This window comes from Rhinatrema bivittatum, chromosome 7, assembly GCF_901001135.1.
Source record: "Rhinatrema bivittatum chromosome 7, aRhiBiv1.1, whole genome shotgun sequence".
Lineage (NCBI taxonomy): Eukaryota > Metazoa > Chordata > Amphibia > Gymnophiona > Rhinatrematidae > Rhinatrema > Rhinatrema bivittatum.
In genome coordinates, this window is record NC_042621.1 from 216,517,909 (window position 1) to 216,577,956 (window position 60,048).

At 43.5% G+C, this 60,048-nt stretch overlaps 1 protein-coding gene across 2 annotated transcripts; it reads right to left on the reverse strand.

Annotated features, from left to right (window-relative positions):
* Positions 1–4,059: 4,059 nt before the first annotated feature.
* Positions 4,060–55,365, reverse strand: ANKRD22 (ankyrin repeat domain 22). Of its 2 annotated transcripts, none has more exons than XM_029609828.1 (6): positions 55,175–55,365; positions 32,402–32,593; positions 27,318–27,425; positions 25,961–26,038; positions 16,218–16,316; positions 4,060–4,825 (listed from the first exon to the last, which is right to left on the reverse strand). In XM_029609828.1, the coding sequence occupies exons 1-6, from the start codon at positions 55,193–55,195 to the stop codon at positions 4,748–4,750; spliced, it is 576 nt and encodes a 191-aa protein (XP_029465688.1). In that variant the 5' UTR covers positions 55,196–55,365; the 3' UTR covers positions 4,060–4,747. The 2 variants fall into 2 exon arrangements, with proteins under 2 accessions (XP_029465688.1, XP_029465687.1); XM_029609827.1 differs by lacking the exon at positions 4,060–4,825 and adding an exon at positions 11,267–11,552.
* Between the last annotated feature and the right edge of the window lie 4,683 nt (positions 55,366–60,048).

The following is a 60,048-nucleotide window of genomic DNA, read 5'->3' on the forward strand; positions in this document are numbered from 1 at the left end:
TGCAGACATAAGCTGTTGATCTTCTCAAAAGACACCCTTCTTCAAAACCAACTGTCACGGGTCCATGTTTCGAACCAGGGTTCTTCTTCAGGGTACATTTATATCAATACTTTTTATACAAATTACCTGTTACCAGAAAATTAAAAAATCACACATTTATCGTCGCTATACCGTTAGTGTACATCCTGGCATCAAAACCGGAAATCTGGTTAAACATGGTCCCAACGAGCTGCCAATGAAATTAAAGAGTCCAAAATGTCAATCATCTGTTACTTTTGGGCTTTGAATGAATGAATGAATGAATGATTTATAATAATGAACACCAATTAATTTCTTCATTAAGTCCATTAGGATGTAGGGACTGAAAATGAAATATCCAAAATTATTCCCCATAGTTAAGATGGAAAGCAGAATCTCTGCCGTGCATTTTGGTAATCACCCGTTCAATTACGTGCCATTTTAAATCTTGAAACCGATGGCGGGCTTCAACGCAATGTTGCACCATTGGTGCTTATAGGTTTTGGGTCGAAATAGAACTTTGATGTTCAATTAAGCATTTACAGACTGGACGTGATGTCCTACCAACATACTTCTTGTCACAAGGGCAAATAATTAAATAAATCGCATTAGATGACAAACAATCAGAATAATGTCACACTTCATATAAAGTGTCCGTAGGAATGTCAAGCCAAGTTGAACCAATGATGGATTGCCCAGAAATAGAGCAATTGTTAGTGCATGGCCAATGGCCTTTGGGATTTGAATCTTCTTCCTCACATGTTGTATCAGAATCCATAAACCAAGAGTGTACCACATGATCATGGATGTTTTTGCCATGTTTATAGGCTATCAAAGGTTTATTAGAAAAATTGGAATGTAGTTGTAACACAGGCCAATATTTATAAATAAGAGAGGCTACCACGGGTGCCACAGATGTAAATTTTAGTACGTGGCAAAAACATCCATGATCATGCATAGGAAAACAATATTACTGCCCACTGCTGAAAAATTTCTGTCTATCAATAAAACGATGTTCAACATCTGTTTATGATATAATACCACAAAGAAATACACATGTATAGGAGTAGCAAATCATCTGGACCAGATGATATACATCCCAGAATACTAAATGAGTGAAAAATGAAATTGCAGACCTACTATTAGTGTTATATTCTGATATGGTTGTGAACCCTGGATCATAGTGAGAGCTGACTCCACTCACAGGGAGGAGTCCTGTGTGTACTCACCACAATAGGTATGACCTCAGCTGAGACGGATAGTAACTAGACTTTATTAGACTGGAACGAGGTGAAGTATCCAGCGAGTGGGAAAGAAGATACAGTCCAGAGTAATAAGGTTACTCAGTGATGATATCCTTGGTAGTGGCCCGCGGAGCGGGGTACGCCAGGGAACTCCTCCTCCAGATGACACACTTCTCAGGGTAGATCTGGTAGTGGCCCGCAGCACAGGGTACACCGAGAATCGGAACTGTTGTTGGTAAGAGAGGTGCAGGAGGTCAGCAGAGCTGGGTAGATGAGGACACTCACTCCAAAGTGTAGAAGATGGTTTGTTGAGATGAGTACGGTAGTGGCCCGAGGCACAGGGCACAGGGTACACTCCGTCAGCAAGATGGTAGTAAACAAGATGCGTACTCACAAGGCTGAACAAGGCTGGGTCCCAATCATGAGTAGATGGATTCTCCAGGCAGGAAGGCCCTCCGAGGAGCGGATAGCCAGAACGCGACAAGGCCCCAAGGAGCGGGTACCTATAGCGTCCAAGTCCCGGAGTTCAGGAACCAGTTCAGAGTAGCGAATAGCGAAACGGCTCCAAGTGGAGTGGAATTCAGCAGGAAGGAAGTCATTGCTAACTCGTAGGAAGCATAGGCCGGATAGCTTAAATACACTGGCGGGTGACATCATGCGGAGGGGATGCCCCTGAGGTTCCCGCCATGACATGTATGAGAGGGCCTGGCGCATGTGCCCTAGGTAATCCCCAATTCAAGATGGCAGACAGAATCACCCATGCCGTCCTGGGGGCACCGGGGAAGGCGGCGTTTGCAGGCAGAGGCTGCCATTCTTCCGAGAATCGCTGGTGCAGGGAAAAAAAGAGGTGAGCATCAGAGGGTCGCAGCCATCTGCGACCGACGGGCGCAACAATTAGTAATTTGTAAACTACTTTTAGAATCATCTCAGTTCATGAAGACTGGATGATTGCTAAAGTAATGTCAATTTTTAAAAAGGGTTCCAGGGATGATCAAGGAAACTACAGACCAGTGAGCATTAGTACTAGGCAAAATTATAGAAACTCATAAAGGACAAAATTACCGAACATATAGATCATCATTGTTTAATGGGACAAAGCCAACATGGATTTAGCCATAGGAAGTCTACTACATTTTTTTGAAGGTATAAACAAACATGTGGATAAAGGTGAGCTAGTTGATACAGTTCCCAAACCAGAATAGCACAGTGCCTCCTATCCCATGACTTTTACTTTTCCTCAGAAGTCTCTCATGAGGTAGTTTGTCAAAGACTTTCTGAAAATCAAGATGCTGCTGCCAGTGGGTGGCTATCGCAGCGCTGAAGAATCCCAGTACACCACATGGCATGTGCTGGGTTTGGCTGAACCTTTTGTGGGCAACCTTACTTCACAGCATGGAGCCCTGATAATGGCAGAGGTGGCAGTACACTTACTGTCCCACAGCAGGTCACATTGGTGCTGATTCTAGACAGCTTTGCTGGTCCCAGGTCAGATGGATGATCCAGAAATGATCACATGATTTAGCAAGAGATTGCTGACCCAGGTACTGTTGTTTTGAATACTGCTTTGTTAATAAAAGCTGTGGCCTGTTTTTATTCCACTTATTGCTTATGGGCTCCCAGATCTGGAGAGGTTGCTAACTACTAACATTGTTTGCCTGGTTGAAGACCGCTGTACCTTTAGCTGGCAACTTTTCTACTTCCTTATAATGACCCTTCCATTCAGTGCATTTCTACTGTGAAAGGAGCTTGTTTTATATTTTAACATGCGCCATATTTGTATTACTGCTTACCACTACTACTACTTAACATTTCTATAGCACTACATGACATAGGCAGCACTGTACAAATATACAAAAAGACAGTCCTTGCTCAATAGAGTTTACAATCTAATAAGACAACTTTATAGAACAATAGACTTGGTTAATAGAAAATAAAGTTAGTCAAGAGTAGAAGCACACAATCAAGCATAAGATTTAAAAGTGGTTTCAAAAAGGTAGGTCTTTGGATGGGATTTAAACACAGCAAGAGAGGGAGCATGACGCACCAGTTCAGGAAGAGTACTCAAAGCACACAGCACAGCCAGGTGGAAAGCACGGAGTCTGGAATTTGCAGTAGTGGAAAAAGGCACAGATAGGCATGACTTATCCGACGAGCAGAGTCCACGAGGAGGGGTGTAGAGAGAAGAGAGGAGAGGGCATCAGGTGCTTGCGAGTGAAGGCATTTGTAGGTGAAAAAGAGGAGGTGTATGCAGGAGCGGATAGGGAGCCAATGCAGTGACTTCAGAAGAAGGGGGATATGTGAGCGTAGCGACCTTGGCGAATGGTAAGTCGTGCAGCTGAATTTAGAACAGATAGCAGTGGAGCGAGATGGCTTGCCAGGAGACCTGTGAGAGGCAAGTTCAATAGTCTATGCGGGAGGAGATGAGAGAGTGGATAAGGGCTCTGTAGTGTGTTGAGAAAGGAAAGGACAGATTTTGGCAATGTTATAAAGAAAGAAATGACATGTTTTAGCAGTGTTTTGGATATGCGTAGAGAAGGAGAGAGAGGAGTCGAAGAAGACTCCAAGGTTACAAGCTGCTAGGACGGGGCAACCATGTTATCCACAGAAACAGAGAAAGGAGGAAGAGGGAAGGTGGGCTTGGGGGTGGAGATAAGGAGCTAGGTCTTGGCTATGTTGAGTTCAAGGTGGCGGCAGGACATCCAGGCAGCAATGTCAGACAGGCAGGATGAGATCCAGGATTGGATTTCTGGTATTCTGTAACAGCATGAGCGGCCTTAGGCTTGCTGGAGGACACAGTAGACTGGACTCCGGCTGTTCTTCTACAGACTTTTATTATTTACAAGCAAATTAAACAATCAAGAGCCTGCTTACTTCAGCAGTACTGGCAACAAAAAATGCAGTAGTCTTCAAACAAGAAGCTTTAGGAAATGCCCTGCTTTCTTCTCCTCACATTTGGGGCCCCCTGTTCCCTCTGGACCCTGGCATCGTATCCCTTTCCCCAGGGGAACGCTCTGAAACTAGGATTCCCTTATGGCTGTCTTTAAGGTGGACATCAGTAATCGTTTCTCTGTATCACCACTCACTCAAAGCTAATTTTTATTTTTATATAATTTTAATTAGATATATTTTATTTGCTTATGAAGCCGCATCAGCAAGCCTGACGAAGTACCCCGTCCACCGACAAGGTCTTCCGGACTACTCAATCATTTGCGGTTTCACTTAAAGATGTTAGCTTATATTTCTTGCAGCACAACTCTGTTTCACTTAAAGATGGTATGAAATGATATCCAATGTTTCAATTTTGACACCAACGTCTAACAGCATCTAACTTTTTCATCATAAGTCTGAGCATTTAAGGAGGGTCTGACATACACTCCTTTACAAGGTCCCATTCAATAGCATTTCTAGGCCTGTTTAATAATTTAAAAAATACAGCTGAGACAAAATAGAAAAAAAAAAAAAAAAGAGTCCTTAAAAGTTAAGGCTCAAGATGTCTTCTTTAGCAATTGTAGAATCTTGGTGAATTTGAGCCGCTTTGCTATATCTATTGCAGTCTCCCCATCCTGTAAGAGAGAAAAGAGATAAACTATTCAGTTCTCATATTGAATAATGAGCATGTTATGTTCCTGGGTGGAGAATGAAGGGGAATGGTAATGGCCCGGTGAGTAACTAGAGCATTGTGCAGCATAGAAATAGTGGGGAAAAGACTGAGGGAACAGCCATTGAATAACTGGTGTTAAGTGAAGTAAACAGAATTTTTTTTTTATATTCCACTTTTTGGCACCTCAAAGCGGATTACATTCAGGTACTGTAGTGAAGAAGGATGGTAGGTATGCCAAGAGCAAACCTGAATATCTTTTCCGCAGAGGTGAAAAAAAATGCCACAAGTGAACATATTGGAGACAATTTTCTATTTATGTAGCTGAGAAATATTTTGAATTGAGGTTTATACATTCAGAAAGTAGGGCCTGGCATGGAGTTTCTCCATTGTATGTGCTCAGGTAAAGTCCTTACTGAGTAGGAAACCTGGAGACAAAGGTCTGCCTGTCACTGTGTGAATTTAAAGACATTATTTATTCTCTGTGTACCAGTTTTGAGCAGAAAATCTTTGAGGAAAGGACCTTGAACGAGCCTTATCTTATAAATTAAAATAAGGCAGTCAAATACTAAGGCACAAAGCTTGGAACTTGTCAAGAACATCAACAAATGGCTGACCGTGCTCTGTTCTCAGTATCCCAAACATTGGTAAGCAGTATGCACTTTATTCAGTCTAGAAGAGTAAACAAAACAAATACCAACACCAGTTTTCTGACCTGCTTTTACTTCATCAGGAGGCTTTCCTGAAGACTCGGGTGAGTGCATCCCACCTTTTCACCTTATCTTGTACATGTAGAGAGTGCATATAGGGGAGCTCAAACTGGTTCTTAGGGTGCCCTTAGCCAGTCGGGTTTTCAGGACATCGTTAATGAATATGCATGAGATTTATTTGCATGCAGTACTTTGTGTATGCAAATATTTCTCATGCATATCCATTAGGGATATCCTGAAAACCCGACTGACTCGGGTGGGGGTGAGGTCCCTCCACAAGCATTGGCTTGGACTAAAAAGGATTGTTCTGTTTGTCACAGGGGACCAGAAGTGGTACTATTGTGGGTTTTCGCTCCCCCCATATGGGTGCCTGACAGTGTTGCCACCTTCGCTTATTTCTCGCGAGTTTGAGCTTTTTTTTCTTTATAGCGATTTACTTTTTTTTCCCCCAAATTGCGCTTTCTTGGACTTGGTGGGCGGGGCATGTGCCCTGCTGTTCTTGTGATTGGCTGTTGCTGCCAATGAGGCCTGTCTATAGCAGTGGCGTAGCAATGGGTGCACCTGGGTGGGCCATGGCCCACCCACTTTTCATGTAGGCCCAACCAAAATGTTTTGCGGGAAAGCGTGCGCAGCCTATAACAAACAGGAAGCCTCAGTGCAGTGCAGCCCCAGCAAAGGAAAAGATCAATAAGTGCAGGAAAGAAGGAACTCCTAACAGTTACCTTACTCACTCTGACTGGCACTACACAAAACAAGAAAGCCATCCCAGAGCACTGGGGCAGGCAATCAGCAGTCCAGGCACTGAGGCAGGATTCCCAGCAACAGAGGACTGTGCTGAATGAAGACGGAAAAAGCTGCCTTGAGGCCAGGCCACGCCACCCAAGAGGATTCTGCATGGAGGAGGCATGTTTTCCGACAGTATAGGACAGCTGCAGAGGTCACCGTCAGAGGAGCACGTGGGCAGAACCTGGCCTTGCAGGAGCAAGCAACAGCCTCGGGTGACCAAGTCAGGCACAGCGCGGCATGATACTCTGGCTGCCTTGCACCACAATTTTCTGAACCTTGAGAGTTTAGGAAACTCTTATGCAGCACAGCAGGGCTGAGCATTGAAGGGAGTGAAGCACTTAGCTGATAACTGTCAAAGAGAAGAGCTACCTGGACTGGGGCCAGAGATATACTTGGAGGGGGAGAAATTAGTGTAAGGGGGCTGGAGATGTGCTGGGAGCGGGGAATAAGTGAGAGAGGCCAGAGACTTGCTTAGAAGGGGGTGGCGAGGGGGGAATAAGTGAGAGAGGCCAGAGACTTGCTTAGAAGGGGATGGCGAGGGGGGAATAAGTGTGAGAGGCCAGAGACTTGCTTAGAAGGGGGTGGCGAGGGGGGAATAAGTGAGAGAGGCCAGAGACTTGCTTAGAAGGGGATGGCGAGGGGGGAATAAGTGAGAGAGGCCAGAGACTTGCTTAGAAGGGGGTGGCGAGGGGGGAATAAGTGAGAGAGGCCAGAGACTTGCTTAGAAGGGGGTGGCGAGGGGGGAATAAGTGTGAGAGGACCAGAGTCTTGCTTAGAAGGGGGGTGGCGAGAGGGGAATAAGTGAGAGAGGACCAGAGACTTGCTTAGAAGGGGGTGGCGAGGGGGGAATAAGTGTGAGAGGACCAGAGTCTTGCTTAGAAGGAGGTGGCGAGAGGGGAATAAGTGAGAGAGGACCAGAGACTTGCTTAGAAGGGGGTGGCGAGGGGGGAATAAGTGTGAGAGGACCAGAGTCTTGCTTAGAAGGAGGTGGCGAGAGGGGAATAAGTGAGAGAGGACCAGAGACTTGCTTAGAAGGGAGTGGCGAGGGGGGAATAAGTGAGAGAGGTCAGAGACTTGCTTAGAAGGGGGTGGTGAGGGGGGAATAAGTGAGAGAGGCCAGAGACTTGCTTAGAAGGGGGTGGCGAGGGGGGAATAAGTGAGAGAGGCCAGAGACTTGCTTAGAAGGGGATGGCGAGGGGGGAATGAGTGAGAGAGTCCAGAGACTTGTTTAGAAGGGGGTGGCGAGGAGGGAATGAGTGAGAGAGGCCAGAGACTTGCTTAGAAGGGGGTGGCGAGGGGGGAATAAGTGTGAGAGGCCAGAGACTTGCTTAGAAGGGGGTGGCGAGGGGGGAATAAGTGAGAAAGGACCAGAGACTTGCTTAGAAGGGGTGGCGAGGGGGGAATGAATGAGAGAGGCCAGAGACTTGCTTAGAAAGGGGTGGCGAGGGGGGAATAAGTGAGAGATGCCAGAGACTTGCTTAGAAGGGGGTGGCGAGGGGGGAATGAGTGAGAGAGGCCAGAGACTTGCTTAGAAGGGGGTGGCGAGGGGGGAATAAGTGAGAGAGGCCAGAGACTTGCTTAGAAGGGGGTGGCGAGGGGGGAATGAGTGAGAGAGGCCAGAGACTTGCTTAGAAGGGGGTGGCGAGGGGGGAATAAGTGAGAGAGGCCAGAGACTTGCTTAGAAGGGGGTGGCGAGGGGGGAATGAGTGAGAGAGGCCAGAGACTTGCTTAGAAGGGGTGGCGAGGGGGGAATAAGTGAGAGAAGCCAGAGACTTGCTTAGAAGGGGGTGGCGTGGGGGGAATGAGTGAGAGAGGCCAGAGACTTGCTTAGAAGGGGGTGGCGAAGGGGGAATAAGTGAGAGAGGTCAGAGACTTGCTTAGAAGGGGGTGGCGAGGGGGGAATAAGTGTGAGAGGGCCAGAGACTTGCTTAGAAGGGGGTGGCAAGGGGGGAATAAGTGAGAGAAGCCAGAGACTTGCTTAGAAGGGGGTGGCGAGGGGGGAATGAGTGAGAGAGGCCAGAGACTTGCTTGGAGGGAGTGTGGAGGGGGAATGAGTGTGATGGGGCAGAGCCAGGCCACTTGTCCATAGACTCCATACCTGCTCATTTGTAATCCACATAAATCTGCTGACATTTTAGGGGGTCAAATACTTTTGCAAACCATTTTATTTCCTCCATTACACTCACAAAAATATTTTTTAAAGTGTTTTCTGGGTATAAATATATTCTAATAAAAGTAGTTTTACTCTCACTTGTTATGGGCTTGTTTTTTCAGCAAATAGCGTTTGTTCTTTCATGACTATCTGGCAACCCTGGCGCCTGACATGCTCTTAAGAGTATATAAACCTTTGCCACTACCTTAGGGTGTGGATTTTTTAGTTATCCCTTGTATGGGCAGAATGTCACTATGCTGTCTCCTGTTTTATTCATTTGTTAGGTAAAGATCTTTGGGCCTCAAAGGTTGAGGGTTGTGGAAAGGGTGCCTTTCTCAACCCTGAAATGTCCTTTTGGAAACATTTTGCTTTTGGAGGAGGAAGTTGTTCCACCCTTCCTGTCTCTGTTTTTTATTTCCCTTTAAGGCTTTTTTTCGCTGCATTGCCTGAGTACCCTAGGAGCCAGGAACTCAGCATATGCCATCTAGAGAAGTGGTGTCTCTCAGCTAGAGAGCACAGATGGATTATTGGCAGTCCTGGTGGAGGAATTAATCTGGGTTCATTCCTGGGGAGAGAGGAGACTGTAACGATCTGTGGGCCCCATCCGATATTAACCCTATCTACATTACCAAGATGTGGAAGTGAGGAGCATGGAGATACCATCCAGGTATGAACAGGGAAGTAAGCAGAATGATTGCACCACTGGACTAAGACATGAGAACTAGGACTTTACTTAAGTAAACTTACTTTGGGAAAAGATTATCCTTTCCACCCAACTCTGGGAGAAAGCTTCAAAACTGCTCCATTAATTGGAATGGATAAGGAATAAGACATATCAATTGGCATCAGTAACAAAATATACTAACTGGAAGCTGAAAATCACGTTTATTAGACAATCTGAAACTGTAAAATGGATTGTAGATATCAATAACATGGAATTAAATATTTTTCATCAAATTTCCATCTTTAATGAGTAAAAGTTATGTTGGAAACCAAAGCAGCTTTCAGCGTGATCACTGCTGTTTACAACAATCAGGCCGATTCAGGTAGGCGCTAATTTCTCCGGGCACCAGGAAAGTGCACGGAAAAGCAGTAAAAACTGCTTTTCTGTACATCCTCCAACTTAATATCATGGCGATATTAAGTCGGAGGTCGTGAAAGTTTAAAAAAGTTAAAAAAAAAAAAAATTTTTTTGAAATAGGCCTGCGGCTCACGGGTTGAAAACTGGACGCTCAATTTTGCCGGCATCCAGTTTCTGAACCCGTGGCTGTCAGCGGGCTCGAGAACCGACGCAGTAAAATTGAGCGTCAGCTGTCAAACCCGCTGACAGCCGCCGCTCCTGTCCGAAAAGAGGCACTAGGGATGCGCTAGTGTCCCTAGCGCCTCTTTATACCACCGGGCCTAATTTAAATAAATTTATTTACTGTATCGCGTGCACAGGAGAGTGTCCTGTGCGCGTGCTGGGAGAGCGGGCGCTTGCCCGCTCTCCCGCGTTTTTTACTGTATCGGCCCGAATGTGATTATTAGCAATGTATACAAGATACTTTAATACTGGATTTGACAAACAATGCTCTGGAGTGAGGAAAGTATTCTTTCCTCCCCTACTTCCAACAGGGAATCTAAGACATCAGATTGTAACATCAGTAGAGGATTTTACCAGCTTAACTTTTGTTTACGGTGTGGTCTTTGGTATCCTAAGAAGGGACACTAGCCCAAGGGTTACATACAGAATGGTCTAAATAATTCAAAACATAAATAGTGTCTCGAGGTGCAGTTATGCATGTTCTAAAGCTTTACAGATAAAAAGATCTGGGGCTGGATTTAAGATTGACACTATAGCAATTCATAGAAGTCACGAGTAGTCGGGGGTACATCTTGGCTCACTGGCTGTGTGGTTGTGCCGTCTATATATTGGGTGTAGGCTACCCTGTGTCAGTATAAATACAAGATCAGGACCCTCACAAAGTAGTCTGAATGTGCCATGTCTTACCTCTGCCTAGGTCTCTGGCTTGAGAGCCCCATTTGCTCCTCCAGGAGGGCGTAGGCTACCTGCCCAAATATGTCCAGTCCTGTGGCTGTAGCACCTCCTTCTGGATTGGAGGAGTACACTCAAAAGGGACTTTTCCAGGTTAAACCCCCAGATTAGCGCACCCAGCCCTTTTTCAGATGAGTTTTGGCTGCTCCTATACTGCTTTGCTTTATCTGTACATGTCTTGCAGGGTCTTTAGACTGGGTGTTCTCTGTGGTTATCCCAAAGTCTCTGACAAACTGCACCTGGGCTTTTTATTAGGGTTTTTACATGAGTTTCACATCAGAAGAACTCTGGGAGTGTTCACTCCTTTTCATAACCTGCTCTTCTCCAGCTCATCTACATTAGAGTCTCTTCTTTCTGTGCTGTTTTGCTGCAGCCACCAAGCCACCTTCACAATGTGCCATTTTGCGCAGTACTGGTCTTGCTGAGGATATGGGGGCAGGTTCAACTGGTATAAACTCCATAAGCAAATGATGTGTTAGAGCCTGCTGCTTTTAATGCAGCTCTCCCTTCCAACACAGAAGAAGCTTTAGTTTGGGGGAATTTTACCCTTTCAGTTGCCATCCAACTTATTAGCTGCTCTTGCACTCAGGCACCAAAAAGGTTGCCAGCCTCTCTCCATTCTCACCCTCTAATAAGCTTAAACAGAAGAGGGATTCCAATAATGAGTTTTTATTCTTAAACCTCAAACATAATTTTCTAGTCCAAAAAAAAAATCAGTCTCATTCTTCGGGGAGCAATCCATTTTTAAATCTAATCACAGTTCACATGCTTAGGTTCATCTGAAACTACTGAACGTTAGATAATTCAATTTAACAAAATAGCAAATCCACTTGCCTAGCCTTTCCTCCTAGGTAATTCCCCTTAATCCAGACATAAACAACTTGGGGTTTCCTTTAGCTAGGAAGTCTGTTTTCTTCATACAGCTATCCCGAAACAGGTTCACATCCACAGCTTTCCTTCCCTTGCAGAAATTCTTCCTGTGCATCCTGATTACTTGCCGTGTTAACAGCTGAAACATGACACATCTGTGACTTAAATACTAGGCACAGTTTAATTCTTGCATACTTGAAAGTTCCTACTGTCTAAACAAGCAAAGTTTTACGCTTGTAAGATTTCCAAGCTCTGCTCCCCTTCAACGCTGGTCACCGCTGGGGCTTAGCTTACCTCCTGCTTCCCTCTTCCTTTCTTCTGCCAAAAAATCTCTGATAGCCAATCTATGTGGTAATGCTGCCTCCACTCAATGCTAGCTCTTCCCTGCTGAGACTCTCCCAAGTGCAGCTGGGAAAAGTTCCCTAATGCAGCGATCTTGTGTTTTGTTTTGTTTTTTCTAGTCTATTCAGATCTTAACCAGATTTTGCCTTCTAATTCTGAGGTACCAGTTTTCTGTGCAGGGCCTAGGACAACTACTAGTGAATTATTAAAGAACCATAGGCAGGACTGGAGAGCAGAGAGCGAGATGCCGATTAGAATGCCATGACAGCGTCTCTTTGAAGTGGTGCTGGCACACAGACTTTAAACAAGTAGGAGCAGGCTCCTGTTTAGCCTGACTATTTGGTGCCTTCAAAATTTGGCAACCTAGGCGGTTGCCTGTATCACCTATGCCTAAATTCTGGCCTGAAAAGGTCTGAAAGTAATTTTGAATGATAAAATAAAGCACAAAGACTATAATTTGCTTAAAAAAATAAGTTTGCATTATTATAGCAATTATATTTACAAAAATGTGTGAAAATATAGACACTTTTTATCGTCAAATTTTGCTTGGCACAAATGATTTCTTTCAGATCTCACTCGTATAAAAAGGAGTTGCACAATACTCAAATAAATATTCAATATGTATTACAAAGTGCTAGTGTATTTAAAATCAGTTTCTACCGTATCACTTGCTTTTCAATCACATAAAAAATTACTATTACAGAGTTTTGTGGGGTTTTTATTTTTAGCCTTTTCAAATGATGCTCAAGGTGGCTTAAAACATTACTTGAATTCCTGTACAAGTTCTTTCCCCAAAGTAAGTACCCGAGACAATAAGAGAGAAAATGAATTTCCCACTGTCACAAGAACTGTCAAGGGGTGAATGGGGTTTGAACGCTGGTTCTCAGCCCATTCTCTAGCCACTAGATCACTCAAATTTAAAAATTGTACTACTGTGTAGAATTCAGTTAACACAAGATGGATAGTTTGTGAACAGGTAGTTCTTAAGTTCCCATTTCTGATTTAAAAAAATACAATTTTTTCCCAAGTAATTGTAGAGCTCTACTGGGTCTCTCTACTAACAGGGAATACACCATGGGGAAGATTTTATAAAACTACGCGTGTGCGTACTTTTGTTCGCGCACCAGGCACAAACAATGGTACGCTGGATTTCAATAGATTTACGCGTAGCCGCACGTATCTGTTAAAATCTGGGGTCGGCGCACACAACGCTGCCCAAAATCGGCAGCCTGCGCACGCAGAGCCACAGCCTCGGAGGGAACTTTCCTTCTACCCCACCCCACCCCCCCCCCGCAACTTCCCCTCCCTAACCCACCCCCCAGCCCTATCTAAACCCCCCTACCTTTGTCCGAAAAGTTACGCCTGCCCGAGGCAGGCGTAACTTAAGCGCGCCGGGCCAGCTGCCAGCGCGCCATGTTCCGGTCTGGGGGCTGGTCCGGAGGCCGCGGCCACGGCCACGCCCTGGAATGCCCACGATGATGCGCCGGCTGCGACATGCCCACTGACACGCACCCGACACCCCCCCACCAGGAAAGCCCCAGGACTTACGCGCGTCCCGGGGCTTGCGCACATCGCCGAGCCTATGCAAGATAGGCTCGGCGATGTGCGCAGGGGGGCTTTGGGGGGTTACGCGCGTAACCCTTTGAAAATCTACCTCCATATGTGTAGATATAGCTCAGGTATGTCTTTTGTTTTATAGCTCCATCTTGTGGGTTGTTGTAATGGTAATGTCCTGTCTTTTTTTAAAAAACAGAGATACCATTTTAGAGTGTGGATTTTTAGTTAAGCATTCAGGAGACAGAATGGATTTGCTTCTGCGCCTGTGTTCCTTTTCCTTTTATTTTGGGAAAGAAGAACCCTTAGACCTTATGTCTAAAAGTGTGGATTCAGAGCAAGATGAAAAAATATGTTATTCTTCCCACTTGTTTTCTAAATTTCTTTTGAAGGAAGCTTCTGTCCACTCCTTCCTTCTTTCATGGAATTTTCTGAGCTCTCACCCAAGAGTCAGTGTTCTCAATCAGGGTTTTAGAGGAGAATGGGACAACCAATCAGTTGTCCTGGGAGAGAGAGAGAAGACTTGAGGAGTAAAGGAGAAGAGTGACACCTCACTGGTGTATATCCACTACAGATATCTTCTAGATATCCAGGAGAAGGCGTTGGATAAGTACCCCACTAAGAAATAGGGCTTTCTCCAGAGCAAGTCCTTCACTTTGGAATTCACTACCACCAGAACTCAGACAAGACACTTGCCACCAGTCATTCAAGAAAAAACTGAAAACCTGGCTATTCAGCCAAGCATTTCCATGATTTCTAAAAAGCTGCTTCAACAAACTCTTTTTACATCCTCTCCGCTCTAATTATATAACCCCTCCATCCCCCCTCCCTTTATTCTTCTCTCCCCCCTTTGGATTCTGAGTTTCGCCCACCCATCCCGACCCCCTCACCCCTACTCTACCCATTCCCATTCCTCCCTAATCGCTTCGAATTACCAATGCGGAAGTAAATGATCTTAGACTACTGTTAACAAATTCCTGTATGACATCTGTACAATTAGGAACTAGGAATTCCATAATACCATATTTTAGACATTGTCTTTTTTGGCTATTTATTTCTTCTTTAAATGCTATTTAGAAAAGCTCAATCTAAAACATTAAGATTTAGACATATAAGACTTTGTTGTGCCATGTATATTTTGCTCTTATGTTTATGCTTTAGCCATGTATATTTTGCTCTTATGTTTAAATGTTATTCAAAAAAGTTATACAATATGTTACTCAAAAAAGTTCTTTGTTATATGTAATTGCCCACAAGCAAGCTTATTCAACTGTTCTCTGTAAACCGATTTGATTTACATATTATGTAAGAAGATCGGTATATAAAAACCATAAATAAATAAATAAATAAATAAATAAATAAATACAACCAGAACTGAGGGAGAAACTAGAGCATGATACATGAATACCAAGACATCTGATCCAGAGGTATTGTAAATGTCGAAATGCACTTGATCCATCAACCTACCATAGTAGCCATCCCAAGGAGGAAACTTCAAAACTGACCCTAAACTGGTAGGGAATCTGGCGGAAATTATACATTGAGTAAGAGACTGCAGAGTCACAGTTTTACCCTCAGTAACGTTTGTGTTATGGACTGGGTGAAGATTGAACTTGTAAACTTGCGTTTGTTTTTGCGTTACAATGTGAACCGATATGATATCCTGGATGAATGTCGGTATATAAAAATTTTAAATAAATAAATAAATAAATAAACAGAACTACATCCAACCTTAAAACCACCTAGCAGTTAAGTTATGCTGGAACCATATCATCAGTGTCCAGCATGATTATTGCTGTAGACTACAGACTGTGAAAAGACAATGCCCAGGGTCTAGGAGCGTGTTCTTCCCCCTATAAGGAATCCTGGAGACTCTGGGTCTGATGCATTGTATGGGAAATGAAAATAGATAAAGCCCCAATATTATTTGTGTGCCCTTGGACTCCTTATGAGACCCTTGGGCCAGGTGTTACACAGTGGAAGGACAGTACAATATTTTGTACAGTATTGCTAATGAGGAATGAAATTTAAGGTCAACATTGTCATATTTCTGAACTAGTCAGATAAATCTGAAAAGTTGTACAAAAAAGAACAAATCAACATTTTTCATATATTGCAGCTTAAAAACTACTGAACTGATTTTTGTCTGAAATTTGACAGATGAACTGGGATTGGGACTCTGATCTTGACTTCCATTATTTTGGACAAATTATCTCTTGAGTGAAATTATGAGCAAGTGAAAACTGTCATTAACACACAGATGTTATCTTGCCACTATAATAAAGTCCTTAAAGTAGCACAAGCAGTGTAGCGTCTGATATTTGTGTCCTGTGTTGTCCCCTTCAATGTTCTAAGTAAGCAATAGAATACAAAAGCGTGCAAATCTGTTCCAGGGTGAGCTGGAAAACCAACCCGGAAGTGCCAATTCTGTATTCCAATATGCGAGAACATTCAAAATGTGTATGATTGTGCTTTTTAAAATGACTTTTTCTGCTTTCTCTCACCCCTTTAAAGCACAGCATGCCTGAAGAAAGGACCTAAGTGGTCTCAAAAGCTCTCGTAATAGCATTGTTTTTAGAAAATTCTAAAATCCGATCAAAAACAGGAAGCACATTCTATAAAGAATCAAGCTTTGTCCTGGACCAATATGGGTACCAGAAATCTCTGCTGCAGAAAGCTAATAAAGACCATTTAAGACTAAAGCTGTTTTCTCAACAAGCCTCTTTTCCCCCATCTTCCGTCACTGCCCACCTCAGATAGTCTAACGTTATTGCTGATCTTAAATTTCAGATAATGTTTACGGTCTCCTGTTCCCCTTTTCTAGGTTCTCTGCTTGCTTGAACCCCTTCCTTGTTAGCACACACTTTAGACACCCTGTGTTAGTCAGATGATTGTACAATAGGCTTACCTGATTTTTTATTGAGATGTTGGCATGAGCTCCAAGAAGAGCAGAAATGATTTCCTGGTTCTTCATTTTACAGGCATAATGAAGGGCAGTGTTACCTTGCTATAATGAAAAAGAGAAAACAAATACATGCACATTTATCATCTGCGTTTGGTAAATATTTTAAATGCTTAGCAGGTGTCACTTTTAGTATCCCTGTTGGCAAACAGATAAGTTGTACAAAGTTGTTTCATTAATTCCTCATTTGAAAAGCAGAGGTTCAGGCATTTCAATGCGAGTTTTGTGTTGATAGATGATAGTACAGATTTTTTTTAAATCAGGGACCCAATGTAATAAGGTGCTTGCTTACAGTATTCTGTTTTTGTTCATAGTTCTGTGCTAATGCTGGGATCCAGTACTGCTGTTCTTTTCAGCAGTAATACAATATCACAGCTATGAATAGTCCACCAACTCTGCTACCAGCAAGACACATCTGATATTTCTCTGCAAGCTGAGAGTTTAGCTTTCTAAATCAATATGCCGACATTCGGGATGTGTATCATGTAGCCAGTTCTGATCATGCATCACTAGAAGAATGGGGTGTTTGAAGGATGTTAAACATAGAGACATAGAAAGTGATGGCAGAAAAGGACCCTACGGCCCATCCAGTCTGCACAGCAAGCTCCCATAGTTATTAGTTTTCCCATACTTATCAGTTACTCAGACAACCAACGGCAGGGCTCTTCTTGGTTACCGTTTGAGTCCAATTTCTCTCTCCCCCACCCCCCTGCCGTTGAATCAGAGAGCAATGTGCAATGTTGGAGTTGCATCAGAAGTGTAGTATCAGGCTTTTGGTTAAGGGTAGTAACCGCTGCATCAAGCAAGTTACCCCCATGCTTTTGTTGGTTACTGTTTGGGTTCAATTTCCTTAACCCCCTGCAGTTGAAGCAGAGAGCAATATTGGAGTTGCATCAGAATTGTAGTATCAGGCTTTTTGGTTAAGGGTAGTAACCATTAAAATAATGGAACAGAGAGAAACCCAAATATACCGACATATACAGCCACTGAAATCTTTGTAACTGGATCCTTTTTAGGTATTCTTTTGAAAAAAGAAAGAAAGAGAAGGTAGTGTCCTTCTATCTGTTTGTGACCCTTTCTGCAATGCTGTAGATTCTGACACTATGCTAGGATAGTTGACACACAGCAATGGTGGGAGGTGACAGAGAGTTGGCTAGATGTGGCCACCTGACCTGGGATAGTGGCCTTATGAGGGCAATCTGCTGGGGGATGGGACAGTGAGCAGTTAGGGAGATGAAACTTCTGGCCAGCTAGATACAACTTACTCACCTCAACGAACTTTAAGATCCCAAAATAAAGGCCTGCTAACTATTCCAACAATAAGGAGCACACACCTAACACAAATAAGAGATCGGAATTCTCTGCCCGAGACGCTATGTAGTTTATCTGATAGAAAGAGATTCAAATGTGAACTAAAAACATGGCTATTCAAAAATGCACATAATCTAACTTAAAACACCAGAAAATAGAGTGCCACAAAGACAAGAATGACTAAAATAATAATCTAAACTCGAAAATGAACCCATTGAGAGAATAAACGAGATGGAAAATTATGTTATCATTCGAAATCCCAGTACTACTTACCTTAACACTAGACCAGTTATTGATATGTAATAGAAAACTCTCTAGACAGATTTTAATGCCTGTACAATAATACTACATCTGTAACAATCATTGTTTGTCTGTTAAGTTATAACTATGAATGTCTCTTTGTAAACCGTTGTGATCTATAATGGAACGACGGTATAAAAAATGTCTAAATAAATAAAATACATAAACTGCAGCATTCATGAGAGCATGCCACCGCTAACAGGCCAGGGGAGAAGGCAGTGAGGCCTGGAGTAAGTACTGTAAATGTGAATGAAGCTACCGGGTTGCCGGGGTGAGTTCTCTGACATAGGTGAGCTAGGATGACACCAAGCTCAGAAAGAACATCAGAGTCTACTACTGCAGTCCTTCTGGGGCTCGGCCCACTTCCAATTGTTCTTTTTGTGCTCACTAAGTTTTACAAGAAGCCTAAAGGCTCATATTGGTGAAATAAATCCTAACTTGCACCAGTATCTTTAAAGGAATAAACTTCAGGCCCCAATGAGAAATGATTGACCTTGAGGGTAGTGGGGTTAAATGTAAAAATATGCCTGTAGACAAGCTTCTTTCAGCCATAAAACCAGCTACAGAAAAGACAAGGAGAAATTTCTCCTTCCAAAAACATGATTAATAGAGTGTATCTTGGTTTCCAGAAAACATTTGACAAAGTCTTTCATGAGCAACTTCTTAAGAAATAAAAAATTCATGGGATGGGGGAGTGGTCTATGGTGGATTGGAAGCCTGTTAAAAGATAGAAAACACGGAGTAGGGCTAAATAATATATTTTCCCAATGGAGTGCCCCAGGGATCTGTTCTGGGATCACTGCTTTTTAATACATTTATAAACAATCTGGAAATGGGTGTGATGATCAAATGCGTCAATGACACAAAATTATTCAAAGCTGTTAAATCACAAGAGGAATGTGAGAAATTGCAAGACTACCTTGCAAAACTGGGAGACTAATGGCAGTAAATGGCAAACGAAAGTAAATGGCAAACAAAATTTAATATAGACAAATGCAAAGTGATGCACGGGAAGGTAAAATTTTAAAAGGGACATACAAGTTTAGAGCATGCACGTGTTGCTGCGTGCGTGTAATGAAATCAACTACCCATGCGCACAAGGGGGGGTATTTTGTAAAAAGCACACAGCGACGCAACTAGGCCTTTGCTCAGATCCCTATCCCCGTAACTAACCTTCCTCCATTTTTCCCTCTCCACCATGAACTCTAAACCCACCCTAACTATCCTATTTTGTTTTTGTTTTAGAACTTACCTGCTCCTCCAAGCCAGGAGTAAGTTCCACGCACCAGCTGGCTTCTGGCATGTGCTTCACCGGGCTAGCATAAAATGGCGCTGTCCCAACTGTCCCCTGCCCAGACCCCTCCCCCAGCACACCCTTTTTTAAATGCCCAGCACTTTCATGCATACTGGGAGATACACGCGTGGCCGGACTGTTTTTAAAATGCACTCGGTGCGCATGCGGCCCAGCCACACACATATCTCCCAGGATTTCTGCACGCCATAGATTTAAAATCTGCCCCTTAGGGAAGAGTAACCCAACTCATAACTATCCAATCCAAGGTTCTACATTAGCAGGCTGATGCAATACTGTGCGCTGGCCACGGCGCATGGCTCAACACACATGCACGTCCATAACCCCCGATGGAAAATGAGGGTTAGCGCATCCAAACCGTGTGTCCAATTAAGCACAGAAGTAATAGCGCTCATCACAAGTAAATTCATGTTGATGAGGCTATTACCTATTTTCTCCTGAAGCAAAAAAAAATGTTTGCCCAACATGCACATTTTAACCCACAAAAATTAACACCTGTCCAGAGCAGGCATTAATTCTTGAGGAGCCCCGAAAAGTTACAAAAAAGTAGAAAATACTGCTTTTCTGTTCCTTATTTTCAGTTCCTTTGATTTAATATCATTGCTCGGAGGGGAAGGTAAGTTCTAAAACAAAAAAAAATACAATAGGGTGGAGAGGGGAAAAGGGAGGAATGTTAGTTAGAGGGATAGGGAATTTCCCTCCCAGTCTGCTCCTTTATCATTGCAATACTAAGGAGAATAAAACAGAATATCATAATGCTTCTGTTACGAGCGCGGAGGCACGGTCGTTTCTAGAACAGGTGTTGTGAGCCCTTGGGCCACGGCACGACTCAGGGAGGAGCCCCAAGACACACCACGGGAGGTGAGCTGGTGCGAGCACGAGTAACAAGGACAAGGCTGGAACAAGACAAGGAGATGGAAGGTCTGACCCTCTACCGGACCTGCACGCCCCGGGATGACCAACAACGCAGTGTTGATCAATGAACAGTCCTCCAATCATTCCAGGTCCTTTTGGACCTGCTGCTGGGTAATGGCAATAGGCGGCAGGTTGGACAGATGACGAGGGCAGACGGAGTCCTTGGAACATGGAAGACTTAGGATGAAGACTCAGGCGAGGACACCGTAGACGAAGACTCAGGCGAGGAGGTAGATACGAAGGCAAGGATCAAGACACTGTAGACGTAGGCTCAAGGCATAGGATCAAAGCACTGTAGATGAAGAATCAAGGCATAGGATCAAAGTGCTGGGTCGAGACTGCGACAGCATGCTCTACACAGTCCACACACGGGACTGGTCGCAGACCACACTGGGCTTGAAGCAGACTCTAGGAGAGATAATAGAAGCTGATACTGGAACATGGCAAAGGTACTGAAGAGGCCTGCACCGGAGCGCACCCTACACAGTCCACCCACGGGACTGGTTGCAGACCACGCCGATGCGGAGCAGGTTCAAACAGAGTGTTTGGCATGGACGGATGCAAATGCAAGGAGCTCCGAAGACCGGGACAAGATTCAAGCACAGGATTCAAAATACACAATTCTTCAGACAACTCGGGATTCAAAACTTCAGGAAACAAACAGAAATCTTCCGGAGGCTTGCACTGTGGAGGAGACGATGGCCTTGTACCGTGAGGTGCCCTACACAGTCCGCCCATGGGCTGGTCGCGGACCATGACAACGGCACGCCGGGAAAGTGGACATCATGGAACCAAGGCAAGGAAGCAGAGGCGAAAGGCAAAAGGCGTCAGGAAGGACATCGAACTTCAGGAGGTACAAACGAAGGATATCCGGAACACAAAGACATCTGGAAGCACGGACGAAGGACATCAGGAACCTGAAGACAACTGGAGGCATGGACGAAGGACATCAGGAGCATGAAGATGAAGCTGTCAAAGCAGGAGAAGACCACAGAGGACCTTGACCGGAGAAGACACAGACGACTGTGGAACCCGATCCGAAGGCCAGGAGTGACTGAAGAGAGGCCCTTATATAGGGCTGAACCAGGAAATGAAGACCAGCTGGATTCCGGTGGGGCCAGAAGCACTTCCTGCTACTGGCCCTGTCGCTAAGTAAAAGGAGGGCCCTGGAGGAAGCCAGACCATGGACAGCAGCGTCTTCCTGTATGCAGACGCGAAGGAGCAGGCAAGCTTCGGGACGGCCTCCAGGCCGCAAGCTGACGTTGGGACGGCAGCAGCCTCCCCTGCCGTTCGAAGAAGACCTCGGCGGCGGCTCCAGGCCACAAGGCAGGTCGGCGGCAGCTCCAGCCTTGAAGATGGAGTCGGCAGCAGAGGCTCAGTGGCAGAAGAGGGTTCCCGGCGGGATCGGCCCTGCCGAGTAGGGCAGGAACTGCTGCGGCCTCCGGGCCGCAGGGGACACGGCAGCAGCGGACTGCAGCAAAACTGAAGCAGGTGGGTGGAGGGACTACCCGTGGCTCACTGCAGGTAGAACCATAACAGCTTCGATATCGCTCCATGGTATGACCTCATCTTGAATATTGTGCGCAGTTCTGCTCATATTTCAAAAAAGATATAGTAGAATTAGAAAAGATATAGAGAAGGGCAGCCAAAATGATAAAGGGGATGGAATGATTCCCCTATGAGGAAAGGCCAAAGAGGTTAGGGCTCTTTAGCCTGGAGAAGAGACGGCTGAGGGGAGGTATGATAGAGGTCTATAAAATAAAGTGTGGAGTGGAACGAGTAAATGGTAGTCAGTTGTTTAGTCTTTCAAAGAGTACAAAAACTAGGGGACACACAATTAAGTTACTAGGTGATACATGTAAAACTATTAAGAGAAAATATGTTTTTACTCAACACATAATTAAGATCTGGAATTCATTGCCAGATGATGTGGTGAAAGATATTAGTGTAGCTAGTTAAAAATGTTTTGGACAACTTTCTGAAGAAAAAGTTCATAAACCACTTTTAAGGTGAAATTGCAGAAATCTACTTCTTATCCCTAGGATAACGAGCATGGAATCTATCTACCCCTTGGGATCCTGCTAGATACTCGTGACCCGAACTGGCCACTTTGGAAACAGGATACTGTGCTTGATGGACCTTTGATCTGATCCAGTATGGCAAAACTTATGTACTAAGGGAGAGGCAGGGTCCTGTCAGGACTTCATCAAAATCCTATTGGACAGATCAGCATATAGCAGAAAGGGTGCATTGTAGGAATTGTTTTTGAATAGATTTAAAAGAGAACAATCAGAGTGATGGCATTTTTTAAAGATATCAGATTATTCAATAAAGATTTTTCCATAGGCACAGAACGGGGAAATGTCCTTTTTTGAGGTTTTTAGTTTTGTATGTTTTTATATGTTATTGCACTTTTCCCTTACTAACAGGTGTTGCGATCCCCCCTGCTGCTGCGCTGCAGGAGGTCTCTTACCTTCCTCCAGAGGCCGCTCTGAAGCCAGGGCCTCGCCTGCGCATCATCCAGGACTTGCTCCAGGGCCTGAGAGGCCTAGCTGTGCCGGTGGCTTGCAGCCTCAGTGTTTGGACTTCCTGTTGGGGGACGCCCTTCCCTAGGGGCTGGCCCGCAGCTCTCTACCCTAGTTATAGGACCAGCGGTGGGCGGTCCTGGCAAGCTCCTCCCAGGGAGTTGCCCTCTACCTCCAGTATTTAAGGACTTTCTGTTCACTGTGTCTTTGCCTTCGGATTGGGTTACACAGTTGCCTGTGGCCTCTCCTGATCCAGGTCCTCCGTGACTATGACTCCTGCTTGTCGTCAGCCTGCCTTGACTCCGGTCCGTGACTCCGACTCCTGCTTGTCTTCAGCCTGCCTTGACTCTGGTCCGTGACTCCGACTCCTGCTTGTCTTCAGCCTGCCTTGACTCCGGTCCGTGACTCTGACTCCTGCTTGTCTTCAGCCTGCCTTGACTCTGGTCCGTGACTCCGACTCCTGCTTGTCTTCGGCCTGCAGATTGTGCATTACAGTTGTCTGTAACCTTGCCAGTCCAGGTCCTCCATGTTTCCTGCTGCTTGCTGTTCCTGATATCCAGTGTCTCTGCCTTGATGTCGGTCTCTGACCCTGCCTAGATGTTTGTTCCTGTGCCTGCCAGCCGTAAGGACTTCGGATGTGAGTATCCCAGCATCGGAGTTCCTGTGCGCCTGGGTCTTCCCCGCGCCCTCCTTCTCAGCGTGGTCCGCGACCAGCCTTCCTAGGCTGTGTAGGGCGCGTCTGGGACAGGGTGGTCCGCGACTCAGTCCCACGGGTGGGCTGAGTAGGGCGCCCTGATGGACAGTGCAATGTTCCCGTCCAGCCTTGTCTTCAGTGTCTGCTTCAGCCCTTGTCCGGATGTCTACCTGTCTCTGCCTTGACCTGGTTCCTGAGTCTTCTGTCCTGTTGGGCCCTGGAGTGGCCAACAGGAGGGATTCGTCCCACGGGCTCTTGAGCTTCTGCCAGCCGAGGGGGCTTCGGATGTGAGTATCCCAGCATCGGAGTTCCTGCTCGCCTGGGCCTTTCCTGTGTCTCGCTTCAGCCCTTGACCTGATGTCTCCGTCTTGCTTCTGCCCCGTCTGATGTCTTCTGCTAAGGACTCTGTCTGCCCTCGCCTCTGTCCGGCCTGCTGCCCATTGCCGTTCCCTGCGGCAGGTCCGAAAGGGCCGGGAACAGTCGGAGGACCGTTCACTAGTCAACTTCCCCGTGTTGGCTACCATGGGCATGCAGGTCCGGCTGAGGGCCGGACTCCCTGTTTCTGTTCCTGCCTGCCTGGCTCACCATGCCTGCTCAGCTCACCTCCCACGGTGTGGCCTTGGGCTCCTCCTGGGGTCCTGCCGTGGCCCAAGGGCTCACCACCCGCCCGAGACGACCGCGCCCGCGCGTGCTCGTAACAAACAGGTACATGAATTTGGACGGCAAAGACCAAATGGTCCATCCATTGTGCCCAGCAAGTTTCTTATGGTAGTAACTGTCGCTCCGTGCAGGTTACCCCCATCCCACTAATCCAAGACAATGTCAGGGTGATTGGAAATCAAAAGTTCCCAGTATTATTATTTATTATTATTTATCTGATGTATATTCCCTTTCAGGCATTTCAAAGCGGATTATGTTCAGCATGTCTGAGGGTTTAGATGTTGTCATGCATGCTTTTGACTGAACTCAACTAAGCCCTTGATCTACTCAGCTCAGGACCTGCAAGTAAACTTCATGTGAGAAAGTAAACCCCTGGGAACTCAGTAGTCATACTGGAAGGGAGCACAGATCCAGAAAGATTCCAGTGGTAAATGGAGGACTATACCTTACTGGGAGTAACAGACTGGGGAGTTTGCCAGTGCAGATTATGTTGGAGAAAAGCAGTAATATCTTCACTGAAAATACCTACCCCCCTCTAATAAGAGGAACTGTACACTCTCTTGTAAATACTTGTCTTTCTGTCGCTAAGTAAAAGGAGAAATCTTAAGGAACACAAATCCAGAATACCGTATATTATTTTTTATATCAATGGGAGTTAACAGTAAAAGACCCTGAAAATTATTCTTCCCACAACAAATGACAACCTCTATGCCCATCTCCAGTAAAAGAGTGATCCAGAGCTACATACGTAAGTAAGATTTTGTACAATTGGCCAAATACAGTGCTTTTCAACTCTAGCATAAATGATGGAGTACAAAGTGTATCCATGCAATTAAAGCTGGAGGGGGAAGAGGACTTTTGCTGAGCTCCAAAATAGAAGTGATTATGAGAAACTTCTGAACTTTGGCAATACTGCAAATAGATAAACTTCATGGGTCCATAGGAAACTGTTTACAGACATGTTATTGCTTGTCTATCAAGAAGATGTGGCTTCAGCAGTCCTGTAATACAACCAAGTCAAAGAGTAGTTACAGATGATGTAATAAAAAAAAATCTGTATTAAATAAAAGAAATGATGGCCATGAAGAATTTAGAAGTTTGTCAACTTTCCTTTCATAAGTTATACACAGCCTTTATGAGACCATAAGAAATGGAATATAATAATGTGGCTGTCACACTAAACAATGAGGGATTTTACTAAATGTTTTCTTCCATTTTTGTGTCTATAGAAAAAATGCTTAGTAAATAGGGCCCAATGCGATATCTAGGAAATGGGTTTATTTGACAGATTATATTTGTAGGTGTGCTTTTATTTAATGGGTTAGTATAACTACTGCTAATGAGTGGGGAAATGAAAAAGAACCAAAATGATGTATTCCTTACTATAATAAAAGAAATAGAAACATGTACTACACTGGGATGCTTTTCACATTTTTATGCTGGTTGAAAGATAAAGAGGATCTGATTAGACAGGATAGAATAGATATAAAGAGGCCAATATTTAGCAATATTTAGTTGGATAAGCAGGGAATTATCCAGATAAGTGGCAGCTGCTATATTCTTAAGACTTAACTGGCTATATTCTTTTGAATATAGCCAGTTAAGTCTAAAGTTATCTGGCTACCTTTAGCAGAATAACTTTAAACCTAACCAGAGTTATTTAAAAGATGACCAATTAGGTTTAAACTTATGTGGCTCAAGATATCTGAATAACTTTATTCAGGGATATTCAGCAGCACATTTATCCCGCTGAATATCCAGGATAACTTATTCAGCTAACTGTGAAGGGCTTGATTCACTAAGGCTTTTCTCCCAGTCTGTGTCTATGGGAAAAGACCTTGATGAATCAGGTCCTAATTTAGCCATTTTGGATTATTGGCCTGATTATAAGTAGAAATTGCAAACTCATAGAGTCAAATATCAGATAATTCCTCTGGGTAACTTTAAAGAACAGTATTCCTAAAACACTTACATAATCTGTAGCATTGACATCGACACCAGCTTGAAGTAACATCCCAATTATTTTTTCATTTTGTTTACTCTTTGATAGCTGTGGAAAAGCACAAGGTGAAACACAAGTGGTCTCTAGAAGATGTGAAATAGGTGATTTCAAAGTTTTTAAATCAATTCCAGCCTATATTAAGCACAGAGTATCACTAGATGCAGGGTGGATAATTTTATTACAACCCACGTAACTTAAGTGTTGCCATAGCCCATAAGTTATGCCAATGTTCAAAGCAAACTTATGTGTATATATTCATTTTGAATATTATCCCCAACAATGTGCACAAATTCAGCTGCACAAAAATTATACCTCTCTCTGCAGGGCATAACTTATATGGGTTAATTTACATATGTAGTTTTAAAAATCAAAAGTATACACATAAATCCCAAATTTGCCTCCCAAAAAACACCAATTATTTCTGGGCATAAATGCATGCATAAAGTCAAGTTACACACATTTTTATAAGCTCAATGAATAAATTTGATAAGAAGCCATTTACCTGCATCGGCTTGTGTTTTAAGCATCCAAATGGCTTTGTAATTTCCCACCATTGAGCCTATATTGAAAAGTAAGCCTTCAAGAGATATATTACCCAGGCTGTAGGTGGCCCGTAATCAATATTTGTGCAGCTTACATACTGACATCTCTAATACTGGGAGAAAGAATGATTCAATGGACATAAGTGTAAGACTTCCCTTTACCAAGAGAGAGATGAAAGCCTATAATCTGGAATGGGATGCCATCATCGCACAGGCCACAGATCGGCATTGGAGGCATTCTCTCATGGAAGTCTTGTGCCACTTGAGACACAGAGAGGACTGAATGAATGAATGAGGGAATTCATTGCCAACTGGTTCTCCAGTCACTCTATCTCCTTGTGTGTCTCTGTGATCCAGATAAAAACAAGGTGTCTGACTTACTCTAGGTCTCTCGTTCAAAAATCCCTCTCTCCCATGTCTCTGTCACTACATGTTACAAGTATAAAATCTATCAGGATTGTAACGCCATACAGCCCACTGGGCATAACAGCTTCCATGAAAGTGCAAAAAAAAAAAAAAAAAAGCGGAAAATCCAGTCCAAATAATATTCTGGAGAAAAAAAAAGAATCTTTTTGGTTCATTCTGATTTTCATGGATTATAGTATTTTTATTACCGGTAGTTTTTTTTTAAGTCTCTTTCAGCTTGCATGCTACACACAGTTTTATAGCATAACGATGTTTGTATGTCCAAAGGAACAGGTGATTAGTGATCTGATAAAACACATGCTAATAAGAAAGCTTGTGCCAGGTACTTGTAGGTGCTTTTTAACATATTCTGTGCTTACCATGATAAGGTATCCAATCAGCATGACTGGCATTAAGATGATAATCAACAGGTAGTCAAGAAAAGTAAACCTTCTTCTTACAGCATAGTGCAAACACGTCCTTTCCTTCTGTTATCAGCCAAAAGAAAAAATGCATTAGCCTTTTATTTCCTTTTGAATTCAAATCATACAACTTGACATCAAATCTGTTTTGTATTGTGTTTAAGGGTTATTTTCTTGTCCTTTGTATAAAAAGTTGTATAAGCTTTCTTGTCCACTAGAAAAAAAGCTAATTCTTAGGAAAGTGTCAAGGCTATAGAAGGCATGACAGCACTTCACAAAAGCCTGACTCAAAGAGAGCACTTGTTTGTCATCTACCTAACATTTTTGTCCTTGCTTAAACCCTTGTCCAGTTCCAGAAAACATCATGAGGACGCTGTACGTAATACAATGCTGAGCTATTTCATGGTTTGGTACAGACATTTATAGCACCTGCAGAGATAGAAATGTCATCAATTGGACTTGTATTGCCTTATTCATAAGGGCTTCCTAATATAATCACTGAAAGAAAATAAATATTTTGTACTAAATATTTAAAGCCTTTTGAGACTGCATTCATTTTACTAATCTATCAATCGCTGTATAATGTCCTTATAGTACGCATTCATGCTATCTACTGCTTTCAAGGGGTTTCTAGAGATTTGTAGTGATCATGTTGCATCCATTCACATACAGTGATCATTTGGTTTTAATAATCAAAAAGTGCCTGCACAAGTTGCTAACAAGACTCCCTGACACCTGGTATCTGAGAGTACCTGGCAGGCCTGCACCTGATCTACAATACTGGGAACAACCAAAGTTGGTACTTTCTCTTTCCAATCAAATCTTGCAAAGCAACTGCTATGGTATTTATGGTAATTACAATATTGGTAAATAATTCACCATCAAAAATAAATTAGAGGGGTTACCAGTTAGCCAGTTTTTCAGGGCACGGCCTATTTGTATGGATGTGCCTTAATTTAAAAGCCAATCCCGGATCTGTCTTAATGTTTTCATAAAAGAAGATGCACCAAGAAGGCTATTAGACAGGCTTATTTATGCTCCAAGTACTCAGACAGAGCACAATTACTTGACTACAGATCCAGAGTGGACTCTTCAGATCACCTTATTGGCATGCTTTAAGTTACAAATCATGCACATGAAGTCGCAGATATTATCCGACGTCATTGGGGAGTATTGGCTTCACCCACTCCTTTTCATGAATTGCAGCGCTTCGCATACAGATGTGGCTGTGACCTAATGGACAATGGGGTTAGAGCAGCTGTACCTTCACCCATGCTGATATCAGATTGACAAGGCCATTTTAAAAATGTGAACATTATGATATCTGCAGCTACACTATTACGGGCTGATGTTGGGAACATCCACGTACACAGGTAATGCTTTATCCATAAAACATTCTCAGACTGTGGTATGACTATTATCATCTACGCTATCCCATGTGTCCCAGTCTAAATTGGCCACACTAGCCGCAGCATCTGGGTTTGCCTAAGAGAGTACCGTAACTGCAACAATAATTTGACGGCTAATGCCCCCTTAGTAAACCATTGCAAGAAATACTGGCATTCATTTGCTGATTTGGAGTGGACAGTGCTGCGTGTCATTCATCAGCCCCAAAGGGGCGGGGACATGGCAAGTATTTTGAACAGTGATGAACAGCGTCTCATTTTTTAATTCAACACAATTCTCGAATGGACCTAACGCGGATATAGACTGGTATACACTACCATAAAAATACATGCATTTTCACATTGATTTCTGTTTCTATAATTGGTTAATTGTACTGGCTGTTTTTTTCTCGCCTTTCCGCTCCTTTAAATATGGCGGCGTTATGCTCGCACTAGTCTTAATATACTGAGACTCTGACAAGCACAGTGGATGTTCTCCTCAGTGATGTTTTCATTTATTTGTTTTATTTCCTCTGAAACAAGCTGTTATAGTCATATTCTAACTTAAGATACTGAGCAGACATAGATCCATGATATGTTAACATATTGGAAAGTATATTTTACTGCTGTGTCGCCAGTGTTCTTTAAGCTTCAGTAAGCTAATATTTATCTTCTTTTGCCCCTGATGCAAATGGTGAAACACTGGAGCAGTGTCAGGGGGGCTATCTGCTGAAAAGATAAATACTGATTTATTTAAAAGATAAGTACTTTTACACGCATATCAAAAAAACTGACATAAAAAAGGACTTGTGTTGAAGTATATGACTCATGATTATATTGAGAAATGTGGTTTTCTATAGACCTTTTTATACTCAAGACAAAGAGTGAAGTCAGCATCTCATTAGTCATTACATGAAGGTCATATCACGGCATACACAGCTATATTTAGCTATATCAGGTATTCAACCCTGCGATGTTACTAGAGTGACTTGTTTTTGAAGTCGGAGCTCGACCTTATTTCTGATGGTAAATTATTTATCAGTATTATTTAGTGACTTACTCACCCTTCGGGTTTAATATTCCATGATCTATAATTAGGCACTAGTGTGACTAGGTTTGAAAATCTTTGCTAGAGGCCAGAACGGAACATTTTCCCATCCTGAAGGTGGCTGACAGGATATTTTTTTTTAATTGTTTGCTTTGGAAGGTCAGACATATGCAAACACCTTGTTTTCAGTCCAGGCACAGAGAGACTGTGTGGCCTAAGGTCACCAAGTCAGTGGCAAAAGGCAGTTTTAAACTCATACCCCAAGACTTCTCCTGAGTCATAGTTCAGTGAGGTGGCCACTAAACCACTCCTCCTCCCTTTGTCATTAATACTGTTTTCACCTATCTTTATTAAATAAAAAGTGCTTTGTTCATTTTCCACATTTTGGCAGATGTTTGACGAGAATTGTGTTACTGAAGATTGCAAGCTTCATTGCTCAATTACCGTAGTGCCCCCATGTTGTGCTATTTGGAATTTTCTAGATTTAGCAAATGCACACATCACTTTAATAATTCAGAAATAAAGACACACAGGTCGACATTTCTTGACAGTAAAGCAGTGTTGCCAGTTGGGCGTTTTCCCGCTCAATTGGGTTCGTTTTTTAGATCAGCTGTGGGGAAATTTTTGTCTTTTGTTGGTTGCAGTTTTTTGGACTTCTTTTCTCTGTCACCTGGAACAAAGGCCGGAAGGGGAGTAGAGTGGGCAGGGAATACAACCTTAAAGCCGCAGGCACATGTTCGGTCAAAATACATCTTATTTACTTGTGGTGTTGCCTTATAAAATTGTGGGATAGTCTCTATGGATGATTTATCCAAGCTAGTAAGATAATTTGACTTATCCATTGCCTATGCTGTTTGGTAGTTTTTGTAGCTACGTAGACTGGGGTTGAATCAAGTTATTTACACAGCCATGTATCACCCAGCGAGAAGGTTTGATCCAGATCTTTATATATATATATTTGCATTTTATAGATATTTTGGCAGTGTCTTGTGCATTTTACTGTTCAAAAACTCATCAGTGAGATTTAAAAATTTGTTAGTAGTTTTGTTGGGATTATTAAAAATCTGCATTGATATACAACTTGCACTTCTTTTAGCTATGAAAAGTATTATTATTGTCTTGTAAAATATAATATGGATTGGCATTTTTATGTGATTTCAAATGTGTACCATAAAAATAAATCCTCTCTACTCCTAATTTAATCAGAAGTTATGCAATTGGGGTACTTCTGATTAAATTACAGTTTTAATGGGGTCTGTACAGCAGCTTTATGTAAGGTAGCTGTGTATATGTACAGATGTTATGGCAGCATTGAACATGACAACCAAGATTTCTAGGCTTTTCTAGCCTTGTTTTTAAGCTTTTTAATATCCATAGGGGCAGATCTTCAAACCTGCATGCGGGCGTAGATTTGATCGCTCAACCCGGCGCGATCAAATCTACGCCTGATTTTATAAAATGTGCGCACTGCCGCGTGCATGTTATAAAATCCAGGGTCAGCGTGTGTAAAGGGGTGCACAATTGTGCAACTTGTGTGCGCCGAGCCGCGCAGGCTTCCTCCATTCCCTCCGAGGCCGCTCCGAAATCAGAGCAGCCTTGGAGGGAACTTTCTTTCCTCCCCCCCCCCCCCACCTTCCCCTCCCTTCCCCTATCTAACCTGCCCCCCAGCCCTATCTAAACCCCCCTACCATTATCGTTGAACGTACGCCTGCCTCCGGGCAGGCGTACCTTGCGCGCGCCGGCCAGCTGCCGGCGCACCATTCCCCGGCACAGCAGCTGTTCCGGAGGCCTCGGTCCTGCCCCCAGAACGCCCCCGGGCCTGTGCCCCGCCCATGGCCCTGCCCCCGGAATGCCCCTTTTTCAAAGCCCCGGGACATACGAGCGTCCCGGGGCTTGTGCGCGCCGCCGAGCCTATGCAAAATAGGCTCAGCGCACGCAAGGGCAGATTTTCTTGGGTTACGCGCGCAGCCTTTGAAAATCTGCCCCATAGTTATTTTTGTCAATTTGTCTGCATGCAATGCAGGACTGAGTAAAGAATCTTGCATAAATAATGGGGAGGGGGTTGCATGTTGTTTAGTTTTGGGCTAGATTTTGTGATCGGTTGGGCTATAAAAACGTTTGACATCTGGCAACACTGCGCTCAAGTGCTGAAGTGGGAGAGTCGAGGGCCCAAGGTAAAGCTAAGGCCCTTTTCATTTGCTATGGCTATAAGCTATGCTAGGGCCCTGCCCCTGGACAATTAACATTTTACTCCTGAACTATAGACCTCTAAGTAGAGTTTTCAAATTAAACTTAAAAAAAAAAAATCACTATTATAATTTCAAAGCTTTTTCACAATCTTAACATTTTTGTTTTATGGTAAAAGGTTTTCTCTAGTGAAATAATGAAAGACTAAAGGACAAGAAAGATGCAGGCCATTCAGACCTCCATATTCCCATTGCCAAAATTCTAGGCCTAAGCTGGTGTATGAACATATCTGAAACTCAGATACCAAAAAGCATCCATAATAAACGTTTTGGAACGTACCTGTTTTCACGAACACTTTCAAAGTTAGCCTGTTACTGTGCCAGAGCTCTTTCTATTGGCTGTCATGCTGTGCATGATCTCACCTTGTTTCTGATGTTCACATCTGCTTCCCGGTCCAGAAAGTAAGTGATGATTCTAAGGTGCCCCTTTCTGCAGGCACAGATAAGAGGCGTATCCCCACCAAACCTGTCCTGAATATTCAAATTATTCTTGTCCTGCTCCACCAGCGTCTCGACTTCATTTAAGTTGTTTTGGTAGGCAGCCTGGCATATAGGCTAAATAAAATTTCAAAAAGACAGAAAAATAAAGAAAAATAAATTTGTGTTACTCAGATGGGTACAACGAAAACCAAAAGAAAACCATAATATAGTGAAAATAAATCATCAAATGATTTGCTTCCTGAATCTTAGCTGCAAGAGGCATGTGATGCATATTTCAGCCTGGATTCAGTTCATGTCGCTGATCCGTGGAGCAGAGGCTGACTCGTGTTTATCTGCACAATGCTGGGCACGTATGATAGTGCTATAACTATTATAAGGAGTGGTTGTAATAATTCCACCATACAGTCATGAGTTTGGAGAGTAAAAATTTTAGAAATGAAATGTAAAGCAGAGGGATATGGCAGCTTGTGCACGTCTCAGATTTTCCAATTCATAGGCACACCTGTCTTCCTGGATCTTGGTCAAACCGCAGGGATAAGCTGAGTGGTCTAGGGGTATGGAAGATACACTGGGGAGATACAGAGACAGTTTCAGGCCTTAACTAAACCGACCAGCAAGAGAAAATGGCAAAATTAAAAAGGTACATATCTCCTGGCAGTGTGAATGTAAAATAGCTCTGAGAATTCTGTGTTAATAGCAGAGATAAGCAAACCCATCCACATTGGGGAGAGGGGAGGGCATGGAGGGAGGGAAATAGGGGATGTAGGGTTATTGTCCGGGCAAGCGGGCCTTGTGCGCGCTGGCACACACTAATGTGGCGCCAGGCTCTCTCCCGGCACGTGAGCTGACATCATAAGGAGGTGGGAGGAGGAGGAAAGAGTTGGACCCCTGGGCGGAGCGTTGGTTTGCGCACACGCACTGCCTGGCTCCCTCCGGTAACCGGCCGGAGTTATATTTTGAATTTGGGAGCTTCGTGCTCCTATTGATGGTTAGTTGATGAGGTGGCAGCAAGGGGAGGAGTCAAGGGTCAGTTCTGCCGTGCTCTCCCTTCCCCTTTGCCTCTTTTTTCTGCCGTCTCGACCGGCGTTCCCTCCTGCCTGCCCTAGTTCCTAAACTTGTGTATAATGGGGAAGTTTATGTCGAAGCTGCGGGAGGGGGGGGGGGGGGGGGGGCTGCCTTGTGCTGGTTGACGGCACGGTTTGGCAGGTGCCAAGTGGAAGTCACAAAAGGGCACAGCTGGGTTCAGTTGTCCCTGCATGACTCCTTACTGGAGGGTGGCGGGGGTCGAGGGTTTCGGCCACTTGCTGGCGGCGGCTGGAGTTGTGTGTGTTGACCATTGCTGGAATCACTAGGCTAGTGACCTAGTGGTGATCATCTTGCTGGGAGGCGGCAGATGGTCTCTATGGAGTTCCCAATGTGGGAGGGGGGGGGGGGGGGGTGATACAGTTTGGCTCGGGCACTGCTGGTTTGTAAAAATAAAGCTGCGGCCTTGCTGATTCCAATTTGGTTGTGCTGTATTTATTGTGTGGTTAATTTGTGAAGGGTGAGGGCGGAGGGAAGAGATGGTCCTGGCTGCCCACATTAGGAGTGTGATGGGGCGAGATGGCACAACTGAACCAAGACAGGCTCCAAATCAGACCAAATCATTGGGATACAGTTGTGTGCAAAAGCTTAGGCGCCCCTAGTCAAATTATATCTTTCAGTGAATCTCTAAATGAACAGAAGCTGACACAACCTCTACATGGTACAAAGTTAAACATAATACCAAATGAAGCCCATAGATTCTTATACGGAAGTAAAAAGAGCAGGTTCATACACAGCTGTAGTGATTTTACGCTGTTTCTTAGTCCCTGCGCTTTAAGTAATGAAGCCGAAGCAGTGTAGTTTTTGTTAATAAGACCTCTTTGAGCAGTAAAGATGCTGCCTTGAAGGACTACATCTCTCTCCTAAAAGCCCCTAGCTGTTGGCTCCTAAGACAGAGTGCTGGCAGGCATAGAGGAAGTAAGGTGGAGTCACCCAGGCTTGCAGCAATATGCTAGTAGCTGTACAAATGCAAAGACACTGCTAGAAGCAAGGGAAAGGAGACAGCTGATGCACGGCTTGGAAGCGCTCCAGAATGGAGGAACTTTCAGGAGAGGAAGCGGATTCAGAGCCAGACTTAAGAGGCAGCACAAAGCTAAAAGTGGCTTTTGCTCCAGAAGGAAACTTTTAGACGGCTCAGCTGAATCAATGAAATGGGGAAATGTGGTTTGAGAAGAAATGCCCTGAAGCTGAGGCTCTTATTGTTGTGACACAGAGACAGTGCATATGCGCACATTTGTCAGTCCGTGCCCAGGCACGAGGCTATTTTATAACAGACGTGCGTATATGCACGCATGTTACAAAATTGTCTTGCCAAGGGCACGTGCTGAATTTTAAGGGGGTGCAAGCCTGTATACACAAATTCCGCTTCTACCGCGAAAGTGGGGGGAATTTTTAAGGAATGTGTGCCAACATATTTGCAAATTTTACCAGTTTGTTCCCAGTTTGCCCAGTTAATAGATAGGCCCTCCAACCCCCCCTGGTTTGATAGCCCCCTAGTTACCCCAGACCCTTTAAACCCTTCTGAAATGGCCCGTTATTTATGTTTTACTTACACGACATCCATAGCAGAAGTAAAGTTGCTTACAGGGGACCTCAGCGTGTGCCAGATCGCATAAGTATTTACGTGCAAATTTCTGGTTCAAGTCCCGAAATGCCCATGTACTGTCCATGCCCCGCCCAGATCATGCCCACATCCTGCCCCTTTTTGAGAAGTTCCAATGTGTGCGCGCAGTGGCATCTACGTGTGTAACAGGGCAGCTTTTAAAATCCACTCTGCGCACGCAAGCCCACCATATTCGCGCGTCCACTAATTAATGCGCATGTTGGGCTTTTAAATTTCACCTTTTTTGTTGCAGCTTTAGATGTCTGGAAGCATCTGTATATTAAGTGAATTAAGCAAATTGGACTTTAAAGATGGCAGAGACATCTTCTCTGCCAGTAAGGAATTTGGGGCTGTCTAGAAATAAGCTTGTTGCCTGTTTGGCTGAGTTGACAAGAAATCAACAAGTAAAGCTGCAGTTCATTGGAACGTTTTTTGTTTTGGGGTTTTTTTTTATTTTAAGGGCTTTTTCAAAGAACTCCCTGCTGCTGGGGGGAAAAACCTGATAACTGAGATCCAGGCACTAAGTGGGTGCCTGAAATCCCCCAGCAGGGTCCCACTGTTGAAGGAGGATATGTGCAGAAGCATGCTGTAACTGATTTCTCTGCTGGAGAGATGTTTGCTGTACTGCTGAGGTTGGACATGAGAGGGGGAAAGTGCAGGCAGCCTCACATGTCAACATGGGAGACTTTTTTTATTAGAAATGTTTTCTAATTACTACTGAGACACTTGCAGGTGTGCAAGAAGCAGGGCGCTCTTCTGTGGTTTCGTTTCTTTTTGACTGCCTGAGAGAGACAGCAGTTACCAGAGTTTTTCCTAATTAGTAAACATAAGAACATAAGAAATTGCCATGCTGGGTCAGACCAAGGGTCCATCAAGCCCAGCATCCTGTTTCCAACAGAGGCCAAAACCAGGCCGCAAGAACCTGGCAATTACCCAAACACTAAGAAGAACCCATGCTACTGATGCAATTAATAGCAGTGGCTATTCCCTAAGTATAATTGATTAATAGCCATTAATGGACTTCTCCTCCAAGAACTTATCCAAACCTTTTTTGAACCCAGCTACACTAACTGCACTAACCACATCCTCTGGCAACAAATTCCAGAGCTTTATTGTGCGTTGAGTGAAAAAGAATTTTCTCCGATTAGTCTTAAATGTGCTACTTGCTAACTTCATGGAATGCCCCCTAGTCCTTCTATTATTCGAAAGTGTAAATAACCGAGTCACATCTACTCGTTCAAGACCTCTCATGATCTTAAAGACCTCTATCATATCCCCCCTCAGCCGTCTCTTCTCCAAGCTGAACAGCCCTAACCTCTTCAGCCTTTCCTTATATGGGACAGTGCTATATCAGGGTACAAATTATATCGCAATGATAGGAAGGATCAACTTGGTGGGGGTGTGGCACTTTATGTCCGGGAGGGTATAGAGTCCAACAGGATAAAGATCATACAAGAGAGTAAATGCTCAGTAGAATCTATATGGGTAGAAATCCCATGTATGTTGGGTAAGAGTATAGTGATAGGAGTATACTACCGTCCACCTGGACAAAATGGTCAGACAGATGATGAAATGCTAAGAGAAATCAGGGAAGCAAACCAATTTGGCAGTGCAATAATAATGGGAGATTTCAATTACCCCAATATTGACTGGGTAAATGTAACATCAGGACTTGCTAGAGACATAAAGTTCCTGGATGTAATAAATGATTGCTTCATGGAGCAATTGGTTCAGGTACCAACAAGAAAGGGAGCTATTTTAGATTTAATTTAGTGGAACGCAAGATTTGGTGAGAGAAGTAACGGTGGTGGGGCCACTTGGCAACAGTGATCATAACATGATCAAATTTAAACTAATAACTGGAAGGGGGACAATAAGTAAATCTGCAGCTCTAACACTAAATTTTAAAAAGGGAAACTTTGATAAAATGAGGAAAATAGAAAAAACTGAAAGGTGCAGCTGCAAAGGTTAAAAGTGTTCAACAGGCTTGGACATTGTTTAAAAATACAATCCTAGAGGTGCAGTCCATATGTATTCCGCCCATTAAGAAAGGTGGAAGGAAGGCAAAACGATTACCGTCATGGTTAAAAGGTGAGGTGAAAGAGGCTATTTTAGCCAAAAAAACATCCTTCAAAAATTGGAATAAGGATCCATCTGAAGAAAATAGAATAAAACATAAGCATTGTCAAGGTAAGTGTAAAACAATGATAAGACAGGCGAAGAGAGAATTTGAAATGAAGTTGGCCATAGAGGCAAAAACTCATAATAAAAGCTTTTTTAAATATATCCAAAGCAAGAAAACTGTGAGGGAGTCGGTTGGACCATTAGATGACAGAGGGGTTAAAGGGGCTCTTAGGGAAGATAAGGCCATTGCTGAAAGACTAAATGAATTCTTTGCCTCTGCGTTTACTAATGAGGATGTTGGGGAGATACCAGTTCCAGAGATGGTTTTCAGGGGTGATGAGTCAGACGAACTGAACGAAATCACTGTGAACCTGGAAGATGTAATAGGCCAGATTGACAAAGTAAAGAGTAGCAAATCACCTGGACCAGATGGTATGCAGCCTAGGGTTCTAAGGAACTAAAAAATGAAATTTCTGATCTATTAGTTAAAATTTGTAACCTATCATTAAAATCATCCATTGTACCTGAAGACTGGAGGGTGGCCAATGTAACCCCAATATTTAAAAAAGGCTCCAGGGGCGATCCGGGTAACTATAGACCAGTGAGCCTGACTTCAGTGCCGGGAAAAATAGTGGAAACTATTCTCAAGATCAAAATCGTAGAGCATATAGAAAGATGATTTTAATGGGACACAGTCAACATGGATTTACCCAAGGGAAGTCTTGCCTAACAAATCTGCTTCATTTTTTGAAGGGGTTAATAAACATGTGGATAAAGGTGAACCGGTAGATGTAGTGTATTTGGATTTTCAGAAGGCGTTTGACAAAGTCCCTCATGAGAGGCTTCTACAAAAACTAAAAAGTAATGGGATAGGAGGCGATGTCCTTTCGTGGATTACAAACTGGTTAAAAGACAGGAAACAGAGAGTAGGATTAAATGGTCAATTTTCTCAGTGGAAAAGGGTAAACAGTGGAGTGCCTCAAGGATCTGTACTTGGACCGGTGCTTTTCAATATATATATAAATGATCTGGAAAGGAATATGATGAGTGAGGTTATCAAATTTGCGGATGATACAAAATTATTCAGAGTAGTTAAATCACAAGCAGACTGTGATACATTACAGGAGGACCTTGCAAGACTGGAAGATTGGGCATCCAAATGGCAGATGAAATGTAATATGGACAAGTGCAAGGTGTTGCATATAGGGAAAAATAACCCTTGCTGTAGTTACTAGGGATGTGAATCGTTTTACGACGATTAAAATTATCGTCCGATAATTTTAATATCGTCTTAAACCGTTATGAAACACAATACAATAGAGATTCTAACGATTTATCGTTATAAATCGTTAGAATCGTGAGCCGGCACACTAAAACCCGCTAAAACCCACCCCCGACCCTTTAAATTAAATCCACCACCCTCCCGAACCCCCCCCCAAATAACTTAAATTACCTGGTGGTCCAGCGGCGGTCCGGAACGGCAGCGGTCCGGAACGGGCTCCTGCTATTGAATCTTGTTGTCTTCAGCCGGCGCCATTTTCCAAAATGGCGCCGAAAAATGGCGGCGGCCATAGACCAACAGGATTCGACGGCAGGAGGTCCTTCCGGACCCCCGCTGGACTTTTGGCAAGTCTTGTGGGGGTCAGGAGGCCCCCCCAAGCTGGCCAAAAGTTCCTGGAGGTCCAGCGAGGGTCAGGGAGCGATTTCCCGCCGCGAATCGTTTTCCGTACGGAAAATGGCGCCGGCAGGAGATTGACTGCAGGAGGTCGTTCAGCGAGGCGCCCTCGCTGAACGACCTCCTGCAGTCGTATGGCCGGCGCCATTTTCCGTACGGAAAATGGCGCCGGCAGGAGATCGCTCCCTGACCCCCGCTGGACCTCGCTGAACGACCTCCTGCAGTCGATCTCCTGCCGGCGCCATTTTCCGTACGGAAAACGATTCGCGGCGGGAAATCGCTCCCTGACCCCCGCTGGACCTCTAGGAACTTTTGGCCAGCTTGGGGGGGGCCTCCTGACCCCCACAAGACTTGCCAAAAGTCCAGCGGGGGTCCGGAAGGACCTCCTGCCGTCGAATCCTGTTGGTCTATGGCCGCCGCCATTTTTCGGCGCCATTTTGGAAAATGGCGCCGGCTGAAGACAACAAGATTCAATAGCAGGAGCCCGTTCCGGACTGCTGCCGTTCCGGACCGCCGCTGGACCACCAGGTAATTTAAGTTATTTGGGGGGGGGGGTTCGGGAGGGTGGGGGATTTAATTTAAAGGGTCGGGGGTGGGTTTTAGCGGGTTTTAACGATTTTAGCGGGTTTTAACGATTTTAACGATTTATCACGATATTTTACCCCCCCCAAATGGCAACAATATGATTCCCTCCCCCTCCCAGCCGAAATCGATCGTTAAGACGATCGAGGACACGATTCACATCTCTAGTAGTTACACGATGTTAGGTTCCATATTAGGAGCTACCACCCAGGAAAAAGATCTAGGCATCATAGTGGATAATACTTTGAAATCGTCGGCTCAGTGTGCTGCAGCAGTTAGTGCTAGAACTTTTGCACATGGACAGAAAGCAGTTTATCTTCGGTGATTTTTTTGTTCCTTTGTTTGTTTTTTCTGCAAGGGTCAAGATAGAGCCTAAGTGGGTCAGCTTTCACCAGGATTTTCCTAAGTAGGAAAGAGGAATCCTCCCCTCCCCCATCAAAAGCTATTTGGCTATGAAAGATAATGAGAACTTTGAACATCAACTGGTTTACTTAGTAATGAAGCCACAGGTCCTAGACTCTGGCACCATTCTTTCTTTTCCTCCATGGTGCAAAGAAAGAGTTACTACCAAAAGTAGGGAAGTCTGCTAATTTGGGAGGGGGAAATTCAGAACTTGCTGTTAAAACCTGTTTAATTGAAGCCAGATGTCAATTGCTGAACTTAGGATTCAGAAGAACTGCAAAACTGCATGTGAAATATCTGTTTTTGAAAGCCAACCTGATGAAATGTGAACATTTTTTTTTGCTAAGAGTGTTTGTTTTTTTGCTGAGGGAAAAGCAGAATAATGAATTAAAAATGAACAACCAGCCTTGTATGGAAGGAGAAAAAAATCATTTTTGTTGAAATGCTTAGTAGTCTTGGATTCTGACTGTAAACTTATATTAAGAGCAGCTCCTTCTTTGGGAACAAAGGGACTCTAAAGGAGAGCAAAAGTGTCACGTTCATGCCATAATGTGCATCAGGAATAAGAATGCGTTAGTGAGAGGTTTATATTGAAGAAGGTCTGGCAGGAGGTAATAAAGGAAGTGGAAGAAGGAAGTATGGTCCACTTTACTCCTAACTTGTCTCTAAAGATAGGGCAGGTGCCTCTCACATCCTGGGCACATTTGGCTGCTGAATTAATATTAAGGAAGTGTGACTGCCAGGCTGTTTTGCCCACAAGTGCAAGTCTGCACAAGCCGCTTGGTCCACTAGAAGCTGTCCTAAGTGCCTCACTTCGTGGCAATAGGCCAACATTTCATAGATTTTAAGAGACGGGCTATATTTTTTAATCACTAACGGGCCGATACAGAAAACTTTGCGGGAGAGCCCAGGCCACTATCCTGGGCGTGCGATCCAGTAAATAAATTTAGGTAAATGAGGGCCTGCGGTGAAAGGAGGTGCTAGGGACACTACCGCGTCCCTAGCACCTCCTTTTTGACAGAAGCGTCGGTTCTTGAACCCGCTGATAGCCATGGGTTCGGAAAACAGACGCCGGCTAAATTGAGCGTCTGTCTTCCAACCCGCGGGCCGCGGGCAGATTTAACATTTTTTTTTTATTATTTTACTTTTTTTTTTACTTTTGGGGCCTCCGACTTAATATCGCTATGATATATTAAGTCTGAGGGTGTACAGAAAAGCAGTTTTTTCTGCTTTTCTGTACACTTTCTCAGTGCTGGCCGAAATGAAAATGTGCGGCTTGGCTGCACATTTTACTTTCTGGATTGCGCGGGAATGACTAATAGGACCATCAACATGCATTTGCAGCGGGCGCTATTAGTTTCAGGGGGGTTGGCTGTGCGTTTTCAACACGCTATTACCCCTTACTGTATAAGGGGTAAAAATAGGGTGTCGAAAACGCGTGGCCAAATGCCGGAGCACACTTTACTGTATTGGCCTGTAAGTGCTCAAAAACACTTGTAAAGCTTCAAACCCACAGTATTTTTTTATTTTGTGCAAAAATAGGTCCTTCCTCAATTTCTCTTGTGCTAGATAAATACATTAAAGATATTCCTGATCCAAAAAGCTTTCTTCATATATATTTTTAATTCTCTTTTCTTCTTAAATGCAAATCTGTTGTGTTCTGGCTAAACAATGGCACATTGTGTTCAACACAAAATTATACTTATCTTGTTGCAAAAGAAGGCGTCAGTACAGCCAAAAAGGAATGACTCAAGCAAAGGGAATCCATAGATGTATATATTCCGCTGGTACATTGAATCTCCATCTACCCCCTCCCCCTCCTTCCAGCTATGAATGATAGCTCTGCAGCATCCCTAGCGCTGGCTGGCCTGAGCAATAGAAGGTGCGTTTGGGAATCAAACCCAGATTTCATACATGACAGCAAGAAAATAAGGTTTAAGGAATTTGTATAAGAGAGAATGCACAGATTTCTATGCAGTTTTAGTTCTGTTACATACTGTATACAATGTGAACAAATTTATCTTAATTTTCCTTCTGCTTTAAAGGAATCCTTAGTAGAACTACAATCTAATTGTGCACATGGTATAATCTAATTATGCACCTGAGCCAATGGAGGGTAAAGTGACTTGCCCAAGGTCCCACGGAGCAACAGCAGGATTTGAACTCTGGTTTACTTGGAAACTATTATTTCTTTATTTAACTCTATGTTAAATTGTCAACCAGTTACACTGTTCCATATGTTCTACTGTTCCATGTAAAGCTCCGCTCTCTGTTGAGCAGTTCTTCGTTTTATGTAAACCGGAGTGATTTGTAGTCCCTACAAGAACTTCGGTATATAAAAATTAAAAATAAATAAATAAATTATAGCCTGCCACTCTAACCACTAGGCAACTCCTCTAATTGAAGAAATACTTATAGGAATCAGTGTTATGTTTAGAACTTGTAGGATATTAACCATGGAAGAAAGATCATAAGATTTTCATTCCCAGTTTCTATATTGCTTATAACTAATTCTGACTTCTTGTAAAAATCTATAAAATCTCTTCAAAAGGTTTATATGGTACATATGTGGTGACAGGATCAATGACTGAAGTGAGAGTAATGGTTTTGGTTAGAAGCTGATTTCAAAATACGCTTAAAGCTAGACCAATTCAAGTTTAAGTCCATTTTTCTAAATTGTAATAAAATGTGAGTAGCTAAAAATATTAGCTCTACATTCAGCCACCCTTGCTTTTGTATAGGTGGAAAATGTCTCCTGTGAATTTCACAACTAGCTCATTCATGATTGTGTACACTGTGACAGAATGACAAACCAGATCAAGGTGAAGAATGATTGTCTCACCGTGGGTGCAGTAACTTGATAAACCGGTTACTGCAGCCTGCACGGGTTATTTTGCTCATAGCTCAGCTGACTGTTCTCATTATTAACACATCATCCTACCTTAACTTACTCTATCAGTTGGCTCATAAAAAGGTGAATTTTAAAACAGCACGCGGGCACATATAATATTCAGGCATATATGTGCACATACTATAAAATAGGCTGGCCATGCACACGCGTGAGCCCAATTTTAAGTGGGCACGTGCCTGTGCATGCAAATGCCATTTACTGCATAAGTGTGTGGGGGAGGGGATGGATTTTAAAAGGGGGGGCGTGCAAACACCATTGCCACTAAAACCAGTTTGTTTCCAGTTTGCCCAGTTAAGAGAGAGGTTTTCCAAATCCCCCCTAGTTTAATAGCCTTTCTTCACCCCAGTTAGCCCGGACCCTTTAAACCCTTGCAGATCTGCCTATTTTTCTTTATTTTTTTTAATGTATGTGTCATCCATAGAAGAAGTAAAGTTACGCTGCAGGGGGCCTCTCAGCGCACGCCGGATCATGAATGTATTTATGTGCACATCTCAGGTTCACGCCCCGAAACGCCCATGCCCCGCCAAGACCATGCTCATGCCCCACTCCTTCTTGAAAACTTCCGAGATGTGTGCACTACAGGAGAAATGCGCGTATCTCGGCAGCTTTTAAAATCTGCTAGGCACGCGTGAGCTCGACATATTTGCACATCCCCTAATTAACGCACGTGTCAGGCTTTTAAAATTCAGAAGTTGCATTTAAACTATTAAAGTATTCCTTTATAAGGCTGCTTTTGAGAGCCAAGCCAATTTTAGCATAACAATAGGAGGATGTTGTCAGAATGGGAATTATACTGGAGCTAAGAGCCTAGTCCTGGGGGAATTCTACACTACTGCGGAGCACAGAGTTTGAGTAGAATTCCCCTCCTGCTCAGCAATTCCATTTTCTTCACAGAATTTTGCAAAGATGAAGCAGAACCCAGCGTACTATGAGTGAAGGTTGTCCCAATCGTGGCGAAGAAGAAGCAGGCCCCAGTGTGCCATGAGTGGAGGCCGTCCCACTCGCAGCGAAGATGGAGAAGGCCCCGGAGAGAGTGAGTCTGTGTGTAGAGGTGTAGACTGCAAGCCTGGGGGGTGAGAGAAAGAGCATGTGTGAGGGTGCGTGGGTGTAGTGCCAGAGAGTGGGAGCCTATGTGAGGAGATTGTGAAGGAGTGTGTATATGTACTACTAGTACTACTACTTAACATTTCTGTGGCGCTACACGACATAAACAGCGCTGTACAAACATACAAAAAGACAGTCCTTGCTCAATAGAGTTTACAATCTAATAAGACAAACATACAGGACAAGAGACTTGGGGTATATAGCAAGACAATGGTTAAAAAGAAAAGAAAGTTAGTTAAGACTAAAAGCAGACAATCAAGCATAAGATTTAAAAGCAGTTTTGAAAAGATGGGTCTTTAGATGGGATATAAATATGGCAAGAGAGGGAGCATGACACACCAGTTCAGGAAGACAATTCCAAGCACACGGCACAACCAGCTGGAAAGCAGAGTAGAGGCAGTACTCTGGCAGTAGAGGAGAAGGGCACAGATAGGAGTGACTTATCCGACGAGTGGAGTACACAAGGAGGGGTGTAGAGAGAGAAAAGAAGAGACGAAGTAAGAGATTTGGAGCTGGTATGTGTGAAAGAGGGATTGTGTTTATGTGAGGGTGCTTGTTTGCTTATGAGAGAGGGAACCTGTGTGAAGGGGTATGTGTATGTGTGAGAGAGAGGGATCCTGTGTGTAGGGGGGAGTAAGTGAGAGAGGAAGCCAGTGTGCAGGGATGTGTGAGAGAGAGACATAGGTAGCCTGTGTGAAGGATTATGCATGAGAGAGAAAGGGAGCCTGTGTGGCTGTGTGTGCAAAAGGGGAAGTCTGCATGAAGTTGTGTGTGCGCGTGAAAGAGGGAGAGAGAGAGTCTGTTTGAGGGGTTGTGTGTATGCGAGACAGAGGAAGCCTTTATGAAAGGTTGTGTATGTGAACTAGAGGAGGGAGCATGTGTGAGGGGCAGTACTGAGAGAGGGGTCAAACTCTTGGAGTGGAGATAGAGACAGGTGAAACTCATAAAAACATTTCTATTTGATTTATACTCCATTTTTCAGGCACTTCAAAGTGGATTACATTCAGGTATTGTAGGTGTTTCAATATACATAGTACAATGTAATCAATACAAACATTTTTTATCTATAAAAACATACAGGCTGATACAGTACAGTGCGCTCCGGCGGAGGGCACTGTTAACCCGTGTTTGGACGTGCGTTTTCGACGCATTAGCTTTACCCCTTATTCAGTAAGGGGTAATAGTGCATCGAAATGCATGTTGATGGCCCTATTAGTTATTCCTGCGCGATTCACTAATAAAATTGCAGCCAAGCCGCACATTTTACTTTCAGAAATTAGCGCCTACCCAAAGGCAGGTGTTAATTTCTCCTGTCACTGGGAAAGTGTACAGAAAAGCAGTAAAAACTGCTTTTCTGTACACCCTCCTACTTAATATCATGGTGATATTAAGTCGGAGGTCCCAATGTAAAAAATAATTTAAAATTTAAAAAACAAAAATTTAAAATTGGCCCGCGGCTCGTGGGTTGAAAACCAGATGCTCAATTTTGCCAGCGTCCGGTTTCCAAACCCGTGGCTGTCAGCAGGTTTGAGAACCGATGCCGGCAAAATTGAGCGTCGACATCAAACTCGCTGACAGCCACCACTCCTGTCAAAAAAGAGGCACTAGGGACGCGCTAGTGTCCCTAGCACCTCTTTTTACTGCGGGCCCTAATTTGAATATTTTTTTTTTTTGTGAATCATGCGCACAGGAGAGAACTTTACTGTATCAGCCTGATAAGAAGTTGCCATACTGGGTCAGACCGAGGATCTATCAAGCCCAGCATTCTGTTTCCAACAGTGGCCAATCCAAGATACAAATATCTGGCAAGAACCCAAACATTAAATAATAAGAATAGAAAAAGTTGTTGACAGTAGTTTGCAAAGTTTGCAGGGTATAAAAACCAATGCATAAAGTTTTATATGACTTACTGAGGAGGAGTAAGAGAGAATTACAATTGCACTAAAAAGACTACAGATCAAGACAGCTACAGGGCACAGTAAAGTCACTAGAAGAATTGTAAACTTAATCTTCAAGAACTCTTAATACAAAGAATGGCATAAAGATTAGAATAAACCTTATTTAAGCATGGGTAAAAAAAATCAGATAATTACAACCCAGTTAAGTTTGACTTCTGTTTTGGGAAATTTATTGGCGGCAATTCTTAAGGAAGTGATAGTGTTAAAAGAAGTCAGGAATAAAGCACCAATTAACATGAAGGCACAGAATTTATTTTTTTTTTTAATAAAATTCCAATAGTAATCAAAAACAACACCATTGCCTGCTGTTGGAACCTACTTGGACTGGCTGCTGTTAAATAATATTTCAGGAAAATTTATTTTACAAAGTCCACTCTGCATTGCATAAATTTATGTCTGATATGCAACAAAAGGCACAGGTTGTTAAATGACGTTTCCTGACTCACCATATTGAGTCACCAATGGGAAAAGTTGCATTTTCCTATGTATAACTCATATTATCTTTCATGAAATAACTCAAAGTTTATACAAAGACAAAAAGTACTTTGGGGTTTTATCCTGTTTGAAAAATAAGGTGCAGCTTTAAATGACACATGCAAAAATGATGACACATTTTATAAAAAGATGAGGACAATCCCAAGAATATGTCTGTATCTTGAACTGCAAGAGAACACTGCGAGGAAACAGTTCTGTCTGACCGCCCAGGACATTGCACTAACACCAGGAAGTCAGACCCAACCCGAACTTGATGCAGAAGCTGGAATGAGCTTTTTATTTATTTTTTTGTAAACCAGAGCAGAACCTGAAACATTATTTGAAAATCTCTGTTGAACTTGAAGCAAAACAGACCAACAAAAAAATTATTCAGCTTACTGGTTCAACTACAAAAGGTGAAGTGGCACACTCCCTAGTTTCAGAATCAGAATGCGCACATAAAATCAGTATCTGAGAGAACACAGTACACATAAAAATAAATATGTCAAATGTATTAAATACATTTTTTTTTGTTTCATACATGCTTTATATATAGTACTTATTATGATGATCAGTTTGGTTCTGCTGTATTAAGTACTGCACTTAACACATAGTTCAGGTATAATCTACAGGATGAAGACAACTCATGCTAACTTCTATGGACAAAGATAGAAGACTACAAAGTGCTGAATGCTGCTAAAGAGCAAAGATCAGAAATGTCTGTTTTCTCTCTGTAAAAAATGCAGTCGTATAAGGTTGTCCTCCTGCTCTACCAATTATTGGATACAAATCTCCTCACGAAGAGAACATTTCTAAGCTGGCACGTATGAGACCTGTGATTGACAGAAACATGTTGCTGAAAAGGTGTAAGAAATGAGACGAGACAATGAAACTTGGCATCATCCTACAATAATTAAAAGATTTTGGATGCAGACTGATCCCTACCCTCTATGATGTTCAAGAATGCAGGTTGGCCAACTACCAGAGTGAGTCCCATTGTAATACTTGCAAGGATATCCCTATGAGGTAAGGAGAAAGCACTGTGGGTTAATCTGGAAAGAGGGAATGGAACATTTACTGAGGAGGGATTTAAACTAAGATCATTGGGGATAAGTGAACAAAATCCTCAGGTATATAAAACATTACTTACATAGAAAGGGAAAAAAGAGTGCAACATTTGGAAAGCTAGATATATTACTACTCATTGTATGGGAATTAAAGTCCCAAATCTAGAGTCAATCATGGAAGAGGCTGATTTGGATGTAGTGGCTGTCACAGAGACGTGGTACATAGAAAACCATGACTTGGATATAGCTATACTGGGCTACAATCTCTTCAGAAGAAAGGAAGGAGGTGTGGTGCTATATATAAAAAATATTAAAACAACAGAACTGCAGGATATACAAGATAAGGAGGTTGCACTGAGCTTTCTTTTGTAAAGAGGGAATGGAATATCTGTTTATATAATATAGAGGCCTTCATCACAGACAGAAAAAATGGATAGAGATTTAATGGAGGATATTCACAAAATTGCTATGAAAGGGGATGTGCTATTACTAGGGGATTTCAATCTGCCAGATGTTATTGGGACATCCTAGCTACAGTGTCTTCTAGAAGCAGAGATTCTGGATTCTCTGCAAGGAGAACATAAAAAGTGTCAGGCTGTAATAGATAAAGGTCAATTGAACCCAGCATCCTGTCCTGACAGATTCCCAGTAGTTTATTTTTTTTCTTATATCTCACTCCCAGGGATAAGTGCTAACTTTCTCAAGTCTATATGGCTAATAACTGTTTATGGTCTTTTCATACTGGTACTCATCCAGTCTCTTTTGATTCCCTATTCCATCAACTGGTAACAGAACCCACATGGAAGGAGTGATACTGGACCTGGTGCTTAGCAATGAGGAGAGTGTTTCTTAGGTTTTAGTGGATGTGTTGCGCGCCCTGTCTGCGCCCGGCCTACACACGGGCCTGCTCACCTCGCTAGCTCCTGTCCAGGTCACGGGTCAGCCTCCCCAGCGGCAGCTGTGAGCACCTCCAGGCCTTGGCGTCCCACGGCTGCGGTCGCCGGGCCTTCCACTGTCCACCAGGCCTTACGCCAGAGTTCGGTATCCTCGGTGGCATTGGCCATGCCCCTACACACGCGCGTGGACTGCCCAGCCTCTTGTAGGGCCAGGGGTGGGTCCTAGCTTTGTGGCGCGCCCTGATTGAACGTACAATATAAGGAAGTCCTTGCCTTCACTTCCTTGCCTTGGCAAGCAGGTCGGCACTGTAAGTGAACTAGTTTGCCTCCGTGTTCACTGTCTTGTTCCAGTCTTGTTACAGCATCCTACTGTTTCAGCCTTGTCGAGCATCCTTCTGTCCCTGTGTCCTTCTGTTTCCATGTCCTTCTGTTCCAGCGTCTGTCTGTCCTGACTCCCCAGGTAGTACCCTCGGACTGTCTCTCTGGTACTGACCTCAGCCTGTTCCTTGACCATTCTGCTTGCTGCTTGGAGCCTGACCTCTGCCTGCCTTGTGACCTCGTCTGACCTCTGGAACCTGACGCCTGCTTCGTTGACTACTCCTCAGATTGATCCTCAGATTCTGACCCCGGCTGCCATTGACCACGTCTCTTGATTCTGGCTTGTCCCTTGCCTTGTCATCGCCTACCTGTACTGGCCTTCCTTGGTTCTCCAGACCTACAGCCTAGTGACCGACCACGCTCCCTTGCTGCTTGTGGGCACGCCTCTCTACTATCTCTCCAGGAGATCCTGCGAGGCCCATCTAAGTCCAAGCAGCCCGGGTCCCTACGGGCTCCACCCGGGGGGATCGCGGGCTTCCAGTGGTGAAGCTCATCCTAGCCTCTGTCTCCTCCAGTGTTCTGCCCCCTGGGGGCAGGTGCTTCCTGGTCCCTACCAGGGAGTCGTTCTCCACTGCTCCAGGATAAATGTCTTCCTCCAAGCGCAACAGGTTATCAAGGCCATGGACTCAGCGGAGTCTCCCGCTTCCAGGGCCCTACCGGGATTGGCCGCCACAGTCAAAGAACATTGCATGGCTTTGGACTCGCTAGCCTCTTCAGTGGAAGAGCTTCGTTCCCAGCTGCGAGATACAGCTCTGAAAAATCCCATGGGCCTATCAGCCTCTATGCTACCCAAAGCATTGTTGGCACTCCCTGCACCTCCTCGATACAATGGGGACCCACGCTCCTGTCATGGCTTCCTCAACCAATGCTTCATGCAATTTGCACTGCAACCCTCCTTGTTCCTGAAGGAAACCACTAAAGTGTCTTTCATCCTTTCCTGCCTTGCACCAGATTTTGATTTTCACTTTTCCCATATTTATTTATTTATTTATTTAACATTTTTATATACCGACCTTCATGAAAGAAATTCATATCAGATCGGTTTACAAATAACATGAGGGGAATAACAAAGTCAATCATATAACAAGAAATGAAAGTTACATATAACAGGGGGTATTAACCTGGATGGCTAGAATAGCCGGAGCGATAGAAGGCATAACTGAACAAATTAGATAATACAATAATATGATGAGAAGAGGCGTAAGTGTATAGGCTACACTTGTCATAGAGTTTAGCTAGGAGTCAGTGTCTGAATTAGTGAGGAATTGCTGGAACTGTTGGTTAAGTGAAGGCCTGGATGAAGAGCCATGTCTTAAGTTTTTTGCGGAAGGTAGACGGGCATGGTTCTAATCTGAGTTCTGTGGGAAATATTGTGGCAAATAGTAAATTTTAAATATTCTGTGGGAAATATTGTGGCAAATAGTAAATTTTTACTATAGCTGGAATTGACTGCTCAGGAATTTTAAAAATATTTATCATATAACTTTTAAACAATTCACGATGTGATAACAGTCTAATCCTAGGAAAATTCAAAATTCTCGTTATTTCTTCTTAACTGGTTTTCAGTATTCTCCATTTTATTCATCAGAAAGTTCTCGGATTTAAAAAGATTACCTTGTATTTTTTCTACCTCCACTGTTTTCTGTTCCATTCTTTTCATAGATAGTTCCATATTCTCAATTTTATTTTCCAGATTTTGAGTTTTAGACATACTTTCTTTAACCAAAATCGTCAGAGAAGACAAAACCCGCCATATCTCTTCTAATGTGATCTTAGTAGGTTTTAGGAGAGGTGGATTACAAACTATTTGTATATCGCGTCTCACATCTCCTACCTCCACGGGTTTGACTCCTTCACTTGCTTGTAGCTGTGCCTTGATGTTTAGGCCCCTGGAGCCCTCTGGTATTGGGCTCCCTCTGAAGTAACAATATTACTTCAACCGTCCCTTCTATTGGTATCTGCCTCAGCCACAGCCGTTCTTCTTTCCAATAAAGCCTCTGTCGAGAGCTCAGATTCCACAAGGTTTCCAAGTGGCGGATCCAGAGTTTTAGGCGCGCCGGGGCTCAGTGATGTTTCAGCCAGGGGCTCAGCGTCTGCTTGCCACTGTAACCTCCAGTGGCTCCTCCTTCCGGCAACGGCTGCCTGAGTTCAGGTAAGATCTCCTCTATCTGGGGCTGTCTAGCGTCATGAGTCAGCATCGACGTAAGATCTTTTATTTTAGCTTTTCGTTTTGTGTGTGGTATATTGTACCACACACAGTCAGGAAATTGTTAAATTCCAGCAAATGTAAAAGTTCAACGTAAAAACACCTCCGGAGCTCGATCTTTCGCTGTTCACTATCTGGCGACCATTTTGGTCTCTCAGTCCTGGAGGAATTCTACGCTACTGCGAAGTACAGAATTTGCGCAGAATTCCCCCCCCCCCCCCTGCCCAGACAGGGGTCTCCTCCATCTTTGCCATTTTGTACGCAAAATTGATTCTGCGCAGAAAATGGCAAAGATGGAGGAGAGTTTGGCATGCTGTGAACAGAGCACATCCCACTTGCGGCAAAGATGAAGGCCCTGGTGAGAGTGAGTGTGTGTAGAGGGGTTTATGTGTGTGTGAGAGAAATTGCGAGCCGGGGGGGGGGGGTGGTGAGAAAGCATGTGGAAGGGGCAGGGGGAGCAGAGGAGGGGGTATAGGGGCAGAGGGAGTGCCATCTCAGCCCTCGCCTCAGGCAGCAGATTGCCTTGAGACACCCCTGCTGGGGAGCTCTGAATACCTATAAGCCAGTTGAGTTTTGCAAGGGAAGACCTGAAGAAGCAGACTGGCTAAACACAGCCTTTTGAGTACACGTTCCACAAAGAAACCTCCGCTCAGCAAACAAAGCACTACTAACAATCCCTTCAGTAAAGTCAGCAAAATTAACCCAAGTGAGAGAAAGGGCTTTATCATTGGCTGGGCCCATACTATGGAACACGATGCCACCCGAACTCAGATTACAGAATAATCTCAAAACTTTTAAGAAAAATCTAAAAACATGGCTCTTTAAAAAAGCCTTCACTAAAGAGTGTGGAGGGTAGAGAATGAAAGTACAAGGTAATGCAGATGAGAATGAATTTAATCAATCCTACTTTTAAGAAGTAATATTTCAAAGCGATAGTAACTCAATAATATACCTGGACTTGACCAACATTACTCAATAATGATTTTATTTATGAAATTGTAACCGAACTTTATTGGCACCTGTTAGAATGTAAGATATCCTACATTTACTTACCTTAGTCTATGTGCCTATTTGTAAACCGTTGCGATGGTATATAACTTAGCGACGGTATAGAAAAGTTTTTAAATAAATAAATAAATAAGTCAAGTGTGCCCCTTGCTTTAATCTGATGAGGAAGAGTAGTGGGGATCTTTGTAGAGACTTTGCAATTCTAGAATATCATTCTTTGACAGATCAGAAATTGTGGAAACCGAGACATCTCCAGGTCCTTGAATAGGCAAAATTCATATCACAATTCAGCCAAGGAGAGAAGCAAGAAGAACAGCTGCAGCTGGATGAAGTCCAGTGGTGTGCGATGAGATTCACAGTAAGGGACTCATCTGTCTCCTCTCTGTCTCTCTCTCACCATCCCCCTGTCTCCTAGTCACCCCTTACCTAGCTTTTCTTCCACTCTGCCCCTCCAACCCTCTTAATTTTCCCATTAGTAACCCTTTCATTCATCACCCCATCATCCTCTCCCAAGCTTTCTCCACCCCACCACCTCCCCACCACCTTTGCTTTCTATCATCCTACATTACATTCCCCTTCCCCTCTGCAAGACTCCCCCTTCCTTCATCCTCACTTATACTCATTCTCCCCTGCATGATCATTCCCTTTTGTGCCCCATTCTCACCTCTCATGAGCATTCTCCCATCATCCTCACCAGCTCTAATTTTTTGCAGAACAAGACAGCAAAAGGTGCATCATTGCCTTTACTTATCTGTCTCCGCATTACTCTGACCCATTCCTCTACTGTGTCTACTTCCATCCAGTTATAAGTACACACGATAGGGGAACAGAAAGAGGCTGGGTCCCATGGAGACAGAAAAAAAAACTGGGCTCTGCCAGACACCCCAGCCCTCCTCCTCCTCTCTTCAGTAGTTGGTAGGCTGGATTTCTTGAAGATTCACGGAATCCCTTGAAGTCCTTGATCGCACAACATTGGTGAAGTCATTCCCACTGCTGAGCAGAGAACGTGCTCTTCCTCCTCCATCCTTCCTCCTTGTGGAAGCAGCCTCGCTCTTCCTCCCACCTGTGATGCTAGCACTTGAAACAGCAGCAGCATGGAGACAGGGAGTACATGCTCCTAGTCCCTGCGGCTGTTTCTTTCCTGCACACTTCCTTTCTGGAGAAGCACGTGAAAGAGGAGGAAGAGCAGCTATGGGGATCGGCACTGCATGTTCCTAGCCTCCTGCCACTGGCTCTCGCTGCTGCATGCCCAGGGAAAGTGATGTGCATGTTTATGCATTTGAATGCACAGAAATAAAGCTTACCAAAGAAAAAAATATATATATAGATAGATAAAGAGAGAGAGAGATGTAGATAAATGTAGATATAGCTGTATCTAAGGTGATAACTTTTCATTTCACTAACTTATTTTTGTAGGAATTTATAGCCCCCACCATCCACAACTCTAGGTCGTAAAAAAAAATCTACATGCACATTAGTTGAGAATTAAACAAACACACAAAGAATATAAAACCAATCTTAAAACCTTACCAATGGTATAGAAGCTTGAATCAAGACAAAAGTGGGTTTCTTGATTCTGTAAGCATCTTAAAATCTAAATGTAACCTAAGTGCCTCTGCCTAATATCTTAATGTTTTGTTGGACACGTGGACTGCCATGATAGTTGATTGGCTTTTCTAAATCTTACTGCCCAAAAGCCCGAGTGAACATGTGTGCCCTTAATTCTTTCCTGAACTAGCCTTCGAGAGTTAATATGCTCTTCCTCAGGTCAGAAAAGAATCAGAGAAAGTAGTATGTGAAAGATAAGGTGGCCAGGTGGAGGGGGGCATGAAAGGAAGAAGGGGGTGGGAGAAAGAGAAGAACTTGAAGGGGGAATAAGAGGAACCCAAAGAAAGAACGTGGGAAAGGAGGAACATGAGAAGAGGGAGATGGGAGCAGGAAAAGAACCTGCAGAAGAGAGGGATGGATGGGAACCTGAAAGGAGAAAAATAAAAGAGAGAAGAGGAAACTGAAAAGGTAGTGATAAGAGAGGAGGGTGATAGGGAAACTGGAAAGTATGGAGAGAAAGGTGAACAGGGAAGAGAGGAAAATGCAGAAGTAGGGGATAACAGAGAAAGAGAACTGAACAGATGATGGAGGAGAGAGTGACAGAGCAAGACATGGGTGGGATACCACAGTGATGATAGGGAGAAGGGCTGCTGAGAATTTGGAAGACCAGAAAAGAGAGAGTGCCCCCCCTCTCTTTTACCCCACCAGTCCCCTGGTTTGTCTTGCTTTCTCCTAGTCTCTTTTGTTTGTTTTTTTCTCTCTCTCTTGGATAAATTATATTTGTAGCACACCTTGATAACTTTGGGTATTGAATATTGATACTGGAAAACTAAAGATAAAATATGAGTTTTGAATCAGGTCTTATCTGATAAGTGCTCTTTAGGGTATGAATAAGATAAGGAATAATCGTTGATACCCTCTTGTTCTGAGAAGCAAATTGTGAGTCCAGAGCACAGTGTGAATGTGCTCATTTGCTATAGTGCAGGAAATTAATTTCAGCATACGATGATACAGAAACAAAATGTTATTTTTATGCAACAACGTTGCATATAAAAAAAAGATCACCATGATTTATGAATTATGCATTGCTATTCTTTTCCTAGCTCTGTTGTTTTGTTTGCTTCCAATCCAATCTACACAAAGGTTTAACAAGTTCCTCCCAACACTTAGCTACTGAAACAAGTGATCAAACATTACAAGAAAGCACGGTTACTCCTTTCAAGTGGAATCTAGTTTGACCTGATGAATGAGATAAAATGTATGTAAAAGATGACGAGCTATAACGACAACAGAGACTCTCATTCTCACTAATTCATTTCCAGTAACCTCATTTAAAGTAGTCTATCTGATTCAAAGCAGGGCTGTGAACAGTTCATTCAATTCTTAAACAGAAGTTACATGTTGAATTGTTTAATATGTTTAGGGTTCTTCATTTTCAGTTTTTATTTATTTTTTTCCCCTGGGAATTTATCAGTTTTTTAAACTGACTTTTCTCCAGTTTTGGTTTGTTACTATAAACGCTGATAAATTCCTGGCAAAAATAAAATAAAAACAGAAAATGAAGGACCTTAAATAGGATCTGCAAATAAATGTCTTGGAAGCAACCACATGGCCAACACCATCCCAGTAATTCTGTTGCTGGCTTTGTGCATTCTATATTGAGTAGTCACACATACCTCAGAATAAAGTATCCCCATGTCTATTCTTCTTTGTGTGGCTCTGGCCGAAGGCTTGTGTTGACCACCTGACCAACGAGTTCACTTGAATTTGCTGACTGCTTGAAAGTCAGGCAGTTTGCCTAAGAAAAAGTCCAATCCAGCAGGCACAGATGTCTGATTCTTCTTATGTTAAATGCTGTCTTGCAGTGGGCTGGGCATGTGAAACAGTGTGGTGAGAAATGTGCAGTTTATATAGGCCAGCCCCAGTGAGGTAAGCAACAGCTTATGCAACACTCAGGAAAATCAGTGCAAGTTGCGACAGGGAGGGCATCCTGAATCCTCTTGTAAATATTCATGACTGGACACACTGGATGGGCCAATTTGTCTTTTTCTGCAGTCATCACCTACTCTAGTAGCTCCAAACTACGAAATAGTAAGATGTCAAGGGAATGGCAATAAAATAAATAATGAAAATGAGTACTAGAAAGCTACACAATTTTAAAACTACTATCCAGAGAAAGAATTCTCTGGTGTAAGATAATACAAGCAGTAGAAGGTTACACAGGTGTGTAGGGTCAATTCACCCCTGCCATTTTGGGTCTTTCTTTGGCAAACAGCATCAGATATTCAGGTTTACTTAAATAATGGTCTTAAAATGGTCAGTCTGGAAGGTAATCAATGAAGACAAATGTCTATTCAACACAATATGGAGAAAATATATTTAAGCAATCAGGAGGTGGATCCACCACAGTCATACCACTAATGCCCTCTGCCCCATCTCAAACTGTCCCGCAAGGAGTTATTTACCTCATAATTATACTGCTATTCACCTTCTGAAGGGTCTACACTGAATTCTAGGTTTGTGGACTTTAATTATTTTTGTTTGTGATTTTTTTTGTTTCTTCTATTTGAAACAAACTACAAAATGACTGAAAACAAAACAAGAAATAAATGAAATGAAACCAGGCAGGCCGAGGGCCCTTCACCTCCCCTCCCGCCCTACACACACACAAACGTGAAACAAAATTCAAGGTCTCCCCTCCCCACCAGGGCCTTCCCAAACACCCCTATCCTCTCGACACCACGTCCCTCTTCTCTAGGTTGGTGAAGTCCAAAAGGGACAGATGAGATTCCCAGATGCATCCAGGCAAAGGTAAGGGTGAGGGCAGGCCTTCAGGGAGCCTTGAACTTTTTAATTAGTGTGGCAGTGATTTATTTATTTATTTATTTTAGCAAACAGAGGAGGGGAGTGGGCCAGGACTGGTGACTGCTTAGTGGAAAATGAAACAAAATGACAAATTTTCCTCGTTTTTCTTTCGCTTAGTTTTAAAAATAAAATGAAATGGGAAATATCATTCTAATTTTCTACTGTGTTTCCGATGAATGCGCATCCCTACCAAATATATTGGCCAGGATAAGGCCGAGCTGCTTCCTTTATTTTCCATGTGGCTCCCATTTTTGTGTGCCAAGAAATTTGTCAAATTTGTCTTCTCCTCCACTAGAAAATCATGGGTGCCATCACATGCCACCATTTTTAAAAAGACTGTATGTTTTTATCTGCAGCATCTATCCCAATATAAGTCCAGGAGGACTGGCTGGAAAGGAAGAGATCTGGTGGTGGCAGTGGCACGGGTCCTGCTCCCGCCTCTTGCCATTGTACTTTCTCAGGTAATGAGCAGCAACACCTGACAGCAGAAGTCTTATAGTGTGCAGTGCCACCACTAGCATGGGGATACCAGAACTAATTCTATTGATCAGCTACATGCTTGTTCATTTGAAATAGCTGAAATGCCTTCCATGTTAATTTCTCACAATCACCAGCAGTCTTTACAAAACAGGAAGGAAGTGGATTGTGTTTTCAGGAATGGCCGCCCAGGAGATGTGATGGACACAGAAACAGATACAGAGTTCAAGAAATCATGGGATAAGCAAGAGGATTCTTTATTGTGAAGAAGCGAAGAGCGAGCCAAAAAAGAAAATCAACTAGGCTCCATAGCATTGCACCAGAAATGAAATTCAGCAGACTTGATGGATATTAAAATTGAATCAGCCATCATATTCTGTTTCTGTGTTCCTCAGGATAACTTATGCTAAGAACACATCTACTCTCATGAACATTTCAAGAGACACCCTGCTTCCTGAAACCCCCCTTTCCTGTGTTGACGGGTGGAGTGGGGGAATAGCAAAAGTCCTAAAGTGCAGAACTTTGACAAAAAGAGGAATTTGTGTTGCAAATGTATCAAAAGACAATTATACCAAACAGATGAATCCTCACCCCCAAATGATAAGGAATGGTCAAAAGCCTTGCGTATCTTGTTTTCAGCACAGGAAACATATAAATAAAGCTAAGCAGCTTGAAAGAGTTTGTGTTCTTTCTCTTATCTCCGTCCTAGGCCTTAGCTTTGTAGCTGTGCCAGGAGAAGTTCTTCCTAGCCAAGTCAAAGCTAGTTAGCAATCCATGGATTTAGCTGAGTTATAATCATGGACTAACAGATAAGCCACGAGCCTAGGTCGGCTAAAAACCTAACAATGGAAACTCCTCTCACTGAGAAAGACACAGCCTCTGAACACTGGCTCTGGGGTGGCAGGGTGTTAGTGCAAGGAGTAGAGCCAGTGGCTGATTGCAGGCAGAGATTAGTCACTTAGGAGAATGTGGATGCAGCAGTAGAGCAGAGAGGAGCAGCAGCTTTGGCCCCCCCAGGAGGGCATGGGCCCAACAGCAGAGCAAAGGTGGCGCAGAGGAGATGTAAGCAGCAATTTGGATACAACAGATCCCCTCCCTTATGAGTGACAATACCCACCAGCACAGTTGCATTCATACACATGGGTGAGGCTTGGTGTACAGTGAGAAGGGAAAAAGAGAGAGAGAGTAGTGGTAATGAACCTAAGGGAATACAAGGGGTTCTTTATGGTGATATGTGGTGGGGTCTAATACCCTAAGTACCTAAATGTGCTGTTTGATTTTATGAAAGAGTACATAGAAGAAACCCCCAGAATACCTTAAAGGATCAGCTCCAGTTAGCTAGCCAGTCCACCTTAAGGAACACCCAGATGACAACCCAAGGCTGCTTCCTGGAGAGATACAGGAAAGACAAGGCCAAGGAGCGAGCAGAGAGGCCTAGGATGAGAGGAAGAAAGAGCAGACACTACTTGGAGCATCAAACAACTCTAATTTTGTAACAGCCAGGGCTATCCTAACTTTACAACAGGGTTAAACTGCTGAGGTAAGAAGACTGAATGATGATGACTCCTTTTTGCTGTACATAATAAAAGACCATTGTGTGAGAGAAGATCTAAGTCCAGCTACTTCTGTCCTCCAGTGCACTCTGTGCAGCCAAGGCTGCTCACAGTGTTACATAAGGTGGTAGCAGTGGGTTGACCTCGTCTAAGCTGAGCATAAAACAGAAAACCACACTATGGAAAGTTCTGGGGCAGTTCTGAGGGAGCACATTCCAAGGAGAGTGAAAGAAGTTCTGGACAGCCCAGGCAGCTAAGAGGCAGTAACCAAAAGAAATTAATACAAATGATCAGAGCCAGTGACCAGAGTGCTAAAAGAGATGTGGGGAATTGGCCCGTGGAGCGCAGACAGAGTGAGCCATGAACGGCTCAAGAGGCTCATTTTTCTACACTTTGGTAAGCGTATCTGGGGACAGGCAGACTACCAGTGGATAATGCAGCCCTGAAATGCAGTAGTGTGTCTTACGTTGGTAAGAGTACTTAAGGAGTACATAAACTGGCTTATACAGAAAAGGGGAATGCAAAGCTTTGAGATACAGAATTTTCTTCTTATACTGGAGAGGAAAAAAAAAAGAGAGAAAAATATTTTTGTCTTAATCATTCTTCTTTCCCTATTGTTAATTCATTTCCTTGAGGAATTGTTGAAGAATTGGTGTCTCCAGACTTTTCTTTGGGGTGTGTCTTTACCCTAGGGAACAAATTGGGGGAGACTGAACCCAGAAAAGGCAACTGGGGAGTCACAACCACAGTGCATTAAAAGGAGATACAAATGGAGCAAGGCATTTGCATAAAGTTGCTCTCTGGCAAGGTACCAAGGGTGTAATGAGTTTTCAGTTCCTCCTAGACTGCTGAATAGGGAGGAAGTCTGGAAGGAGAGGATCATCTGGCTGGGGGCTGAAGAGGATTGGTAAGTATTGCTTTGGGAAATTTTAGAACTTTAAAAGTTTTGGGGAGAGGGATACTAGAGTGTGTGAGTGTGTGTGAGTGAGAGAGAGAGAGAGAGAGTGTGTGTGTGTCTTTAAAACAAAAAGCAAGCCAAAAGCTAGGTAAAGGCTTACAGTTTGTGTGTTTGTTATAAAAAGCTAGCCAAAAGGTAGGAAAAAGCTAAGAGTTTGTGTATGTTTGTCTTTCCCTCCCATTCACCCCTAGCTCTTCCTTTGATTTATAGGTAGGAGATGCTTTCACATTAAAAATTAATCAGCCTATTATGTAAAACACAAGACTGCCTTGGCTTGATCAAGAGTTTAGTTATCTCATTGTGGGTCACTACCAGATTAATGGTGACTATACCAATAAATTTAAAGGACTCTTATTTACACATTCCTACTCCCTTAACAACCTAAACCTAAGAACAACAAAATTAAGATGAAGGCAGCAATCCAGCAGCAAAAGGGGGCGCTTTCCAGTCTTCTGCATCAAATGTCACATGTATGATTTTTTACCCGCTGGTGAGATGTTGTATATGTGCATCCATTGGAAAGAGCTCCTGGTTCTCAGAGAACGAGTCCAGTTTCTGGAGGATAGAGTGTGAGATCTGGAGGAGATGAGGCAGACAGAGAGGTTTACAGATGACACCTTCAGGAACATAGTAGCCAAGTCCTAACTACAGTCTGGCAGCCCTGGTGCTGCCTTGGATCAGGAAAGTCTCCTGGTTG

Bases quoted from the DNA above. Each gene is read 5' to 3' on its own strand.
- ANKRD22 (XM_029609827.1), bottom strand. From the start codon at position 55,195: ATGGGGATACTTTATTCTGAG. The intron at 32,594-55,174 runs GTATGTGTGACT...AATTTTATTTAG, and splicing joins TGGGGATACTTTATTCTGAG to CCTATATGCCAGGCTGCCTA. The intron at 27,426-32,401 runs GTGAGATCATGC...GGCTGATAACAG, and splicing joins ATGTGAACATCAGAAACAAG to AAGGAAAGGACGTGTTTGCA.